This window comes from Nicotiana tabacum, chromosome 12 (assembly GCF_000715075.1).
Source record: "Nicotiana tabacum cultivar K326 chromosome 12, ASM71507v2, whole genome shotgun sequence".
Lineage (NCBI taxonomy): Eukaryota > Viridiplantae > Streptophyta > Magnoliopsida > Solanales > Solanaceae > Nicotiana > Nicotiana tabacum.
In genome coordinates this window covers 2953441-3025022 of record NC_134091.1, presented here as the reverse complement: position 1 = coordinate 3025022, position 71582 = coordinate 2953441, and the positions used below count along the sequence as shown (strand labels likewise).

The 71582-nt window shown below is 37.2% G+C and overlaps 5 protein-coding genes across 7 annotated transcripts; 3 read left to right on the top strand and 2 right to left on the bottom strand.

Moving 5' to 3' along the window:
- Positions 1 to 16480: 16480 nt before the first annotated feature.
- On the top strand, positions 16481 to 21411 carry LOC107815921 (mechanosensitive ion channel protein 6). Its single transcript, XM_016641573.2, has 5 exons — positions 16481 to 18549; positions 18902 to 19025; positions 19473 to 19766; positions 19851 to 20053; positions 20837 to 21411. The coding sequence occupies exons 1-5, from the start codon at positions 16817 to 16819 to the stop codon at positions 21120 to 21122; spliced, it is 2640 nt and encodes an 879-aa protein (XP_016497059.2). The 5' UTR covers positions 16481 to 16816; the 3' UTR covers positions 21123 to 21411.
- A 25711-nt stretch (positions 21412 to 47122) lies between these two features.
- LOC107815920 (uncharacterized) lies at positions 47123 to 48876 on the top strand. The gene is made up of 3 exons (XM_016641572.2): positions 47123 to 47343; positions 48096 to 48360; positions 48471 to 48876. The coding sequence occupies exons 1-3, from the start codon at positions 47202 to 47204 to the stop codon at positions 48691 to 48693; spliced, it is 630 nt and encodes a 209-aa protein (XP_016497058.1). The 5' UTR covers positions 47123 to 47201; the 3' UTR covers positions 48694 to 48876.
- A 1516-nt stretch (positions 48877 to 50392) lies between these two features.
- LOC107815919 (F-box protein SKIP23) lies at positions 50393 to 52720 on the bottom strand. Its single transcript, XM_016641571.2, has 2 exons — positions 51443 to 52720; positions 50393 to 50629 (listed from the first exon to the last, which is right to left on the bottom strand). The coding sequence occupies exon 1, from the start codon at positions 52629 to 52631 to the stop codon at positions 51447 to 51449; it is 1185 nt and encodes a 394-aa protein (XP_016497057.1). The 5' UTR covers positions 52632 to 52720; the 3' UTR covers positions 50393 to 50629; positions 51443 to 51446.
- Positions 52721 to 53710: 990 nt separating this feature from the next.
- On the bottom strand, positions 53711 to 56100 carry LOC107780205 (uncharacterized). Its single transcript, XM_016600740.2, has 2 exons — positions 54696 to 56100; positions 53711 to 54608 (listed from the first exon to the last, which is right to left on the bottom strand). Exons 1-2 carry the CDS (start codon positions 55895 to 55897, stop codon positions 54020 to 54022), a joined length of 1791 nt encoding a protein of 596 aa, XP_016456226.2. The 5' UTR covers positions 55898 to 56100; the 3' UTR covers positions 53711 to 54019.
- Positions 56101 to 62466: 6366 nt separating this feature from the next.
- On the top strand, positions 62467 to 68608 carry LOC107780204 (putative alpha-amylase 2). 3 transcript variants are annotated; one of them, XM_075226043.1, is made up of 13 exons: positions 62467 to 62570; positions 63050 to 63107; positions 64065 to 64140; positions 64436 to 64473; positions 64630 to 64756; positions 64863 to 65089; positions 65712 to 65857; positions 65996 to 66108; positions 66946 to 67034; positions 67243 to 67365; positions 67676 to 67711; positions 67949 to 68047; positions 68137 to 68608. In XM_075226043.1, the coding sequence occupies exons 3-13, from the start codon at positions 64107 to 64109 to the stop codon at positions 68326 to 68328; spliced, it is 1224 nt and encodes a 407-aa protein (XP_075082144.1). In that variant the 5' UTR covers positions 62467 to 62570; positions 63050 to 63107; positions 64065 to 64106; the 3' UTR covers positions 68329 to 68608. The 3 variants fall into 3 exon arrangements, with proteins under 3 accessions (XP_075082144.1, XP_075082142.1, XP_075082143.1); XM_075226041.1 differs by having other exon boundaries at positions 64062 to 64140; XM_075226042.1 differs by lacking the exon at positions 62467 to 62570 and having other exon boundaries at positions 62986 to 63107; positions 64062 to 64140.
- Positions 68609 to 71582: the final 2974 nt, after the last annotated feature.

Below are 71582 nucleotides of genomic sequence, written 5' to 3'. Positions count from 1 at the left end.
TGGTCAAATTATGATAGCACATTTTAGAGTAATCGTTGAAGGTCATCAAAGGTTTAGTATGGGTGTTCGCGTAGAGATTTAGAATTTAGGAGGGTGAACAGGTTATTGTCCATATGTTCCCCTGAAGAGATTATGTGAATTGATAATGAAGGGTACATAAGTGCATTTCACATTAGGCTGCACTAGGAGTATGATGTTTCCCCATAGTTGTCCACATGTATTTTGTGTTTTCATACGTCTATGTCTAAGAAGGTAGTTAAAGATCCTTTGTATATCATCCAGGTGGAAATTATTAAAGGTAAAGTTAATGGATAGTTAGTTTATGCATGGTATCTAGCTATCATCCATGTTATATAAGTTTGGGGGTTGGGATTGTTTCTATGAATGTGTTATGGAAAAGCCTGTAAGTCGAGAAAGCCACCGTGAAGGCCGAAAGTGTCGTGGAAAGAAAATGTTTTCGCTTTATTGTATAACAATTAGTTTTGATTTGAAAGGTACCTTATAGGTGTTATGATTTAAGATGGGTGGTCCATGTTCAGGTATCATTATGATAATGTAGTGCTTGTAATGCTGAGATTAATATTATGAATATATACATTGTGGTACTTTGTCGAGTTGTGGATGAGTTATGAGGATGGTTTTAGTGGTTCTCTGGCAGGTGGATAGGCCTAGTTACAAAAAAGATGCTACCGAAATTTCTGAAAAATTTGGGAGTTAGTCAAAATTTAGGGACTTGAGGCAGGTTAGAAAAGAGATATGTTATGTTAAGGTATTTGGTGTGGACTCTACCTCTCATTATAGGATGAATGATCCTAAGCGGAGGAAAATGTAAGGCCCCAGAAAATTTTTCTAAGTAATTTAGGATTTCGGGGTGCCAGGTAGGCTAATTATAATATTTTATGTGCTATAAATATGATGTAAATGAATTAGATATAGTAAATAAGTGTATAATCCTTATAATAATTAATGTGGAGTCCAAGGAGAGGCCTAAGTCGAAGTCAAATTGGAAAATTTCATAGTAGGCTAAAATTCCAAATGAGTTCGCACAAGTCCACACTTTGAATGAGAATATCTAAATATATATAAGGTTTTGTGTGATGAACAACCTATCAAATGAAAGGTTTTTGAGTCTAGTTTCTAATGCTTTAAACCATTTATCATTTGGACATTTCTACACAAAGTTATGATAAAATTACCATAGGTTGGATTTGCGACCAATTTTGCGATCGTAAAACAACTATGCGGACCGCATATGCGTCGCATAATGAAGCAGAGTCGGGAAAAACATTATGTTGTCGCATGTTGATTAGGCTGTAGCATAATCGATTATGTTGTCGATTATGCTATCGCATAATGATTATCCTCCAAGAATGCTGCCCACATTTCAATTATGTTATAGCATAATTACACCATATAATTGACTTCGGGGGTCATTTTTGAAAATTTTCATATACGAACCCACTTTTGATAAATAAGCTTTGGGGCTTCATTTGGGACTATTCTACACTAAATCTAGAGAGAGGTGAGAGCATTTTAGAGAGAGAAAGAGGGAACCTAGCCTCCTAATCATCAATCTTGCACAAACCCTCAAGAATCAAGCATGCTAATCTCTAGCTCACTATCTTCCGGGTAAGTCCTACTTCTAATATTTCATATATGAGATTGGATGAGGGAAGAAGAAATTTCCATTATAGAACCTTGTAGTCTATTTCACATGATTAGGTGTTTGATGAAATTCCTAAGAGAGTTACTCCATGGGAAATCTTTCTAACTTATTAATTGATTTCCGCTTTCTCCTTATAGATTATTACTGCTAGAGATGTTGGTGCATTGTAGTAACTTAGGGAAAGCTCAACTAGGTATGTTGGCTAAACTTTATCTCTCGAAATGGAATTCCGTAATGTTTTCTGTAAGTTTAAGTATAATCGGCTCAAAATTTCTAATTCCCACCCTCCGGGTCATCCCGGATGAACTCGTAAAGTTTGATTATTCCAAATGAGCCTTATATCAGAATATAGACGTTCAATGTATGGATTCATTATTAAAATGGTATGACTCTGAGTCGTAATTTAAATGAAGACTAGCATACCCATTTGGGTGAGGAAAACTCGATGAATTTATTACTCCTGGATGCACATATGTGTACTAAATGCCTTGATTGAGTGTGTTTAGCCGATGACAGACTATAAAGATACTTGGAAATTAATTAAAAGAACTGGGGGATATGGAGTGTGGGTAATATACATACATACATACATATATATATATATATATATATATATATATATATATATATATATATATATATATATATATATATATATATATATATATATATATATATATATATATGTATATATATATATATATATATATATATATATATATATATATATATATATATATATATATATATATATATATATATATATATATATATATGTATGTATAGATACACACACACACACATATAATTGTGCCTAAGAATAATATACATATATGAAATGGATTACGAGACGAGCCTCAATTCAACTATTTAAGATAACTTCAAAAATGTGGAATCTGCCTAAAAGCTCTTTGAGGTATGTATGGCTGACTCTATTCTTCTTAGAATCAAATCATTGGTATTTGAATACTTGGTATGAGTCCCTTACTTGATCATATGGTATTGACTACTTAATGTGATATGTTGAAAGGTTTATGTTCCCTAATTATTCTATGTGTTACCATGTCACCATGCTACTTGAAAATGTGAATTATGATCCTACATGCTCCTTCTATTATGTGTGCAATTCATTGTGTGTTGGTTCTCGTCAATATGGAAGATGATGTTATTGAACGAATAAAAAGGGGAAAAGACTCCAAATGTAACATGAGCCCAAGTGCCAAGAATTATGAAATAAATGATGAAATGAAATGTGAATTGAGGAATTAACTGAATTGGTTATGTTTGTGTTTATAGTTTCAATTGCTAACGAACTTAAGATATATGATTTCTGAAATACGTTATACGTTGGTAATTGGTGATGATCCTTGAAATTAAAAGAAGTGAAAGTATGGAATGTGAAACACGACCATCGTGCCATGAATAGAGAAACTTGTGAAAGGCCCAAAGAGCAAAGGAAATATTGCTATTGTGAGAGGTTGAAAATGTTAATAAGGATTTGTACAACGTGAAAGATTCTGAGATGATTGCATGTGTATATGTGTTACCTTTGTGTGCAAATCCATTTAATAGAAATACATATATAAGCAATATTTTTGGAAGATCGATAGTCACCAAGGAAGGGTAGGTTGAAATAACCTAACCCCGAAACTACACGTGCCGGTGTATGGTGAATTGTGGAATATTGGGATGAGATTATTGGTAAATATGGATACGTCGAACCACACGACACTGTGGTAAGACGGCTTAGCCGATCGGGCCAAGATCGGACGCCATGTCGCACACTTGGTGGCAATTCGTGTTGGAAATTGTGATACAAAATGTGATTGTGGTTACACCTTCAAATAAGGTGGCTTAGCCGATCGAGCCGAGATCGAACTCCATACCAAGAGTACGGTGGCATTGTGAACAGTGAAATCGTGACTTGTGGTGTTATCGGTACTAAAGATCTCCCCAAACTAAAATATGCAATACTTTCGCAAATTCGAAAGGAGTTAATTAATATGTTTCAATTGCACATTTGGATATAATTGATTGAAATTTGCCATTTCTGTGCCTTTCCTTTCCTTATGTAGTTATTCTATTTTGAAAGATGATCTTTAGTTTTACATACTAGTACTATTCGACAGTACTAACGTCCCTTTTGCCGGGGACGTTGCATCTTTAATGGATGCAGGTGTTTCCACAATAGGCGGCAGCGATCAGAGATAGCGGTATATTCCTTCTAGCTAACTTGGTGATTCCCACTTCATTTCGGGGTCCTGTGTCATTTGGTTATTGTGTATTATTCATTTGAGGTATAGCCGGAGCCTTGTTGCAGGTTTATCCATATTACTCTTCAGTTGTATTTAGAGGCTCCATAGATAGGTTGCGGGTGGTGTCGGGTATTGGAATATTGATATTTGGCAAATATGTTTTTCATCATATCTACAAAGATTGTAATATTTTGGATATTATGGTTGCAACTGCTAATGAAAACAAAAATGGAAAGTTAATGAAATATTTATACAGTATGGTTGATAGAATTTATCTCCTATCTATTCATAAATTGGTTTGGGTAGAATGAAACCTAACAGGTTTACTTAGTCGGGTTTACTCGGTTGAGCGTCGGTCGCACTCCTTGGTTTTGGGGCGTGACAATTAAGCGGTCAAAATCCCTACTCATCATGATTTTAAAATGCCAAAAAAGGAAGAACGGTTATGGCGAAGCAATGACTATTTTTTATTAGGTCATTTTTAATAGGACTGCAAAATTCTAAGCGATTTAGAGTCAGGCGCCTGGATTAATGCAGATGGTGTGGACTATAGCACGCAAACTTAGGCAATCAACCAGAATTTTTGTTTTATGGTTCCAAAATACCCCAAACGAGGAACAGTCTTGGAGAAGTGATGATTATAGTTCATTACGTTATTTTTTAGGGGACCGTAAAACTTTATGAGATTCTGGTCCGGTCGTCCATATTCATAAAGATGGCTTGGACTATGGCACACTAAAATCTAGGAATTGTCCTGAGTTCTTTTTTATGGACCTAAAACACAAAAAACAAGGAAGGATCATGGAAAATCAATGACTATTTTTCATTGGGTCATTTTAGATAAGCCCGCAAAATTTTAGGCGATTTGGAGCCAGTTTCCCTAATTCATAGATATGACATGGATTAGCACACAAAAATTAGGAAATCATTCTAAATTCTTGTTTTTAACCCTAAAACGCCACAAAACGAGGAACAGTCATGGAAAAACGATGATTGTTGTTCAATAGGTCATTTTTATGGACTTGTAAAATGTTATGCAATTCAGAACCAGTCGTCCGGATTCATGGAGATGGCATGGACTACAGCACATGAAAGCCTAGGAATCGTCCTTAATTCCTATTTTATGGCTCTAAAATGCCAAAAAAGAAGATGACTATTGTGACTATGGTTCACTCTGTCCTTTTCAATAGGCCCGCAAAATTTTAGGTGATTCAGATCTGATCGCCCGGATTCATGGATATGGCGTGGACTATAGTCCTATTTTATAGGCCTTGAATTACTATTTTTGACCCTAAAAAGCCAAAAATGAGGAACGATCTTGGAGAAATGATAACTATTATTCTTTAGGTCATTTATGATTGGCCAACAAAATTTTAGGCGATTCGAAGCCGGTCACTCTAATTCATGAAAATGGTGTGGACTATAGCACACGAAAATCTATGAATCGTCTTGACTTCCTCATTTTGGCCTTGAAACGTCAATGAGAAACGATAATGTCAATGCGATGTCGATTGTTCATTAGGCCATTTTTGATTGGTCTGTAAAAATTTAGGCGATTCGGGGCCGGTCGCCCAGATTCATGAAAATAGTGTGGACTATAGCACACGAAAATTAAAGAATCGTCCTGAATTCCTTTTTATAGCCCTAAAATACTAATTGCAAGGAATGATCATGGTGAAGCAATGACTATTATTCATTAGGACGTTTTTGATGGGCTCGCAAAATTTAATGTGATTCAGAGCCGGTCGCCCTAATTCATGTTGATGGCGTGGATTATAGCACATGAAAATTTAGGAATCGTTATGAATTCCTGTTTTTTGGCTCTAAAACACCAAAAAATGAGAAACAATCATGGAAAACCGATGACTATTTTTCATTAAGTCGTGTTTTATAGGCCTGCAAAATTTTAAGTGATTCAGGGCCGATCGCCTGAATTATTTTAGACGGCGTGGAATATAGCACACGAAAATCGAGCAATCACCCCGAATTTATGTTTTATGGCCCTAAAACATTAAAAAATAAGGAACGGTCATGGAGAAGCGATGATTATTTTTTATTAGTTCATTTTGAATGGGCCCACAAAATTGCGATTCGGGGTTGATCACCTAGATTCATGTATATGGCACAAATTATAGCATACGAAATTTGGAATCGTTCTGAATTCCTGTTTTATGGCCAGAAAATGCCAAAAAATGAAGAATTGTCATGGTGAATGAGGACTATTATTTATTAGGTCGTTTTTGAAGGGCTCGCAAAATTTTAGGCGATTCGGGGCCGGTCGTATACGAAAATATAGGGATCATCCTGAATTTTTTTTAATGGCCCTAAAGCTCCATAAAATAAGGAGCGGTCATGCGAAGCAATTGCTATTGTTCATTAGGTCTTTTTTTATGCGCCGGTAAAATTTTAGGTGATTTAGAGTCGGTCTCCCGGGTTCATGCAGATGATGTGGACTATAGCACACGAAAATTTGGGAATCGTCTTGAATTCCTATTTTATGGGCAGGAACGCTTATGGTGAAACGATGTATGTTATTCATTAGGTCATTTTTTATGAGTTCGCAAAATTATAGGAGATTCGGGGCTGGTCGTGTGGATTTATGGAGTGGCGTGCATACGAATGTTTGGGAATCGCCTGAATTCTTTTTATGGCCCTAAAACGCTAATGTTTGGGAGCCGTTGGCCCGATGTTTGGGAGCTTCCGAAGCTAACTACGTTATGCAAGATGTCCATTAAAGGATCTGCGAAAATCACTCAAGCACGGATTCCTTAGTGTAAAAATTAATTAGGGTAGGATACTACAAGCCCCAAATAGAACAAGATGCCAAGGCTTATGTTCAAAAATGTGATAAGTGTCAAAGCTACGTACCGTTGGTACATCAACCGGCGGAGCCACTGCACTCAATTTTGTCACCATGACTGTTCATGAAGTGGGGGATAGATATACTCGAACTGCTGCTACCGGCCCCTGGTAAGGTAAGATTTCTTTTAATTTTAACTGACTATTTTTCTAAGTGGGTTAAAGCATATCCTTATCAAAAGATTGGCGAACGTAAAGTGGTAGATTTCTTGTAGGAGAATATAATTTCAGATTTGGGATACCAAAAGAGATAACCTGCGACAACGGGTCACAATTTATAGGCGCAAAGGTCACAAAGTTCCTTGAAGACTTAAAAATCAAAAGGATCACATCATTACCCTATTATCCGAGTGCAAACGGTCAAGCAGAATCAACAAACAAGGTGATTATACAAAATCTCAAAAAGAGATTGGAAGCAGCTAAAGGTAAATGGCCCAAAAGCTGCTAGGAGTACTATGGGCGTACCGGATAACAGCCATGTCAAGCACGGGGGAAACTCCTTTCTCTATTGTGTAAGGACCAGAAGCCTTGATCCCGGTGGAAGTAGGGGAACCTACCTTGAGATATTTTCGAGCGAATGAAGAAACAAATAATGAAGCAATGTTGGACAAATTAGAGCTGCTCGATGAACGCAGGGACTTGGCGCATATAAGGATTGCAGCCCAAAAGCAGAGAATGAAAAGATATTACAATCAAAGAGCCAACCTCCGTTATTTCAAAGTAGGAGATTTGGTATTAAGTAAAGTAACTCATAACACCCGGGAGCTCAATGCAGGGAAGCTAGGTCCAACATAAGAAGGCCCCTACTAGGTTTCAGCTATAACCGGAAAAGGGTCATACGAGTTAGAAATCCAGACAGAGTAAAGCTTCCAAACAACTAGAATGTGGCACACCTCAAGAGATACTATTGCTGATGAGCCTCGCCTATACTGAAAGTAGGTGATGTACGTTTTTTCCCTTGGTACAATTTTTGTCTCTTTGGGGATTTCTGGCAAGATTTTTAATGAGGTAGCAACGGAAGCTTCAGCATCAGAAATAAGACATTTAAATGACAAGGCACACAAGCAAAGAGCCACTACGGAGTGGTTAGATAGTCTTTTACTCGGTAGCAAAGTTCCTACCGGGAAGTAAAATTTGTTGTCGAACAAAGATTACCTGACCATTCACAAGTGCAAGCCACTGGGGGATTGTTAGATAATCTTTGGCTCGACAACATAAATTTTTAAGGGGAAGTGAAGGTTGCTATCAAAATGAAGATTATCTAGCAATTCACCAGTTGAAACCACAAAAGGTGCAAAACTTTCAGTGTTCAAATTTTCATTCTTCGCATTCGAACACTAGGAAGAGAATGATATGAGGATACAACAACAATGAATGCCACATCGACCGGTATACAAAACCTGGAAACAAAGTTGTATCATCGGTATCAAGGACTGCGCGGCCAGCCCCGTAGAAACAAGTTGTACAAGTTAGCCACAAGTAATGGCAATTTATTTTTAGCACAACGAATGCTTATGTACTTTTCAAAATGGAAGGAATAAAGAAAGTCCTTTTATTTCTATCTTGTTTCTTGTCTAAATAATGAATTAATTTTCTCATTTGAAAGTGAAACAAGTACTTCAAATGCTAGTGCCGTAATGAACAAGAGACCTCCTTTTCAAGAGCACCGTAAATATAAGAGGGCCCTCTCTTATGATACCCTCACGTTAAAGGATTGATTTCAGAAGAACTGATGCCCGGAATCCAAACTCTATCGGGGAAAAATACACCCGAAGCCTCGCATATCTCGGCGTGGAAAACTTGCACAATACTTAAACAAAAAGTACGCAAAGAGAAAAACCTGCGCAATTCTTAAACAGAAAGTACGCAAAGAGAAAAATTTGCACGAAACTTAAATGAAAAGATGTTTCTATTCATAGTAAACGAGCCAAACGGTACAAGTACAAAGATATGGGAAAGGAAAGAAAGCAAAAACTAAGCTATTGCATCTCTAGAACCTAGAAGAAGAGAAGCATTTACACCCCCAGGAAAAGTGGGCAGATCCACCAGCGGATCAATATCTTGGCCTTCACCATTTTGTCCTTCAGCATCATCACCTTTAGGTTCTTCTTCAATTCCCAAGAACTCGGAATCAGAACCAGAAGAGTTGATAGCATCAGGCCGGACTGGAAAACACCTTCGGGAAATTGACTCCAACTCACACGCCTTAGTGATTTCTGCATCAAAATCAATGATTCCCGCTTTTGCCTCTTCCAAAGTTTTTCTCCTCATGCTATACAAAGAATATATTTTTTCAAAAATGAGGGCCGCTCGGCATTGAAGCTCTTCCTTAAGCTGGTCAACCTCAGTCGAAAGATTATTCCTATCTGACCTAATAGCTTGAAGACTAGCATCAAGGTCGCGGATGGTGGAGTGAAAAACTCTTTTATGCTCTATACCTCTCTTTTGCCTCTCTTCCAACTGGGCATACTTCTCCTCAACAACATCTAGGGATGGCAATGGAGCGGGGAAGGTGCGGGGCGGGTTTTGTTTGATGCAAGGCAAGTCTACTCTTATGCGAGTGTGGGGCGGGGCGGGTTAAAACAGTTTTTAAAATTTTTAAAGCGGGGCGGGGCGGGTTCAATGCGGGGTAACTTTGAATTTTATCTTTTTTTTAGACAAAGCAATCATTTCAACTACAATTTCACATTCTTCTTCACTAGAACGAATACTATTTGGATTTATAATTAATCAATTTTCATAAGTCTCACCAAAATAATATTATATAAGTCAAAATTTCGTATTAGTAATAGTAGATGATAGTAATCCATTTATTTTGGAAGATCAGCGTAATACTCTCTCAGTTTTATGTTTATGTGATTCTATTAAATTCTTCATTTTATAAAATAATAAAATGTCAAACTAGTTTGTTTTAGAAAAAATTAAAGAAAAAAGAAAAAAATTTAAGCGGGGCGGGTTGAAAACTGAAAAAATAACTATGTAGGGCGGTTTGATATTTTTGTGGGTTTTTCCAAACCGTCCCCGTACCCGCCTCGCCCCGTCCCATTGCCATCCGAGAAACAACAACTTCTTTAGCTTTGGAGTTTAAAGCTGCCTCCAAATTATTTAATTGTCACAACCCAAATCCATGTGACCGGCACCCGACACACTACCCGACCTAGTGAACCAACCCATATGATTCACCCAAATCATATGCATGAAAACCAATTTAACTACGGAAGCTCCTTGAAAATTATATACATTTTCAAGTTAAATGATAAAATATTTTTCAATTCGAAATCACACATGACACCTTTCATGATAATAACAATGAGATTAAGTAAAATAAATATATTTTCATATATATCATGTATAACCCCGTTATTATAACCTTTCACAACTATCTACAGAGCCTTTATACCAAAGAATAGAATTAAGCACTTGGGATAATACCCGACTAGCATAAATTAAGAAAACAACATGATAGCTACCACGAAATAGAAGTGGTGCCTCACCATATACTTCAGGAAGAGAGTCACCCTAGTCCTGACTGCATGCCATGTATCATACCTCATACTGAAATATGTAAAGTAAGAAGGGCCCTGGAGGGGGGGCCTAAGGGCTGAGTACACCACATCGATACTCAATAAGTATCATAGACTCTCTAAGTTCTTGGGACAAACTTTATAAAAATAATGCACCAATATTTGATATAAGACGATTAGAAATTTTATCAACTCATGACCCTTGTTATTTTAAATAACAACCAAGTGAAATATAACTCACAATATAAACTTTTAAAACATTTATATCAATCCAAGATTTTGGATTGAAAATCATGCAAAATCATTACATTTGCTTTGAGTCATCGAAATCATTTTCGACTCCTTAGGCCTAAACATAAGAAAATCATCCTTACCTTTTACTGGGAGTACTATACCATCACTGACATAAGAAGGTCAACCAGGTTATGTACCTAGTGACAAGTATCATATACCCTACTTGCTCAGGTCATCTCATCGTAGTCCCGTATGAATCGACTCAGCCATACTAATAATAGCACAAAATAGTTCCCTCTCGAGGGAGAGCACTCTGCCGTAGTCTATACCATAAAGTGGCTATCTATGCCTACATCGGCACGTGTAGTTTCATGACGACGAACACAATAGATCCGAAGTCAATCTCGGTGAACACAAGCAACTCCCAAAATATTTGATACTTCAAAAATAGATTCATAGCATAGTAGCTTCAAAGGATCTATTTTTATCAACTCATTACATTTATAGAAAATCTAAATCATTTCAAATAAATAAATAAATAAATAACCTTTTACATGCTAAAGACTTTAGCAATTTAACATCAATCTTTAAAAGATATCACAAGTGCTATTATGTTCGTCAATTTTCAAAAGAAATACTTTTCATGAAAACTTATCTTTAGCACTCAAATGTGTATACTCTTTTAAATACGGAAGTTTTGATAAAAACTTATAACATTTACCTTGAGTGTCATTTTGCCAATAAGATTTAAAATAAAATTTTATAAAACGGCAAAACACTACATATGCAATATAATATTCTAGTACATAGAGACATCCGTACTTGTTTGTCCCCACAATCACGAAAGCATATTTGCAACAACTTAAGTATTAACTCGAAATATGATTTTAGAGAAAGTCCTTCAAGAAGAGTAAGTTTTAATCAACTTACCTCGCTTTCACTTAATTAACATTCACAAGTGTTCAATCCTCTTCCATCATTCTAACGTTGATTAAAATGCTCAACGTCACCAACAAGTCGATATCTACAATTAGATATCTTAATTATATAAAAAATATGACCTAAGATATAGATCAATATTCATATATGGCTCATAAGTTGGCTACAAGGCTTCGAACAACTCAAATCGCCAAATAGATTTACAAGTTAGACCATTCAGCTTCATTCTTATATTTTAATACCCATTCGAAGTCGTTAATGATATTACATCAATTGTCCATTGCCTACTATCATCGTCTTCCATAATCAACACTTGCAAAATATATAATTCGGGTGATTACTTAGTTGACCGCTTCCATCTTTTGCTAACAAATAATTCCATAGGTTCATTGTATTCATATGTTTCATTGCCAAGATTACCATTCATCGTCTCTCTTATTTTCTCAAAAGTACTACTCATTCCATAAACTAAAGTTTTATAATCCAATATTTAAACCATCAAAACTTGTAACAAATGATTCAAATACTTCTAACTACTCATAATAAACGAGTTTGAAGCATTGAAATTATCTCTAGTAGCTCAATCTTGAAAAATCACAATTTTGGTGATTTTAGTGTTCTTGAGGATTTGATGATGAAATCTAGCATTGAGATGCAAGAATGATGTTAGAACTCATGTATATTGAGTAAGAATCAACCCAAAACAACATTAACAACTTAGCTTGATTGATTGGACTTGATTTAAGCTTAAAATCGTCCATTCATCTCAAGAACCCTAACCCCCAATACTCAAAATACTCTCTCCCCCAACTTGGTATTTATAGGCCATGATTTTTGGGTTTTGGACGTAGCGTTGGATGTATGGAAGCACTTCACTGCCAGCCATTCTTTCGGATGCAGCCCCTGATGCTTCGCATCCATAGACTCATCTGTCAGCCTTTGGTTATATGGTCATAACTTCTTGTAGGAATGTCCAAATGATAAACAGTTTTAAGCATTAGAAACTATACTCAAAGATATTTAATTTTATAGGCTTTCCATCACATAACTCCTTATATACATATAGATATGCTCGTCCAAAGTTTGGTCTTGTGCGTACTCATTTGGAACTTTTGTCTATCATGTAATTTCCAACTTGGCTTAGACTTAGGGCTCTTCTTAGACCCCACATCACTTATAATATGCCTCGTACACTTATTATCATATCCAAATTAATATCCATCATATTAATAGTCCTCATATGCACATGAAATAATTTAATTAGCGCACATCAACTTTCTTAATAGCGCTTAAGTACTTTGAAATTTTTGGGGGTGCTACATTAATCTTTTGGCAGAGGCAGCCTCGCGATCAGATGCAGCAAGAATGACATTGTAGACCTCGACCTATTTTGCCCTAGCTTCTTCAAATTGCACCCATAACTAGGTGGTCTCCTGGCTAAAGGTCACTACTTCTTGCTCGCTTTGCTGCAACCGAGCCTCCAATTCAACAGCCTCTGCAGCTCGTGCTTCCAGTTCTGAAAGGCGAGCATCAATCTGGTCTCGCTCAGCTAATAGTTGATCCCCCTCAAAGGTAAGTTCCTCTTTATTAAGGATCAGCCTTTGCAGGCCCTCGGAAGCAAGAAAATTGGCCTGCAAAACAAAAATGCAAACTCAAAACTCTACCATAACAAAGATAAAAGAAACATTAAAGGAAATAAAGATTATACTGTCGTCGCGTTGTGCATGGAGTTGTTCAAAAAACACTCGTCCGAGAGAGTTTGTATTTTATTTCTATCTTTTTCTTAAGCCAAAGGCTTTAGATAATTAGCAAGTTCCACTGGCCGGGATAACAGATGGCACCCGGTAAAAATCGAGAGGGTAACACTCCTCCTCCTTTGGGGATCTTCAGAGCGGGCAAAATAATTATGCCACAAATCCCATGAACTGGGGACTGAGGAGGAGGGATATCCTTCTCTCAAACAACTACGGTCGGTGGAGATGATGTAGCAGTTGCTGGTGGCGAAGGCAGAGTTGGTGAAGAAGGAGATGAACTTGATGACGTTATAGGTTGAGAAGCAGCTGCGACAAATGCAATACTGGTTGTTAGTTGCTCATCAACCGAAGACAGAAGGGACCCGGTACTCATTCTTACGGTATCTGGCATGACGACTAGGATTCAGAAGTGAGAGTTAGCATCTTCCACCTTATCGTACTCCCCCTAGAGTGTCGAGGCATCGTCCTCGGTTAGTGTAACTAACTCAACGGGTTGAGCATTCTGTTGTACTGATGAAGATCATTGTCTTATATATAGAGAAGCCCCTCATCATTGACTTTCCCATCATCGCCGATCACTACGGTGTCTATGGCCAGCTCAGACACGATGCTCATCACCACAATATCCGAAGACGACTCGATTGTGGCACTCTTTGCCTTTTTATTTTGTTTTCCTCGCCGCGGAGGAACGTCTCCTTTTTTGTTGCTTGTTCTCCGATTGGGGACTCCGAGAAGAAGCACTTGCAACAGAAGTAGGCCCGGAGACACATGTTCGGGTGAAAGCCTCATGCACTAGCCTCCCCGCGTTAGTAGGATCAGCCAAAATGTCCTCCTCGGGGACGAAAAATGAGCCCTGGGATAGACCTGAATTCAACAAGAGAGAAAGATTAATTAATCTTCCTATACGAAAGGTAAAGACAAAATGAGTTCGACCTACCATGATTTTTCGCCTTCCACCCATATTTAGGGGCCAGTTCTTTCCGCGTGAAGGTCTCGGGCGTAATGACATCCAAAATCTTTTGGACCCACTGGTCCAAGCCTTCAACCTTCGGTGGTGTCCACTAAGTTGCAGAAATAAGTTAAAGAAGAGGGATCAGTAACAACATGGGGTGATCTTTAACTAAAAGAAAAGACAAATGGTGAACTTATGAGTACGGTTCCACAAGTCCGGAAAGGATGGAGTCATGGCCGGAATGATATCCCTGGTAGAAATTGCAATAAATCGTTCCATCCACACACGGTCTTTGTCATCATCCATTCTTGTTAGCAGAGCATAGTGGCCACGTTTGCTGAAATTTATCATTCCCCAAGGAAAATCTTGGGGAATAAAGGTTCGTTAATCGATCTAGAGTTAGCTCCTCTCCCATCTCCTGGCATAGATGCCAAACACAAGAAAATATCCTCCACACAGAAGGGCTTACTTGTGCCAGGCATACCTGGTAATGGATGCAAAATTCCACGATAACGGAATCAAGCTCTTCACTCCAAGAGAACGGTCCCAAAGTGAAGGGATACACATAAAAATATGTGAAACCTTTCTTGGGTGAGGTTATCCGCTCTGACAGGTCAGGAGTGATCATTTTTAAATCATGGCAATGACAATCTCCCTTCACAGCAGGAATGCTAGAAGGACGTACGGAAGAAGGATACACACCCACAACCCACGTGCGAGGGTTAGCGGAAAGATACTTCTCTTCGAAGTCCTTAGTTATGACAAGATTACTTGGAATGATGGTGCTCACTGTAGGAGGAGCATCATCATCAGCTTTGCCTTTGTTCTTTGAGGAACTGAATTTCTGGGAGAAGAGGCCATTGTTATCAGAAGGGAGAAAAGGATTTTTTCTGAAGAAGAAAATTAGAGAAAGTTGAAGACAAGTATGGGTTGAGTAAAGAGAGTTTGAGGAAGTTCGGATGGCTATGAAGTATAAATGGAGAAGTTTGATGCGTATAAGTAAAGGAATATGCAGCTAAATTTGTAGGCGTAATTACCTCGATAACCGACAAAAATTATGCTAAATCGTAGGATGATGCGTGTTCATGACATTAAATGCGGGGAGACATGCATCTAATCAACGGTCAAAAACTTTCCAGAAGGAGTCAGAGAATTTTCTGCCAAAAAAGGTATCTCTACCAACTTTCTGGTGATACAAGTTTACGCTACCGGAAAGTAGGGGGACTATTTGTATAGGGTAAAATATGCTCATATTAAATGATCACTTGAGAAAGCGACACGTGGGGCCGAAGACAGAAGACAATCGGGTCTGAAGGCAACGATCTCGTTTGTTGTCGGAGAGAATGGTATTGATAAAGGCGAAATAAATGTCTACCGCCCTATTGCACTTAATGGAGAATATTCTACAACATTAAGTATATGGTCTGTTACAAAGAATATGTCATTTACTGCATACTTTTACTCACTCTTCAATGACCCTCATAATTGTCATTAAAGAGGGCCTTGATCTTAAGACCTTGTTCCCTAGGTGCAACTATAAACAATGAGCTCTACAATTATTGTAAGGGAGACGGATTTTCTGATAAACATACACTATATTCTATCCAAAGCTCAATAACATTTTACTTTCTTGCTTATTCATATTGTTATTACTGCCTTCGAAAGCTCTGTCCCGGAACCAATATTTCTGTTGTTTTATCTCAACTTCAAGACTAAGCCTTATATTTTTGTCTAATTTATTTATCATTTTAGGATCAAATCGATTCATTTGTCTATAAATCACTTATAAATTCAAATGTACCATTTTATAGGTAAACAAGAAGTAGTTTTGTAGAAGGTGAAAAAAGTAAATTCTCCCAAAAAGTATTTTTTTAGAAAGCGCTTTTAAGAAAAATACACTTAAAAATACTTTTTAAAAGCTTCGTCAAATATTAATTGTTGTTTTAAAATATTTTTTAAATTAATTAGTCAAACATAAACTGCGTCTCACTTTTGAAAAAAGTACTTCCCCTGATTCACTTTAGGTGATTTGTTGGCTCTTTTCACACATATTAAGGAATTCACCGTTTAGCATTAATTAATAATGAAATTGACCATATTAATCTTAATTTGTTTATTGGAAATATAACAAACTGTTCCTAGACTGTTTATTCCAATAACAACTTTGGAAAGAAGGAATTCTTTTTTGATATATAAAAAAATCAAATATTATGTATCACAAACAATAGGCCAAATAATTAATTAAAGTAGACGAGAGGGATTACTTTTAAAGCTAATTTTAGATTATTGTCCAAATTGATAACAACTCAAACATGGAGCAATGCATCCACACGCATCCCAAGCAACTGTACGGTCTGGATTTACCGGGCTCCATTCCTCCATTACTGGAACACTGGTCCATCCCCTTTTCCCTTTCGTTCAACTTTCAAACTCAACAAAGACACCAACTTTTTCTCTCTGTACCAAAACCGCACTTTTCTTTTTATTGCACATAAATTTCAATTTTCACTTCACTCCTCCAGCTCTTAGCTCTGTTTTTTTAATCTCACCGCCACAAATCCTAATAAAATATTCATGTTTTCCTCACTCATCTTTTGTTAGAAACTAAACTAAAGCCCACTTCAGTTCTTGAAATGGAAAAGCTGAAATCTTTCAAATCTCTATCTCCAGTTCATCATCTTCAACGTGTTAACTCACCTTCACACCCAGTAGAAGAACGCCAAAATCTCTTAAAAGAAACCCCAATACCCAGCACTTCTCCCGCCATGGGCTCTCCAGCTATGGATACGTCTGATTCAAAAGACGTCGTCGTTAAAACAAACAGCAGAGAAACCCCCAAAACCCCTAAAGAAACTGAACTTTCTTCCTCTGCAAAACCCCAGTTGAATAGCACTGATGAGAATGCTGCAAACAAGATATATAGAGATTCAAGTTACGATTTCTCAAGCGATGCATTTATGAGAACACAAAGGGATAATAATAATAATAATAACAATAAAGATTTCGACTTTATAACGGAATCACCATTTTCACAGCGGTCGCCGTTATCGAGGGTACTTGAAGAGAGTCCCAACCGGGGGGTGCTTACGCCGAGAGATGTTCGAGTTTCTTTTAACGAGAACCGTAACGGTCACGGATCGGTTCGCCGCCGGTCCAATGTGAGTAATTTTGGACCGGGTGGTGGACCGGATGAGGTTTTAGTTTGCAGTTCTAGTTCTTCGTTTAGGAGAAAGTCGAATCTTTTAGTTACTAGGACTAAATCTAGGTTAGTGGACCCACCGGAGCAAGATCAGAGGTCACCGAAAATTACTATGAAATCTGGGGTTTTAGGGAAAGGAAGTGAAAATGACGATGATGACCCTTTTTCAGATGAAGATTTTCCTGAAGAGTATAAGAAAATGAAGTTTAATCTATGGACTGTTCTTCAGAGTTTGAGTTTGATTTTGATTATTGCTGCTTTTGTTTGTAGTCTTACTATTAGTAAATTTAAAGGGAGGAGTATTTTCGGGCTTCCGTTGTGGAAATGGGAGTTAATGGTTTTGGTTTTGATATGTGGGAGATTGGTTTCTGGTTGGGGGATTAAGTTAGGGGTGTTCTTGATTGAGAGGAATTTTGTTTTAAGAAAAAGGGTGTTGTATTTTGTGTATGGATTGAGGAATTCAGTGCAGAATTGCATTTGGTTGAGTCTAGTTTTGATCGCGTGGCAATGTATTTTTGATAAGAAGGTTGAGAGCATTACTAATACGAAGGTGTTAAGGTATGTGTCGAGAATTTGGGTGTGTTTATTGGTGGGAACATTCATTTGGTTGCTGAAGACGCTGTTGGTGAAGGTTTTGGCTATGTCGTTTCACGTTACTGCGTTCTTTGATCGGATTCAAGAAGCTTTGTTTACTCAGTATGTGATCGAGACGTTGTCTGGACCGCCATTGGTTGAGATTAGGATGGAGCAAGAAGAGGAGGAGAGGGTTATGGCTGAGGTGCAGAAGCTTCAGAGTGCTGGGGCTACATTGCCTCCTGATCTCAAGGCCACTATATTTCCAAAGAGACCGATTGGAACGCCACGGAAGTCCACCGCTGCTGCTACGCCAAGGAGTCCTATGTTTTCGAGATCTACGTCTAGAAAGGAAAAAGAACAAGAGGGAGGCATAACTATAGATCATCTGCATAGGCTGAATCAGAAGAATGTTTCAGCTTGGAATATGAAAAGGTTGATTAATATTGTCCGTAAAGGTGTGCTCTCAACTTTGGATGAGCAGCTTCAGCAGTCGAGTGATGATGATGAAGCTGCAGTGGAAATCACTAGCGAGAAACAGGCAAAAATCGCTGCCAAGAAGGTTTTTAACAATGTGGCGAAGCCTGACTCTAAGTAAGTATCCTGTGCTGTTAGGATTTATAAGTAATGTTCCTCATTGCAACTTATTTAGTATTTTGTTTGCTGATTTGACGATGTAAATCATAAGTAGCTTATTTGCTTTGTTGTTAATCTTCAAGTAGCATGAAGTAGATGTGAAAGTGCAGTTTAGGTGTTGACCAGATATTTTCTTCTGATTTTGTTTTGTGGTTGCATCAACATGCTGCTGCCCTTTTAGCACGTTTGCCCTCATATATGAGTTCAAGCTTATTCCCTACAATCATCCCTTGTACCCTTAGCTTTTATATTTTGTGGCTTCTGATTCTCGGATCTAATTGATTTGCTTATTTTGTGTGATTGCCATTAGGTTCATCTATCTGGAGGATATAATGCGTTTTATGAGAGAAGATGAAGCTTTGAAAACAATGCAGCTATTTGAAGGTGGCACTGAAGCCAAAGGAATTAGTAAACGTGCGTTGAAAAATTGGGTGGTGGGTATATGGCCAATTTGCTTCAATATTCTCTTTCCCCATATGGCCTTTTCTTTTGTATCTACCTCTGGTGCATAATATTTGTTCAGACATGCAAATTATCCATGAAATTTTTAGAAAGCTTATTTTTCTCTTATCTCCAAATTCCAACAATAGGGATACTCCAAAATTTAGTCAAAAGATGGTTTTGAAATTCATCTCAATGCATAGACATAGGTTTTTTACTTTTACAGTTCATTGTGGAGATGTATTGTCTCCCAAAAGATATGCCTCTAGCTGAATGTAGCTGAATGAGTTGAACAAGAAATTTAAGTGAAAGTTCTGAAAAGTTGCCGCCCATCAGAAAGGGTGTACCACAATTGCTCACAGTTTGACTGTGAAATAAGGATCGAGACTTGGGAATCCTCTTTCTAGGATATTCATATATTTGATCTTTTCTCCTTACAGGTGAATGCATTTAGAGAACGGAGAGCTCTTGCTTTGTCTTTGAATGACACAAAGACTGCTGTGAACAAACTGCATCACATGTTGAACGTCTTAGTGGGGGTTATCATACTGGTCGTCTGGCTGCTTATACTCAAAGTTGCCACTACACATTTCTTGGTCTTTTTGAGTTCTCAGGTTCTTCTGGTCGTATTCATGTTTGGAAACACGGCCAAGATGACATTTGAGGCAATCATCTTTTTATTTGTGATGCACCCATTTGATGTTGGTGATCGTGTTGAAATTGACGGAACTCAGGTGAGAAATTCTTCCACTCTAAGGTAGATTTTCAGACAGTATTGATTTGTATATTAAAGCACCTTTTCTGATATTTGGGTTCAGATGGTTGTAGAAGAGATGAATATCTTGACCACAGTTTTCCTGAGATACGATAACCAGAAGATCATATATCCAAACAGTGTCTTATCTACAAAGCCGATAAGTAATTACTATCGCAGTCCAGACATGGGAGATGCAATTGAATTCTGCATTCATATCTCAACTCCTATGGAAAAAATTTCTATGATGAAAGAGAAAATAACAAGGTATATACTACTATTCATCTTCAGTTGATAAATTTGAGCTGTTTCATTTTCCGATCTCAAGTTATACTAGTTAAGTTACTCTTTTATGATGCTCAACATCTGTAGAGGAGCCAAGATTTTCACTAATGAGTGGCAAAATTTTATAAAGTAAACACACAAAAATCCGATTCGGGGCTATTCTTCCCCCAACTAATGAAGAGATCTTGGCTATGCATAAAATTAAAACAAAAATTACTCCCTCCGTTTCAATTTAGATGAGGTAGTTTGACTCGGCACGGTTTAAGAAGAAAAAAAGACTTTTGAAACTTGTGGTCTTAAAAGCTTAATGGGTAAAAGCTTTGTGGGACCATGACATTTGTGTGGCTATAAAAACTTCTCATTAAGGGTAAAATGGGTAAAATGAAGAGTTTGAAGTTGAATTATTTCCAAATTTAGAAATGTGTCATTTATTTTGGAACAGACTAAAAAGAAAAGTACCTCATCTAATATGAAACAGTGGGAGTACCTATCAAAACAGTGTAATTTTCCGGCGAAGCTTGGACCCATGTGGCTCCGCCACTCCTCAACATATTTCCTTATTCTTTCATGGAAATATTGCTTTTAATAGTTGATGATGTGGAGTTCAATCGCTATCACATCACATAGTAAGATATTGGTTGGTGTGATGTTGGTAAAATGGACGAAACAGGACGCCCTTTTGAGTTGTTCCTCAGCGTAATCAAGAAACTGATTAATAGTCTTTCCTTTTTAATAATATATATCATGGCTTCTGTAATGGCACAGGTATGTTGAGAACAAAAGTGATCATTGGTATCCAGCTCCAGCAATTGTGTTGAGGGATGTAGAAGACTTGAACAGGATAAAGTGGTCAGTATGGCTTTCGCACACAATGAATTTCCAAGACATGGGGGAGAGATGGGCAAGGAGAGCTCTCTTAGTTGAGGAAATGATAAAGATATTCAAAGAGCTAGATATCGAGTATCGTATGCTGCCTTTTGATGTCAACATTCGTAATATGCCACAATTGCCGTCGAGCAGGGTCCCCTCTAACTGGTCCCTTTGTTCTTAATTTGATTGAAATGGACACTCATTTGATGTTCACAACAGACCATTATAGAAAGGTAAGTTGTTTGTTGATGGAACAGTCTAAATCTTGAAAATTGCAGATGGCAAGCATTTTTGATCAGTCATCACTGTGGATGGACTAATGTCTTTGTTTTCATCCTATTGGCAATATTTGAGGAGTTGTGTACATAATAAGTTGATGCCTTTTTTGGTGATTTTTGTTGTAATTTGACAGTATACATTTCACAGAAAACCAATTATGTAGTTATTTATATCTTATTTACTTTTCAGTACCTACTCTTGTATCTTATCATCGTCCTTTTCCATATTAAAGTGCAATTCTTTAACCCTCGTCAAGGAGAGAAAGTTATTACTGCAATCTTTTTATAGTTGGTGATAACTTTTGAGCTATCATATTGTTTACCTCAAAAAATGGGTTTAACAATTAAAGATTTTTTGTGGTTTTAAAGATACGTCATATATTCTAATACTAGTGATTATTTAAGTAATATTGAGCTTAAGTAAGAAGAAATAAAGAATCAAGTCAGCGTGGTTGAGACAGTAGGGGGCCTTGAGCTTGATTTACCCAAGGACCTCGAGGTCAGCTGAGAGTAATAAAGTACGAATAATAAAGTAAAGGCAATAAAACTGAAGAGCAATTAGGGAGCACGTTTAAACAAGAGAAGAATAAGAATGTTCTATTTTAATGAATGATCTCTCCTTTACAAAGTGATTGGGGTCCCTTTTATATAGGAGGGGAAAACCCCAATATAGTACATTCCTCATAAAAGCAGAGGATTCTATGGGTACAGGTGTATAACGGCCTAGTACGGATCTGTCCCATCTTGTACGACTCTTATCCTATAATTAATGTCTAGGTCCACATGTCCTTAAGAAATTCCCGCTCTTTCTTGATTGACCTCGAGATAATGTTGCCCTCGATGCGGTCTATGCCACACACTCTATCAGCTTCCTCGAGATAGTTGTTCGACACCCACCTCAAGTCTCCTCAGACTCGGGCTTATAGCCCATTTTAAGCCTTCAAAATCATACTTTTCGATTTTGACCGTATACAGATAGTCCCCGCGTTTCTTAGAATGAAATGATATGAAACAATTCGACCCTCGATTTTCCCGAGCCCCTAGCGATGATGTCATGCTTGTGACGTAGGCGTTTGCAGAGATCGAAGTGTCCCATCGGTTCATCTCCCCAGAAACATTGAATATACCGCCGGTCCATCTCCCCAAAAGCATTGATTGCACCGTCGGTCCATTTCCCAAAGAGCATTTGAACGCGTCGTCGGTTTCATCATTGTCTTTCTATAAATAAGGGGTTATCATACTCATTCCTTTTTCATAAGCTTTTAGCTCTTTCCCTTCTCTATCTCTTCCTCTAATCCCCTATCTTCATGGTTCAAATCTGTGACCACAAGGTCATATGACAGCAATTTTACCAGTTACGTCATAGCTCCCTTTTTTCAAAGTTTTACCCCACTAAGTGAGATTATACTGGGTTGTTGTTGTTGTTGTTGTTGTTGTTGGCTCAAGACAACGAGAGAGGGGCACCGAAATCTTCCCATATAAGAAGATATGCGAACTTTATATTGCTGCTCATCTCTCTTAATTTCAACCTGGTGTGGCGCTTCGTTCCCTTTGCTTTCCGTGGAATGAGGTGACACTATCATCTACTAGCTTTTGCATCCCACACCGGTACAATGTCTCAAGAAGTGGCTTCACAATAGTAGTGCTGACGAGACCATACTCGCCAAGCCTTTCACCAGGCCACAATTTTCTTTGATTGTTAAAAGCTTTTGCTCTTTGATAGGTTATAACCTTTTCTTCATCTATTGTTGTTTCGGAGGAGGTTCTCGAAGGCGCCGTTCTAAAGATCGAAATGGAGTCCCCGAGGAAAAGGTTCTCGAAGAGGTCGCTCTTGAGGATATACCCTCGAAAGTAGATTAGGCCTTTGGCCGTTGTTTTTTGCTTCTTTGTTTCTGTGTAAGGGCCCCTCGTGGGCTTTGTAAACATTTTTATTAATATAAGAATTTCTTCATTCTGCCTTCGATTGTGAAAAATCCAAGTGCATGACTCTAACGATTAGTCTGAATACTGGACCCGGAACATAATAAACCCTTAGGTTTTTAATTGATTAATACGATGCTTCTTAAAGTCCTTTGTTATCCCTCGAACTAATCTTGGATTGATTTGATGCGAACTTAGGTCACCGGGACTTCTGAGTCCGAGTTGAGTGAGAGCTAGGTCTCGATTTTTGAAATAAAGCTAGCCCTTTTAGGCTTCATTGATAGTCCTCGAGTGAGAATTTTCTCGTACTCAGGTAGCCTTTGGACTTAGAAACCGGGTGAGCGTTCGCTCGATCATCTGAAAATAAAGACAACCCTTAGGCTTTTACAAATAGTCCCCGAGTGAGAGTTTGCTCGAACTCGGGTAGCCCTTAATTGAGTGAAAATTTGTTTGAACTTGAAATAAAGATAGCCCTAAGGCTTTATAGATAGTCCCCGAGTGAGAACTTATTCGAACTCGGGTAGCCCTTGGGCTTAATAGTCGAGTGAGTGTTTGCTCGAACTCGAAATAAAGATAGCCCTGAGGCTTTATTAATAGTCCTCGAGCGAGAACTTGCTCGAACTCGGGTAGCCCTTGGGCTTAATAGCCGAGTGAGCGTTCGCTCGAACTTGAAATAAAGATAGCCTTGAGGCTTTATAAATAGCCCCCGAGTGAGAACTTGCTTGAACTCGGGTAGCCCTTGGGCTTAATAGTCGAGTGAGTGTCTACTCGAACCCGACTCGTAGATTGTTCTTAATAATTTCTGACAAACTGATTCCCGATGCCTAGGTCCTGACGTCAACATCATGACATAAGCGGTTGAAGTGACTGAAGGATTGTTTTTTGTACGATTCCTAAAATCATTAATTGTAGGCGGTTGACGGTCGGCCTTTTAGCTTCCTTAGCACATTTAATCTATCCTTATAAATAGGCAAACCCCATAACCTTACGAACTTTTATTCCCTTAGTGCTTCCAAAATTTCACTTAGCCTTCTTCAATTTCCTTGAACTCTCCCTTCTTTTTTCTAACAACATTTTCCATTTTCTCGGAATTTTTGCTTTAGAGATGGCTAAAACTTCTAAATTTGTTCCTCAAAAGGAAAAAGCTTCATCATCTTCTCGATCGACCAAAGGTAAACCGGTAGTTCCTCCTAGTATCGATGAGTGTATTCCCCTGCCATGCGAAATAACGGACGATTTTAAAATTGAGAGACTTGTATCGACACCAAGCCAATGCGAGCCCATGTCTCGATATCTTTATCTGGTGATCGAGGTCGGGCTCAAGAAAGTAAAGGGGGATTGCAAATGGAAAAATAAAGAAACAGTGATTCCTTCGTCTGAGGAAGATACAACTACGCATAAAGCGAGATACTTGAGTGTATATACTTACCGGTTTACATTGGGCCCTGCAATTCCGACCCAGGGTCCCATAAACCCGGTTATCCTCGACTTTTGCCAACGGTTTCGAGTGACGCTTGGTCAGATCTACCCTTCATTCTGGCGAATTGTTTACCTACTCAGGTTCTTTTCGAACCAGATCAAGGGGATGTCCTTCACCCTTGATCACTTGCTCAGATTGTATAGTCTTCAACTTTACCAGGGGGCTTGATAAAGTTGCAATGCCGATCCTTAAAATCTCTGTTCATTTAGTATTGATAAGGACAAAGACCGTGGGTGGATGAGCCGATTTGTCCGAGTCAAGACCTCTGATCTCATTCTTGCCGAATGGATGTCGTTCCGCGAGGAGTGGAACATGAAGCGTGAGTATACCCTGCTTCCTTTTCTTTTCTTGACGTTATATTTTCCTTTGACCTAAACCCATTATGTTGGTGTAGCCGCTGCTTGGTTTCCCGGTAGGATCTCGGACCTCGGGGGTTGGGTTCGAAAGCTGGCATCCCCCTCCCCTTACTCGGAGCGTTGCTGGCGGGATTTGGCTAAGGGTCGATGGGAGGAAAAAAAGCATGGTGAGCTCTTCGTTTGTTTAGCAGCGTTTCTATTACGGGGCACTGATCTTGATTTTACGTAGGTCTCAGGGACACCGTTGAATTGAGGCCGGCTCCAGCTGGAGAAGTGGAGGCTTCAAAACCTTCCAAAGAAATAAAAAGAAGAAGGGAGACATCTGAAAATCCCCCGAAGCCAAAGAAGAATGTGGCTCAAAAGGCCAAGGCTGACGCAACGGCCTTATCTCCAGAAGCGGCCCAATGTTTTCGGGAATGGGGGGAAGAATAAGATGATGATTTCTGTTGGTAAACCGTAACAGAAAGAATGCCGATGCTTCGAATCCTATCAAGACGGTGGCGGTCGATGAGGCCCACTCTAGAATCGAAGGGATCTCCGAAGGGAGTTCGAACAAAGTCCCCCAACCATTTTCCAGAAAGAAGGTGCCTCGCTTAGGGTATCATTCCGTGGTCGAGGCCGATCGTCCTAACCCCGAGCCTCTCAAGATAAAAGAAAATGTCCCGAGTAGATCACTCGGGGTGATCAACGTGGATGATTCTCCTCTTGGCCCCGAGTTCTCGGAGGGAAAAATCCAGGAGGTTGTGAATATGAGATTTTCTGGAGCGCAAGTGAGCCATGAAGGGCATGATATCTTTCAAGAATGCCTCGCAGGGCTTGAAGATGGCCCCGACCCAGATACGTTCTTCATTTTTGAACAAGTAAGTTTTTTGTTTTTTACGGCTGCGCCGTTGTTTTAGTTTTTCTGGATGTTCTTTCCTCCCTCTTTATATAGGCTGCGGTGCTCCATAAAAGGGCATTTTCCAAGTCACGAGACGATCTTGCTCGGTGTGAGGCCGAGCTTAAGAATACTTTGGAGGAGAGGGATGTCGTCAAATCCTTATAGGCTAAAAAAGAGTTGGAAATTCACGATCTTCGAGCTGAGTTGATGCGGGTGTGCCAAGATCGAGCTGAGTATGTTGAGAAGGTGAGATAGTTCCCGAGAGTTTTCCATGCATTTGTTTCGTTTTAGTGGCTGACATTGTTAAACTTTGCAGTTCAGTCAGAAAGTCGAAGTGGAGGCGCAGCTTCGGGAAGAGCTTAAGATAAAAGAAAATGAGATCTTGGGGTTGAGGCAAGATATGGACATCTTTGTCTCCGAGAGGGAAACTCTTAGGGGACAGTCAGCTTCGCTCGAATGCCAGCTTCAAGGCGCAAAGGAGGAGAACCTAGCTCGGGGCCTTGAAATCGGGGAGCTTAAAACCAGATCTGTTGTTGAGTTAGCCAAGGCCAAATCTGATGTTGCGGCCGTTCTGGACTCGTATCGAGCTGATGTAGAAGCTGCCAATGCCCAGGAAAGGGAGATTTCTTCTACAGCAGAGGCCAAGTTAACAAATACCCTGGACCACGCCAGGCGGAAATCCCGGAGGATGACTCTCGAGGAGATACATGCTCGTAGCTTCGATCTTTCATCTGATATTGAAGCGGAGAAAGTTTTGGAGGAAGAGGTGGCCGCTTTACTTTCCGATGAGGATGACTCGGCCAGTACCTCCGAGGGTGAAAGAGAGAGGGATGAAGCCGCCGAGGGCGAAGGAGAAAGGGAAGAAGCCACCGAGGATGAGACTCCCCGAGATGTGAGTCCTGAAGACGCAGCTGCTAAGGATGTGACCTCGAAGTAGTTTTTAGGTTACTCCATTTTGTTTTCTTGTAGACCTCCCTTATGTAAATATTCCCTGTAATCATCTTTTAGAAATACAAGGGTAATTTTTTGTCTTATCTTTGGTTTGAGCTGGATTTACCTTTGTCATTATTTATGGACGACTTCGTTTGAATGACCAATCCGAGGGTTGGTTTTAGGGCTCGGGGTGTCATAAACCCTTAGATTTTATCGATAGATATAATGATCTTCGAGCTAAGTTTTTAGATCGGTCCGAGGTGAATCGGGATATTATGAATCATTGAGTTCGGATCGGACTCTCAAGCTGTAAGTTTTTTTTAGCTCTCAAGTTTTTTTCTTTTTTCTTTTTTTGAAGTTGGCCCTTAGGATATTTTAAGATTGGCCCTTAGGCTCTTTTAAGATTGACCCTTAGGCTCTTATATCTCGGCCCTTAGGCTCTTTTAAGATTGGCCCTTAGGCTTTTATATCTCAGCCCTTAGGCACTTTAAGTTGGGCCGATTCGGCCTCTTAATATGGCTATATAATTTTTCCCTCATTTCGACTTAAAAGACTTGGTGAAAATTTAATTATGCCTTAGCATGTGTTTTTTGCACCCGTAGGTTTTTCAAAGGTCTAATGTATCGAGACCTTATCAATGATTTGTTTGTATAAACATAATCGAACACCTCTTGAGGTGTTTCCAAGGGTCGATGTTATCGACACCCTTGGAATTTTCGAGGGCTGAATTTATCGAAGCCCTTTGAATTTAGCTTTTGCCGAAGGTAGCCTGATTTAACCGGTTTTTATAAAGTGTTTGAAGGGTAATTTATAGCAGAAGTTGGACGTCTCCAAGCCGCATTTTTTGTCCGTAGCCTTTATATGACCATAGCCTTTGGGAATGTCACTTGGACTTGTTCCCCGATAACATCCCGAACTTGTTCAAGAAGTTAAAACCCCGAGAATAGAAGCCTTGGCCTTTGTTTCGAAGGGGTGCCTCTTTGAGGTCTGGTTAATTCGAATTTCGGGTGCCTCTTTAAGGTCTTATTAGTTCGAATTTCGATGGCAATCCCGAGTATTTGGGGTGCTTCTATGTTTTGGATTTTAAGCCATTTCCCGTAGGACTGTAAGTGTAGAGCGTGTATGAGACACAAAGTATTTTTTATATAACTTGAATGTTTCTTCGAATAGTCGATACATGCGTACATGTTTAGCTACTGGGGCTCGACTATTCTATATGGACATGGCTCGTTTGACCGTTTGGCCCATTACAAAGTTTTCCTATCGAGACCCATTTAGGCGTGAAACATTTTTCCCAAAAATGTGACCTCCGAGGGTGATGCCCCCCAGTATTTGAGGTTGATTGCAAAGAATCCTTGAATACTTATTGGTCGTTCTTCGGGTAACATATAGGTGTTGCCTCGTTAAAAACCTTGCCGGTAAAACCCATTTGGGACAAAATCCAAGCTAAGGGAAAAAGAGTGCAATGCATGCTCCATAACCTACGACCTTTGTGTAGGAAGGGGTGTTCTCGAGAGCGCGAGCCTTTGAGAGCTTCCATTGTGTCGAGCCTGCAAGTTCCTTTATCAATGACTCTGGGGTCTTGCTGTTCATGACCATGATATCTCCGGTGGCCTGATTTTACGCCAAAGGCCGAGAGCTCAGTCGTTCCAACTATGAGGGAACGTTTTTCTGGAGTGAGCTTGGTGCCATATTTCCCTAAAATGTTGACTACTTCCTGCAAATGAGTTAAAGTGGTCCTCTGCGCGCAGGGACTTAACCGGTCATAATATCAATATAAGTTTCAATTATTTTACCTGTTTATCCCTTGAGGGGAATCCCTGTCATACCGAAGCAATGCCATCTATATCATCGACAAGAAACTAAATAAGTTTTTTCCTGAGAGCAGGGACTAATCCCATTACCAGGTGTACCTTTCTTTTCAGCGATTGGCTTAGTAGCGTCGAAAAATGAGGGTTTCTTTCTTCTCCTTTGGTTACCTGTTGTTCCGCTTCTATTGATGCTCGGAGTTGTTACTACTACTTAGCCACTTGCTTACCTTTGGAGGTCGATATCTTCGATGTCAAAAGTTTTGGAGTCGGCACCACTTCCTCGATTGCGAACATCTCTTTTGCAGTATGTTGTTCTCCGTGGACCGTTTTCACTCCTTCCTTTGTTGGGAAGTTCATCATTTGGTGGAGGGTTGATGGCACAGCCCTCATGCTATGGATCCACGGCCTTCCGAGCAAAGCATTATATCTCATGTCACCTTCAATAACATGGAATTTGGTGTCTTGTATGGTTCCGGCCACGTTGACTGGGAGGATGATTTCTCCTTTCGTCCTTTCGCTTGCCATGTTAAAGCCATTCAAAACCCGAGATGCTGGTATGATTCGATCGAGCAACCCGAGCTGCTTCAAGACCCTGGACCTGATTATATTCGCCAAGCTACCTGGATCCACGAGAACATATTTAACTTGAACTTTATTCAAAAGGATAGAAATTACCAGTGCATCATTGTGAGGTTGAGATAAGGCCTCGATGTCTTCCTCGCTGAATGTAAGGACATCCTCGGGCAAGTAATCTCGAGTCCCCTTTCCCTCCATGATGGATATTTTGGTGCGTTTGAATATTGGTCCTTGTGGGACGTCGACTTCGCCGATGATCATGTAAATAACATGTTGGGTTTCTTCAGGTTCACTCTTCCTGTTTCCATCTTTTTCTCGAAAATGGTTTTTGGCCCGATCGCTGAGAAATTCACGGAGGTGCCCCTCGTTAAATAATCGGGCTACCTCTTCCCTGAGTTGTCTACAATCTTCGGTCTTATGCCCATGAGTACTGTGGTACTTACACATTATGTTGAGGTTTCTCTGAGAAGGATCCGTCTGTATGGGTTTGGGCCATCTAGTATCTTTAATTTTGCCAATGTCCGAGACAATACTTGAGGCGTCAACGCTCAAGTTGAATTCTGATAATTTAGGAGCCTCCACTGGACTCGAGCGCCTGTCAGGCCCGATTTTGCTCATGAATCCTCGGGAGCTTTGGCCTCGATCCATCCTTCGATCATTCCGGGGTGTATTCCGCCTTGAAATATTCCATTTTGTCTTCGATATATGTTTATATCTTTCCTTGTTGAATCTTGATTCCCGGTTTGTGTCCCTCGAGGGCTTGGTAGCGAACCTGCTTGGGTAATATATTTTTTGTGGTTTTAAAGATACGTAATATATTCTAATATTAGTGATTATTTAAATAATATTGAGCTTAAGTAAAAAGAAATAAAGAACCAAGTCAGCGTGGTTGAGGCAGTAGGGGGCCTCGAGCTTGATTTACCCAAGGACCTCGAGGTCAGCTGAGAGTAATAAAGTCCGAACAATAAAGTAAAGGCAATAAAGCTGAAGAGAAATTAGGGAGCACGTTTAAACAAGAGAAGAATAAGAATGTTCTATTGCAATAATGATCTCTCCTTTACAAAGTGATTGGGGTCCCCTTTATATAGGAGGAGAAAACCCCAATATAGTACATTCCTCATAAAAGCAGAGGATTCTATTGGTACAGGTGTATAACGGCCTAGTACGGATCTGTCCCATCTTGTACGACCCTTATCCTATAATTAATGTCTAGATCCACATGTTCTTAATAAATTCACGCTCTTTCTTGATTGACCTCGAGATAATGCTACCCTCGATGCGGTCTATGCCACACACTCGATCAGCTTCCCCGAGATAGATGTTCGACACCCACCTCAAGTCTCCTCGGACTCGGGCTTATAGCCCATTTTAAGCCTTCAAAATCATACTCTTCGATTTTGACCGTATACATATATACTGTCTCCGTTTCAAAAATATTGTCTTAGTTTGAGATATGTGGTCTTAAATAAATCACAGCATTTGTGTGATTGTAAAACTTTTGAAACGTGTGGTCTGAAACTTGTCATAATTATGTGGCTAGAAATACTTCTTATAAGGAAATATTGAAAGATGTGAATTTTTTTGAAACAAACTAATAAAGAAATAGTACCATTCTTTTTGAAACGGATGAGTAATCGAGTTTACCACTTTTAATAGCCAATTCGTTTATTTTTTTTCTTTGAGAGCAAAAGTAAACACACTTGAGGATAAAAGAGAGGTTGTTTAAAATTGAGTTAATACCCTAAAACCTCCTTAAACTATCATATTTTTATCAGTTTTCTACTTAAACTATTCGGTGTCCCCAAAACCCTCTTGAACTACATTGCCCTTCGTATTAAAACTCTTGCGGCTCTGACCTGGCATAGCGTGTGTAGATACTCGCTTGGAAGCGCGTGGTAGCTGAAACAAATTATCAGAATGGCTCATCTAACAAAAAAAAAAGGCTAATTAGCCTAACCCTCTTTTAAATTTATTTTTTAATAAATATTCTCCTTATTTCAGTTATATCCACTTTCTTCCTCATTTTTCACCATTCTTCCTTATTTTTACATTTCTTTTTTGTTTTTCACCATCTTCTTCATTTTTAAACCTTTTTTCTTCAGTTCTCCGTATGGTTTTCCTGGAAAAACTTCTCCCTCTTTTGTTTCCTCTGAAATTATTTATTCTCTTTTTTGTTTTAGTCTTCTTTCATGTCTTACACATATAGTTAAAAGAATACCAATTTAAATATTCTTATTAAACTCAATACCTTGTAAAGAATATAATTGAATCTCTTGAACCTTCTTTATGTAATCTGGAATTAAAGAATGTAATTGCCAAGCAATTAATTTTTTACTTGCAAAATTTTATTTTGTGTAATCTTTTTTATGTAATATAAGATTATGTTTAAGAAATGCAACACTATATGCCTTTATTTATATTTTTAACTGGGCTACAAAGTGAATATAAATAAGGGCTTGTCAATTGGAGTATAATATAAAGTACAATCACAATTAAACCTAAAATTAACACAGTACATTAGATATTATTTTGGCCAAAAACTCCTAGAATTAATCAATCATTCGAGAGTAATACATCATGAGTAAACACAATAAAAAATTTATACAAATCATAAGTTAATATAGTTAGACAGAAGTACCTTTAAAGTCCAACATGGGGTTTTAATATATAGGGGGAATATAGTTCAAGAGGTTTTGGGGACACCAGATAATTTAAGTAGGTAACTGACAAAAAAGTGATAGTTTATGTGGGTTTTAGGCTGAGTTAAATAGCCACGTGTAGTGCTACATGGCACGTTTTTTTACAATTAGAAGTGTATACTAGACGCACCTCTAAGAATGCAATGAGGGGGTTTTAATATGAAAAGCAATATAGTTCAGGGGGTTTTGGGACACCGAATAGTTTAAGTAGGAAACTGACAAAAAATTGATAGTTTAGGGGGATTAACTCTTTAAAATTTGGCCATGTCCGGAGGTATATTTCTTTATGCCAACTTATGGTGCAGTCCTAAATGGTGACTTGGAGCAATAGTAAAGTTTGTCTTCGTGTGACCTATATGTCACGGATTTAAGCTGTGGAAACAGTCATTAATACTTGCATTAACGTAAGTTGTTTACATTACACCCCGTGAGGTGCAATCCTTCCACGAAACTCGCAAATACTTTGTCCATTGGGTTGTTCTTAAATGGTGCAGCCCTAAAATGTTGCGTTTGAGTCAACTAGGAAAAGTAGCTTTTAAGTTTAAAAAAATGACACTAAATTTGTCAAATGTAGTGCGTCACTTATCACATAGGCCATCATAAACATATAGTAATTCTTTTCCAATGAATTACTATATATTTTACTCTCTCTCTCTCTCTCTCTCTCTCTCTCTCTCTCTCTCTCTCTCTCTCTCTCTCTCTCTATATATATATATATATATATATATATATATATATATATATATATATATATATATATATATATATATATATATTAGTCTCTATAAACATGCGTTGCACGATATTCCCCGTCAATCATATTAAAAAGCTAATTAATGTTATTTTTAATTATATTATATCTCTTTTATGAGGTATGAAAAAGTTATTAGGTTCCTATCCTCTTAATACTTCTTAATTTAAAAAAAACGTTCTAAATATACATTCCCTTTGTTGCTGCTACCCTTGTGGGAAAAAATAGGTTATGACTAAAATAATTGAATTAGGAATTAAGGCCGCGATCATATGTTGTGTTATTGTTATTAATTGTAACTATAAAATTATTAGAAGGATATCAATCGTTTTGCACGTTATTTCATCGATGTTTACACAAATTATAGGAGATAAGAAATTTCACTCATCAAAGGGTGAGACTTCACAATTTTCCTAGTTCACTGAAGAAATAGAATATGACAAAAATAAAAATTATTTTTCTTTCTAAATGACTTCTCCAAAAGTTATAACATAATTAGAAATAAATTTAGTAAATTAAAGTGATCACAAAGAGTAAGCTACAATATTTGAAAAAAAATATAGTTTTCCCATCTCCATAAGTTTTTTCTCACTTCATGGTAGTGTTTTGCAATGAAATTTCATATGTATTAGGAAGAATTTCAACAATTTTATTTTCTTTTTACATAGATTACATATTTATTTACTTGCAAAATATAATTATTTAACTTTATGATGGCTATTTCTATTCTTTCTCATCCTATTCTCTTATGTTGTAAGCATATTCATATTGATTTATTTTCTTTGTTATGGACATTTACGTTCAGTAATTTGTTTATACCACTTAATTTTCACCTAAAAGCTATAATATACTTTTTCATCAAAAAAAGAAGAAAGGGGTTAACATTATAGTTTCATTAAACAAAAAATCCTTTAATAAATTTAAACAATTTAACATTAATCAAAATTGAAATTATGAAAAGACAAAGAAGTAATATAGATCGGTATTATATTCATTTAATCTTGAATGGACGTTACATAAAAGCACAGTAAATAAATAATTAGTGAGCATGGCTCGTTCATTCTCTCTAAACTCTAGACGGCATGTTTAACATTTTTAATTTTCTTTTCATGTCATAAAGTTAACTCTGTTTACATGTAAAATAGAAAATAAAAGTATAGCATAACTATAATTAGAATTGAAAAGTTAAAACTCCCTAAAATCTGCAAAGATAAAATAAAAGAGTGTAATATTGCACTTGAAACAATAACATCTTAGTATCGCAAGAATCTCGCGCAATAAAGGCTTTAGCACTATTATTAATAGCATGATTTTTCTAACTAATCAACACACAACTATATGATGTTTGCTTTTATTGGATCTTGCACCTAATCTTGATAAGTCCGTCCACAATTTTTATAATATACAAGTAATAATTATTTATTAAATATATAGGTCAGAAAATTCAGTGATGTATCTTTAAACCTCACGTCCTTATTTTGGATCAAAATATCAGAATGTCTTTAGTTCTTATTAATAGCATAATTACTTTTTCTAGAAAAAAGAATACCTATAGATTTTTGCTTTATTGGTAGAATAACTTATTTATTCTTAAGTAGAGAATACTTCTTGAAAAGCTATTTTCTTTTATCGATTGCAGAATTTTATTCCTTAATAATGGCCCTTGACAGGGAATTATGGAGGTCGAGCATTAAGGTTGTAGGTTAGGGGAAACTTGTGAATATTTCTACAGCACAATAGAGTGAGACTGGTCAGTTAGGAGTTAGACTAAGAATGTCATTGGTCGTCTATTGATGCAGGGCTTTACCTGCTTGTTTTACTATACCAGCCATCTATTTCGTATTTCGTATTCTGTATTTCATATCTCTTATATTGTTGTTATTTTATTATGCCTTTTTATGGTACTAATATATCGGCTCCTGTTGCTTTTCTTTTTGAGCCGAGGTCTCCTGGAAACAGCCTCTCTACCCTTCGGGGTAGGGGTAAGGTCTACGTACATATTACCCTCCCCAGACCCCACTTGTGGGATTATACTGGGTCGTTGTTGTTGTTGTTGTTGTTGTTGTAATAATGGGTACTTGTTTCATTCATTTAATTTAGTTTTTATTATTAAAAGAAAAATTGCTTCCTTATTGAAAATTTCTTTTTCCTTTTTTTTTAGATGCTACACTGATTTACTAAAATAATAAACGTAATAATGACTTACCCAGTTGCAATTTAAGATTTTCAAACCAAGATACTAATCAAAAAGGAAAAATATAAAAAATAAAAGGGACATATTTGTCTTTTGCACTTAAACTTGTAAATTAGAGTTATACTCATTAAGCATATAATATGTGACGTTGACTACATTCTCTATTTTTTTATTTGTTAATATTTACTTTTAGTTGCTTAAAAGAGGAATACTTACCACACCAGAAGACCTCTCCTGCTATATTTAAGTTCGAATTTTTGTCTTTGAATCCTTGTAGGTATCGAAAAAAAAGCATATTAAAATTACATTGTTGTCCAATATAGAATATATATTTGAAGGGTTATTTTAGGCTATTTTCGTCCACCAATATTGTATTCATGCTTTTATAATAATAATATATATATCATGCAACTGGGAAGATGTCCAGTTTTGCGGTCAGTTTTTTTGTTTTCTTTTTACTTGTACATAGGGGTGTACATGGATCGAGTTGGTTCGGTTTTTACCGAAATCAAACCAAATCAACAATATCGGTTTGGATTGGTTCGATTTTGTCGGATTTTTTAGATTTTTCGTTTTTTTTTTTGTTATATGAATATTATTTCAATCTTACTTTATTAAATTTTTGATAAGTGAATATATGTTTAGTAAAAATTGAAAAAAAATGACAATTATATGATCTATTAAAATATTGTTATGGAACAATTTACTTAGTAACACATGATAGTTATTTTTTAGTCGTCTTACGATAATCTTACATTGATGTACACTTTCAAGGTTAACCGAATTTAATAATAAAATATAAAAATAAATATGAACCAATATAATGATATGTTTTATTTAATTTTAAATTATCAAAATACCATTTCAAATTCTAAAAAATATAAGAATTTAATAGATCTTGACATATGAATATGGAAGAACAAAGAGATTGACACATTTCACTAACACTTGATAAGAAAGTGATCACAGAATCTATTATTTAAAGTTAATAAATATGGAACTCTTCATATTTAATTAAATATTACATCCCATAAGAGAATCACAAATATTTCTAGATGTTTTTTTAAAGAAAATTGTATAAAAAGTCTTACAAATATATATAAAAATTATATATTTATATGTCGGTTTGGTTCGGATTTTTTTTACTCAATACCAAACTTAATCGGATTTTTTAATCGGTTTGATTTGACTTTTTGGTTTGGTGCGATTTTCCGGTTCGGTTTGTACACCCCTACTTGTACACAATGTTTTACTTGGTAATAAAATAACTTTACCAAAAAAAAAAAAAAAAAATTACAACACTAGTATGAAGCAGTACTTCTCAGCCTTAAAATCAATTAAATTCAAATTCAAATTAGCTTACAAGTCAAGTTGTGATAATAGATCGACATTGATAAGCCATATTCAATGAATATGCAATCAGATTACAAATATCTTCCCCAAATTTGAATTATTTCCCAAGATTATGCGAGACAAATTTAAAGGAAAAAAAATATGTTACTATAGTGCTTATTTCATGGTTTAAGAAAGAACTAATGTACACGTTCAACGTAGTTTGATCTATTTTTGTGTAAACCCTATATTTATATTAAAAATTTTACTAAATATTTGTAAATATCTAACTGTGAACCCAGTTATTATTGCATATTAATTTAAAATTACGGTAGGAATCCATAAGCCTCAAATCTTCGATCCGCCTCTGCATATGATTCTCTTGCTAGAAAAGTTTAGTTTAAATGTTGCCCACAGGTCCATTCGTCTCATAAATAAAATAAAAATAGAAGAAAGATGAAATGCCCCTTCAAACGTCAGTAGATCAACTAACCATGGCGTTTTGTTTTCTTTTCCCGTCTCTTTCTATCATCTTACGGTGATATGAAATAATGATACTTCTTGATAAGCATTATGTCTCTCTCAAACTATTATGAAAAGAGCCATAGCAATCAAACCCCATGGGCCTTAATTCCTTGCTTTTCTCTTGTAAAAATTGCATGGGACGCCTTATTTGGTCGCCCCTATTTAATTTGTATCTATATTTTATAAATTATTTAACCTATACCCTAATTTTTACAACATCAAACTCCTCCTTCTTCCTGCTACCTGTGCGCTCCTTTCTTCCTCCTTTCTTTTCCTCTTCTTCTTTTCTCTCTCAAACTATCAAACACATGAGACTCTGTCAAATAATTTAAGCAAATGATTGCATACCAAAGGTATACCAACCCTTGAAAAACTACTTATAGGAAATTCCCACAAGCACATTACCAGTTATTGGCAAAATGGGCAATTGGGTCAAGAAACAGTGGGCATGCATTGCATTGTCAAGTCATACCAGATTTGCAAAATAGAATGGACCTATATATATAGTTAATCACGTAAGAAAGATCTTATACAGAATGATATATACACGTACGTATATACCTAGAAGAAGGCCGTCCATGTCAAAGATTACGTGAGTGATTGAGGCTTTTCTTGCAGATGAAGCATGACTGCCCTGATTCGCCATTTTTTGAACAACTTTTAGCTTCTAGTAGCCCACAACAATGTGATGACCCAAAAGGTAATTCTGCGTTCCGAGCCTTAAAAAAATCTCTTTTAGCATCACCTCGATTTGCGTGCGCAGTCCGGGCACGTAGCCGGAAAGCTTATATGTGAAAATCTGTGAAAAATGATAAATTTTGACTATAAAATGAATTAATTTGACTTCGGTCAATGTTTTGGGTAAACGGACCCGGACCCATGATTTGACGGTCCCGGAGGGTCCGTAGGAAAATATGGGACTTGGGCGTATGCCCGGAATCGAATTCCGAGGTCCCAAGCGCGAGAAATTAATTTTTAAAGAAAATTATTTTCTGAAATTGTTTAAAGGATTTGAAAATGAATTTTGATTAGAACATGTTGGTATCGGGCCCATATTTTGGTTTCGGCGCCCGATACAGGTCTTATATGTGATTTAAGATAATTCTATGAAGTTTGGTAAGAAACGGAATCCATTTGACGTGATTCGGACCTTAAATGCAAATTTGATGTTTAAAGAAGTTTTGAGAAATTTCATTGATCTTGAGGTTTAATTCGACGCTTATGATGTTATTTTGGCAATTTGATCGCACTGATAAGTCCATATGGTGTTTTTGATTAGTATGTATGTTTGGTTGGAGCCCCAAGGGCTCGGGTGAGTTTCGGATGTGTTTCGGAAGGTTTTGAACTCATAAGAAGTTGTAGGTTTTTCAGTTTTAGTGTTCTGGTATTTTCTTCTTCGCGTTCGCGGGAGGACCCTCGCGAACGCGATGAGTTATTCATGCTGAAGGAAATTTCCTTCTACGCGAACGCGAGACCAGGTCACGAATGCGAAGCTTTGGGGGGTCATCCCTTCGCGAACGCGGGCCTGGAATCGCGAACGCAAAGGCTTATGAACCTGGGCAGGGGGAGGGGTATTATACCCTACGCGAATGCGACCACCTGGACGCGAACGCAAAGGCTTGAGGAGTTAGTGCTCCGCGAACGCGAGCCCATTTCCGCGAATGCGAAGGTCTCTCAGGCCTAGCTCATCGCTAACACGATGAGCCTATCGCGAACGCATAGACCAAATTCGCCCAGTTATTTGTAAGTTCAAAAAACAGAATGCATTACGGGAATTCCTCCATTTTTCATAAACTTCATCTTCTCCACACCTCTTGGGCGATTTTTGAAGAGAAACTTCACCATAGCTTCATAGGTATGTAATCCTAAGCTCGTTTTCTTCTATTTTTATCAACACCCAATAGATTTCTAGGCCTAAAACATGATATTAAGGGTAGAAAATTAGGGATTTGGGTAGAGTTAGGGCTTTTTGATTATTTGGGAATTTGACCTTGTTTTGGGGTCGGATTTCAAAATAAATTATATATTCGGGCTCGTGGGTAAATGGGTGATCGGGTTTTGTTCCGAACCTCGTGTTTTGACCAAGCGGCCCGGGGTCAATTTTTGACTTTTTGGGAAGAATGATGGGAATGCTATAAATAAGCATTAGAATTGGATTGTTTAGCGTTTATTGATGTTATTAAGTCGATTATGTCTAGATACAATTGATTTGGAGCCGAATTCAAAAGGAAAAGCGGTGTTTGAGGCTTGAGTTGGCCGTGGAAGTTCGAGATAAGTGTTTGGTCTAACCTTAGTTTGAAGGATTAGGAGTTGTGTCTATTTGCTACGTATTAATTGTGGAGTATGACGTATAGGCATGGTGACGAGTATCTATATGTCGGTGTCAAGCATGCCCGTGAGTCTTGTATTATAATTTGATATGACTCCGTTGTAGTTTATGTAGTTTATTATGTCTCACATGTTATTATTATCATTGTTCCTTTGTCGGGATGTTTGTTTGATATTATTGCTCCCTTGTCGGGATATTGTTGAGATATCATTGTTCCCTTGCCAAGATGTTGTTGAAATATTATTGTTCCCTTGCCGAGAAGTTATTATGTTGATCTTGTTCCCCTGCCGGGACTCCTTGTGATTGTTGTTGGTTGGTAAATGGGAGCGGGTGGTACGCCTACCACAAGATATAATGAAATGGGAGTGGGTGGTACGCCAACCACAAGATATAATAAAATGGGAGCGGGTGGTACGCCTACCACAAGATATAATGAAATAGGAGTGGGTGGTACGCCTACCACAAGACAAGTGAAATGGGAGCGGGTTGCACGCCTTCCACGAGATACAGGAAATGGGATCGGGTTGCACGCCTGCAACAAGATGTGAAAAGAAAGTGAAATCTGCCTTTGTTTTCTTTATTCTTGTTAGTGCATGGATTTTGATTCCTTTATAATTCTCTTAATATTCTGTTTTTATCTATTATTCCCCCAAGGCATGTTTCCCCTCCCGTCTTTACTTGTTTATTTTTGTATTGTTTTCCCGCTGTATATATTTGAACTACACAGGTTTATTTGGTAATCTGGTCCTAGCCTCGTCACTACTTCGCCGAGGTTAGGCTAGACGCTTACCAGCACATGGGGTCGGTTGTGCTGATGCTACACTCTGCACTATGTGCAGATTTCGGAGCATCATTTGGTCAGTAGCACTTGGGAAGCCTACCTTCAGTCTAGCCAGAGATCTTGAGGTAGTCCTGCAGGCGTCCGCAGGCCCGGCGTTCTCTTCTACTTTATTACGTACTCTGTTTTCATTTGATTTCGAGACAAATTGTATTTCTTTCAAACATTTGTTGTTGTAATCTTTGTCCGTCCGTGACATTGTGACACCGGGTCCCGGGTAGAGACGTGTGTTGTCATTGTCATACTGATTTTGGTTATTATATTATATTAAGTTTTTTGCTTGATTTTATTTATCGTTAATATTTAAATGTTGATTACATGTTAATACAGAATGTTAAAAAGGATTAAAAATGAAAGAGTTAGTAATTTCCATGTTTCGCGGCTTGCCTAGCTTCTACGAGTAGGCACTATCACAACCCCTGAGGGTGGGAAACCCCGGTCGTAACAAGTTGGTATCAGATCTCTAGGTTACATAGTTCTTACAATTCACGGACAAGCTTAGTAGAGTCTGAGGGATCAATACGGAGACATCTGTATTTATCCGACAGAGGCTACAGAGTTAGAAAAAAACTTCACATTTATTCTTTCCTGTCGTGTAGATTGGTTTCTCAATGCTAATTGAAATTCTACTCTATTCTTTCGCAGATGGTGAGAACACGCACTTTCTCATCCACTGACCAGCAACCCGAGCCCCCAGCAGCAGCTCCCACAAAGGGTAGAGGGCGAGGTAGGGGTAGAGCTCAACCTTGAGTAGCAGCACCAGCAGCGAAGCCTCAGGTTGATTTGGATGATGAGGTTCCGCCCCCAGCAGTTCTGGTGGGCCCAGCTTAGGTCTCAGAGGGGTTTATTGCTACCCCAGTTCTCCAGGATGCTCTAGTCCGTCTAGTGGGCCTTATGGAGAGTGTCACCCTGGCAGGTTTGCTTCCTGTAGCACCAGCCGTCTCTCAGGCTGGAAGACGAACCCAGACTCCTGCTACTCGCACTCCGGAGCAGGTAGCTCCCCAGTTTTAGACTCTTGCGGTTCAGCCAGTTGGAGTAGTCCAGCTGGGTATGGTAGCTCAAATCGGTGATGGAGCAGCTATGTCTACCGATGCTTTGTGGAGGCTGGATAGATTCACCAAGCTCTTTACTACTACTTTCAGCGGTGCATCTGCTGAGGATTCCCAGGATTATCTAGACAGCTATTATGAGGTTCTCAGGAACATGGGGATAGTTGAGACCAATGGGGTCGATTTCGCTACTTTTTGCTTGTCTGGATCCGCCAAGATTTGGTGGAGGGATTTCTGTTTGGCTAAACTAGCCGAATCACCAGCTTTGACTTAGGAGAATTTTACTCAGCTATTTATGGAGAAGTTTCTCCCCATCACTCAGAGAGTGGCCTATCGGAGGCAGTTTGAGTGTCTCCAGCAGGGTTCCATGACTGTTACCTAATATGAGACTGAATTCATCGACTTGGCTCGTCATGCTCTTGTCATACTCCCCACCGAGAGAGAGAGAGGGTGAGGAGGTTCATTGATAGACTTATTCAGCCGATTCATCTTCAGATAGCTAGGGAGACTGGGAGTGAGATATCTTTCCAAGAGGCAGCCAATGTGGCCAGGAGAGTGGAGATGGTTCTGTCACAGGGAGGTGTTTATGGGTCGGACAAGAGGCTCCGTCATTTAGGAAGATTCAGTGGTACCTAGTCTGGAGGTAGGGATTCATATGGTAGAGGCTATCCCCCCAGGCCCTTTCAGTCAGCACTTCAGGTTTCTCACGGTGCTTCAAGTGGCCATGGTTCTCAGATGCAGTATTCTGATCAGAAGTCCTACAGTGCATCACCAGTTCCTATTAGTGCACCGCCGCTTTAGAGCTTCTAGGGTCGTCAGCCCCAGCAGTCGAGGGTTTACTTTAATTGTGGCGACATGAGGCACAATGCTAGGTATTGCCCTCGAGCACCGAGTAGCTCTTAGCATCAAGGTTCCTGTGCCATGGTTCAGGTACCAAGTGTTCCACAGCCCGCCCAGCCAGCTAGGGGTGGGGGTATATGTACTAGAGGTGGAGGTAGAGGTATTAGAGGTGGAGCTCAGGCCGCTAGAGGTAGAGGCCAGCCAGCAGCAGGCCATCTCTGAGATGTAGTTCAGGGTGGTGGGCCCCAGCCCCGATGTTATGCTCTTCCAGCTAGACCCGAGGCTGAGGTTGAGGCTTCCGATGCAGTTATCACAGGTACGGTTCTGGTTTGTGATAGAGATGCTTCAGTGTTATTTGATCCAGGGTCTATGTACTCGTATGCGTCATCCTATTTTGCACCGTATCTGGTTATGCCTAGTGATTCTTTGAGTGATCATGTTTATGTGTCTACACTGGTGGGTGATTCTATTGTGGTATATCGAGTCCATCGCTCTTGTATAGTCGTGATTGGGGGTCTTGAGACTCGTGTAGGTTTTTTGCTTCTAGACATGGTCAATTTTGATGTCATATTAGGGATGGACTGGTTATCACCTTACCACGCTATCTTGGATTTTCATGCCAAGACTGTGACCTTAGCCTTACCGGGTTTACCTCATTTAGAGTGGAGAGGGACTCCTAGTCATTCTACCCATAGTGTTATCTCTTATGTGAAGGCTCGGCGTATGGTCAAGAAGGGGTGTTTGGCCTATTTGACATATGTTCGTGATTCTAGTGTTGAGTTACTTCTATCGATTTTGTGTCCGTTGTTCGTGAGTTTCCTGAGGTTTTCCCTTCAGACCTGTCGGGTATGCCACCCGACAGGGATATTTATTTTTGCATTGATTTGGCTCCGGGCACTCAGTCCATTTCTATTCTGCCATATCGTATGGCCCCGTCTGAGTTGAAAGAGTAGAAGGAATAGTTGCAAAACTTGCTTGAGAAGGGTTTCGTTAGACCCAATGTTTCGTCTTGGGGTGCGCCGGTGTTGTTTGTTCCTTTGTCGGGATGTTTGTTTGATATTATTGCTCCCTTGTCGGGATATTGTTGAGATATCATTGTTCCCTTGCCAAGATGTTGTTGAAATATTATTGTTCCCTTGCCGAGAAGTTATTATGTTGATCTTGTTCCCCTGCCGGGACTCCTTGTGATTGTTGTTGGTTGGTAAATGGGAGCGGGTGGTACGCCTACCACAAGATATAATGAAATGGGAGTGGGTGGTACGCCAACCACAAGATATAATAAAATGGGAGCGGGTGGTACGCCTACCACAAGATATAATGAAATAGGAGTGGGTGGTACGCCTACCACAAGACAAGTGAAATGGGAGCGAGTGGCACGCTGCCACGAGATACAGGAAATGGAATCGGGTTGCACGCCCGCACAAGATGTGAAAAGAAAGTGAAATCTGCTTTGTTTTCTTTATTCTTGTTAGTGTATGGATTTTGATTCCTTTATAATTCTCTTAATATTCTGTTTTTACCTATTACTCCTCCAAGGCATGTTTCCCCCTCCCGTCTTTACTTGTTTATTTCTGTATTTCTTTCCCGCTGTATATATTTGAACTGCACGGGTTTATTTGGTAGTCTGGTCCTAGCCTCGTCACTACTTCGCCAAGGTTTGGCTAGACACTTACCAGCACATGGGGTCGGTTGTGCTGATGCTACACTCTGCACTATGTGCAGATTCCGGAGCAGCATTTGGTCAGTAGCACTTGGGGAGCCTGCCTTTAGTCCAGCCAGAGATCCCGAGGTAGTCCTGCAGGCGTCCGCAGGCCCAACGTTCTCTTCTACTTTATTACGTACTCTATTTTCATTTGATTTCGAGACAGATTGTATTTCTTTCAGACATTTGTTGTTGTAATCTTAGTCCGTCCATGATATTGTGACACCGGGTCCCGGGTAGAGACGTGTGTTGTCATTGTCGTAGTGGTTTTGGTTATTATATTAGATTAAGTCTTTCGCTTGATTTCATTTATCGTTAATATCTAAATGTTGATTACCTATTAATACAGAATGTTAAAAAAGATTAAAAATGAAAGAGTTAGTAATTTCCATGTTTCGCGGCTTGCCTAGCTTCTACGAGTATGCGCTATCACGACCCCCGAGGGTGGGAAACCTGGGTCATGACAAACAATCTGCAAGCGCTGAAAATTTGGGGAGATCTTTAGGTTTAGATAAGAGTTAAACATGTTGAAGTTAAGCAAATATAGAATAAACTTCAGCTAAAACATGCTGAAGTTCAGCAAATAGATAACAAAACTCCAGCTAGTAGAATGCTTAAGTTCAGTAATTACAAACAAAAACTTCAGCCAACATGCTGAAATTCAGCAAATAGAGAACAAAACTTCAATTTGTAGAATGTTTAAGTTCAGCAATTACAAACAAAAACTTCAGCCAACACTTGGTTCAGTAATTTTTGCTACTTCAGGCAAAAACTTCACCTAAAACATGCTAAAGTTCAGAAATTACAAACAACTTCAGGCCCGTCTACTAGAATGTTGAAGTTTGCGTGATTGTCATTGCTACTTCAGGCCCGTATGCCTGAAGTTTACGCGAAAAGTGGGTACGCTTGCAATTTTTTTTGCAAAGCGGGTGTAAGTTAAAACGTGATCCAAAAAGCGGGCATAGATACAAATCCCCCTTTTCCCTTTAGCAGAACCGGTAATATCACTGTCGATGGGATAAATATAATCTCTCTATCCTTAATCAGAGATATCGGGTAGGAACTTTAGTAATAGAGAAATTTCTAATAGTAAGTGTTTTCCTATTAATAAACGTTACGTAGCCGAAATTTGAATTAGTTGGGCTAGTAAGTGCCAGATATCGGATGAATATGGCCCTTTTATGAGATGTTTACGCAAATAGCCGTTGGATTTCCTATTTATTCTTTTTCTAATCGATATACATTGATTATACGCTGACTATATCTATTTATACACATCTTATATATGAATTGTACATATATTATACGCCTTATGGCTAGTTTTCACTTAAGCGATTGAAAAGAGCGGCTACTAAGGTTACTTCTTGAAAAAAATTACCCATGACGGCCTATTATCATAATTCGACTTGTGAGTCTATTGGTCTTTGTGGCAAAATCACTGAATGTATGATATATGTCACGTATATGATCTTTTTGTTACTTAACCATTTATTTATTTATTTATTTATTTATATTATTTTTGTATCTCATGCTTAATTTGGTACACACCTAACACAGCCCGATAACTAACAAGTATTATACATAACCACTTGCTAAAATTTGTAGAAAAACTTGTAAGGTTTTTGCCATAATTTTCTTATCATATTTGATTCTATTTGTTGAAAGAAATGACAATATAATTACCTTAATTGGGTTTTCCTTTTTGTAGAAGGAAATATAATTCTCCTATACTTGACTAGTATTTTTTCTTGTAGGAAAAGGTTTGGACTTCTATAAATTGAGGATCATTCCTTCTCCAGCAACCACAATGTAGCCACATGGGGGTTGAGAGTCGTATTTAGGGGGAGAACTTTACAGGACAAGTGTTAGTGTGTCACTTGTGTTTGTCTTTTCGTGAGGTTGTTCTCTCGATATTTTGTACTCTCTTTTTATATAGTGGATTGCTCATCTCCGCGGTGAACGTAGGTCAGTTGACCGAACCACGTTAAATATTTATGTCTCTTTTGATATATTTCTCCTTTGTTGTATAATTTATCGTCGCTCAAGATTTGCTTTACTAGTTTCCGTATGACACCTGATTATTTCGGTCTACGACTTAAATTCAATGCTTAAAATTTACAAAGCTATAGAGGAATGGGCAAAGAGACAGAATTCAGAAACACAGGATCTTTTCAGCTCCTATCATTATACTATTCATAATATTATAGGAAAAATCCAACTAATCTATTCTTAGATCATCCAAAATCCAGAGAGAAACGTGGCAATTATAGTGAGCCATTTAAGGGAGACTCATCTATATTGCCCTTCCCTCAGTCCCAGAAAAAGGAAGATGCCTTAGAATATACCTTCAGTCTCTCATCAATCTGTTTGGCTCTAGCACAAAACAGATAAGGCCCCATGCACTCATATTATTAGACCAACCACCCCCTCGTTCCCTGCCCGTTTCTAATTGTGACAAAATCAAGAAAAATGTATATTTTTAACTGTTTCAAAAAATAATAGGAGTAGTCGATAATATATACTCCCTGTTCTAATTTTTAACTGTTTCAATTTATGTGAACCTATTTCTTTTTTGGTTCGTTCCAAAAAGAATGAACTCTTTCTAAATTTGGTAACAATTTAGCTTAAAGTTACAACTTTACCCTTAATGAACTTGTTTAGGACCACAAATTCCAAAAGTCTTCATTTTTTTCTTAAACTCCGTGCCCAGTCAAATATGTTCACATTAATTAAAACGGAGGGAGTATATTTTATATATTTTTTTGACTATTAGTTTTGCTGACAAGTCAATTTTATATTTTGCCCAAAAATCAACTCAATTCTTAGTAATTCACCTCTTTTGATAACTGTTGCGTCCAGCGTGTATTATCTCGATTAATTTTATGAGATAGCATAGTAACTGGCTTGTTTATTTTCAAATGATTTGAATTATAACTTATTTATTTACTTGATTCAACGAATTGAAATTCAAAATGACTCGTCAAATTTATGGGGTAATGGGGTTAGAAAGAATCACACGGTATAACTTAACTGTCAAAATGCAATCTGAACTCAAATGCACAAAATCAGATTTGAAAATTGTGAATTATTTAAATTTGAAAAAGTTTAACCTAATAACTTCTTTAAAAAAATATATTACAACAACCATCCAGTATAATCCCACATTTAAAAAAAAAAAGGAGAAGGGAGATTGAATTATGTTAGACTGATTAAAGTTGTGACTCGCCAGTTAGGAGTTAGACTAAGAATGTCATTGGTTGTCTATTGATGCAGGGTTTTACCTGCTAGTTTTACTATATCAGCCATCTTTTTCGTATTTTGTATTCTGTATTCTGTATTTCATATCTATTGTATTGCTGTTATTTTATTATGCATTTATATGGTACTAATATAGCGGCTTCTGTTGCTTTTTGAGCCGAGGGTCTTCTGGAAACAGCCTCTCTACCCTTCGGGGTAGGTAAGGTCTGCGTACATATTACCCTCCCCAGACCCCACTTGTGGAATTATACTGGGTTGTTGTTGTTGTTGTTTAAAGTTGTGACTCGTTATTTGATTCAATCGAAACATTTACCAATTCTACCTATTCCAGTATAAACTTGTAAGAAAAGACCCAAACCCGAATGAAATCTATTTTCAACTACCCAAAGTCTTTTCTTTAAACCACAATTATGTTACATAGGCCCCATACTCTCTTTTTAAAAAGGCACTCGTAGTACAAAAACAGTTTATTATCAACTCTCTTTAGCTCTGGTCTGCAAAAGAACACCATGAATTCTCCATCTTCTTTGATGATGACAATCTCCCAACCAGAACAAGAAAAACTCATAGACAAACTCCAAATCTTCAAGATTCAAGGTAAAGATAAACGTGGCTGCACCATCCTTCGCATCATCGGCAAGCTTTTCCCTGGTTAGTTCTTTCTTTCTTCAAGTTTAATTCTACTTCCGTTAGTTATATAAGATCGAGTTGAGGGTCTTTCGGAAACAATCTCTCACTAAGTTTCTTGTCTTAGTTATATAAGAGGAAGAGTAGAAATCAGTATATTTGAACAGATTGCTACAGTTTTTTTAATCTTTTTTCTTGTTAGTCTAGACTAGACTGGGGCGGAGATAGCGGCGTAAGAATAAGTGGTTCATCTAACTCTTTTTCGTCAAAAAGTTATGTTGTATATACAAAGCAAAATTATATTTTAAAAATATATAATAGATATTGAATCTCCTTGACCCAACTCAAGAGCTCTCAAGTGTTGTTTTGAGTCCTTTTAGTGAAAAACCCTAACTCCGCGCCTAGATATTAATTTTAAAAGTCACAAGGCTCCTTTTAATTAAAGCCTAAGCCAACACATTAATTTTACAGTGTCAAAGTTTCCCTCTTTTGAGAGGGAGCCTTGGAGTTACGGTAAATTATCTCCCATATAACCTATAGGTCACAAGTTCAAACAGTAGAATCAACCAACTACTGACCCTTGCATTAGGGTAGGCTGTATACATCACACCCCTTGGCTGCGGCCCTTTTCCGGATCTTGCGTGAATGCGGATGCTTCATGCATCGACTTGTCCTTTAAGGTTTAGGACTTTTTTGTTGTTCAACTTTTTTCTTCTCCCTGTTTCTGTATCCTAATTATGATATTTTGTTTTACTGGTTGATTCAATGATTTTCAGCAAGGATTGTAAGTGTGGAGGCAGTAAACAAGTATGTACAAGAGAAGATTTATCCAAGTTTAGAGCAGAGACAATTCTCAATAGTGTACGTACATACAGGAGTTAACAGAAGTGAAAATTTCCCAGGAATAGCAGCTCTCCGATCAATCTGTGATGCTATGCCGGAAAACGTGAAAGATCATCTGAAAGCTGTTTATTTCCTTCACCCAAGCCTACAGTCTCGACTCTTTCTTGCCATTTTTGGCCGTCTCATCTTCACAGGAGGGTAATTAACTTTTCCTACGACACTTAACTTTCAAATAAGTACTTTTTTTTGGTATTTTAAAAGATTATAGTACAGGATGTAATTTACTCTATGGTGGAATTTGATTGCAGGATTTATTGGAAGCTGAATTATGTAACTAGGTTAGAGTTCCTGTGGGAACACGTAAAGAGAAAGGAGATAGAAATGCCAGAGTTTGTGTATGAATTTGAAGAAGAGCTGGATGACTACCGTCCGATGACGGATTATGGAATGGAGGGAGATCATCCAAGGGTTTATATTGATTCTACTGCTGAACCTGCAGTTTCAATGTACTCAATGAGGTGTATTGCTTAGTAAAAAAGAAAGAGGGGAAAAACTGTTTTAGGTGGTCTTAGATGGGCTGAACTGATATGTGTGCCGGCCTCTTAGGTCACTTTGTTTTATCTTCAAGTGTTATTACTTATAGAATGTCTGCAAAATGCTTAGTTGGTATCTGTGGCGTTCCAAATTTAATTTCAAAATGCTGCTTAGTGATTATCTGTGGCATTACAAATTTTAGTTTTGTTTAGACTGTAAAACTAAAGACCAAATGAGCAGCATTAGATTTTTCTCATCGCTAATAACAGCAAGAGATTTAATATTCCAATCCGCAACCAACTCAGCAACTCTTCGCATCACTTACCAAACGGACGAAGTTTTGTTTCCTCATTTCTTCTCTAGGAACAGCAATAAAGTGCCACCAACTCAGCGGGAGTCTTGTGTGACAAGAAAGTGCCACCGTTACTAAAAGGTAAGTTTTATAGAGCAGTGGTTAGGCCTGCCATGTTATATGGCCTGCCATGTTATATGGAACTGAATGTTGGCCGGTAAAGAACTCACACATCCAGAAGATGAAAGTAGCAGAGATGAGGATGTTGAGGTGGATGTGCGGGCATACAAGGATGGATAAGATTAGGAATGAAGATATTCGAGAGAAGGTGGGCGTGGCCCCCATGGAGGACAAGATGCGGGAAGTAAGACTCAGATGGTTCGGGCACATTCAGAGGAGGAGCACTGATGCGCCGGTGAGGAGGTGTGAGCGACTGGCTGTAGTGGGCACGCGGAGAGGTAGAGGGCGACCTAAGAAGTATTGGGGAGAGGTGATCAGACAGGACATGGCACGACTTAGGATTACTGAGGACATGGCCCTTGACAGAGAATTATGGAGGTCGAGCATTAAGGTTGTAGGTTAGGGAAAGTTGTGAATATTTCTACAGCACAATAGAGTGAGACTAGCCAGTTAGGAGTTAGACTAAGAATGTCATTGGTCGTCTATTGATGCAGGGCTTTACCTGCTAGTTTTACTATACCAGCCATCTATTTCGTATTTCGTATTCTGTATTTCATATCTCTTATATTGCTGTTATTTTATTATGCATTTTTATGGTACTAATATATCGGCTCCTGTTGCTTTTTTGAGCCGAGGGTCTCCTGGAAACAGCCTCTCTACCCTTCGGGGTAGTGGTAAGGTCTGCGTACATATTATCCTCCCCAGACCCCACTTGTGGGATTATACTGGATCGTTGTTGTTGTTGTTGTTGTTGTTGTTGTTGTTTTCAAATAAAGTCGGACGATTTTTCCCTCTAGCGACTCTTGTGCTGCCCATATATGTTGTACCGTGTTTTCTTCAAATAGCAGCACGTCTGACAAAAATTTCTGTAAATATGAACTTGACAGAAGTGATTACGCATAAACTGAACATTGGAGACTTAGCAAGTTAGGTTAGAGAGCTCCCACTAAAAGGCATCATTCGCTTGGATGCCATGAGACATGAGGGATAGAATTGGAGGGTGAGATAGTTAGAGACGGATGTAGCATGTTTGTGACGAGTTCAACCAACAGAGTATTCTCAACACAAAGTATATTTATTTATGTAAAAATTACTAAAATTTCGACAAATATTAATTCAGATCCATAATTCCAAAAGTGCAAAATATTTCAGTCCAGCTAATTAGTTGTTCAGAATAAAAGTGAAGGTATTCATAGAGACATAACAGATGCAGAAAGATGGCAATTACATGGGAAAGCTGCTGGCATAAATATGTTGGTACAGATTTATTTACAGTACAGAGATATTTGATTACGAGGAATGTTGCGGTCACACAGATTGCATCAAGATAATATAGGTACAGGTTTACTTACAGCACACCACAATTTGATTATTTGCAACTCATATACAAAGTAATTCCATCAAAGTGAACTCTGGCCAGAGACATATTCACAAACCCTTACTGGGGATTTACCAAATACACTGCAACAAGATAATAGCATGAATCAAGAGGTAGTATACACTGCAAGGAGAAATCAAAATAGGGACAGATGAACAGATGCATAAAGAACCTTTCTCACTAGCAATAAACAATAATCATATACATTTATGCAAATCTCAAAATTACATGGTCATGGCAGAGCTAAAAACCATAATTTCCCATTAAGTTAACCCAGTAATTGGTGGAAGAAATTTTTGGAAAGCACTTGAATTGCCTATTCAAAAAGAATCTATCATAGGAAGCATCAGGAGATGGTGGAGAAACTCAAATCTCCGTCCATTTCATGTGGAAATTAACTTCATTCAGATAGATGAGTAAATACAGGACTACTACATTTGGCATTACTTCATCTTAACAGAAGAGTCCTTATATGTTGCATATTTACAACATCAACACAAGCTTATAATCTAGGCGAGAGGAAGCAATTTCATTGCCCCAAAATAGTCAGAATGGGGGGTTTCATAGGAAAATAATTAATGCTCCCCAATGTCAAGACCCTAAAATCTCTCCTGACTACAATCCTATATTGGCACTATAGGATCGCACTTCCGTTGTATTGCAGGTATAATTACCTCAAACTAAGTTTTAGAGAGTCGGCAGTGAACAATCTCTACTTCCACTGTAATGGTTGAGTTGTGCTTCATCTATAACTATAAATATCTTACAATAGCATCAGACTAGCTTTTGGTGAAATTCAAGTTGGACAGTACAATCCTATCAACACTTATATTACATGAAACCAAAGATCTAAGCTAATTTGTACACAAGAAAATGTAAAAGAGAGGCAGACTTACATTATCAACATGGATTCGGAGTGAACCAAATTGGAGGAGGCCAACGAAGCATAGAATGTGAATTGCGAGGATAGCATGATAATGCTTCAATCCTACCGTCCTCTAAATTGTAATACCCTAGATCATGATTCCCATTGACACCATCATAATTAGCCTCACAATAATCATCCGTAAAGTAAATCCTATTTCCTTCACATCCAGGATAATCAGAAGCCAACAGCGCCAATGAAGAATTCTCTCCTAAAAACAACATCTTCTCACCCAAACTATCCACCTTCTCCCACCTCGGCCCTTCTAAAACCAACCTAAACACACGAAATTCAACCGTCTTATACACAACATCAAGCTGATGATACGCAGCATCAGTATCAAGCTCCAAAGACCTAGTTACCAGTAAAAGTTCATCATCCGTTTTAACCAAATACTGTATATCACCGCCAATTTGCCTAGGCGTTTCAATAAACGAAACCTTAGGCAAATCACCACTAACATCACAAACTGCAATCGATCCAAGTTTATGAACAGCATAAAATAATCCATCAAAATATATAACATCCTCAGCAAAAAACCGCGCTTCATCAATAAATTTCCACGAATTTTCTCCATTTTTGCAGTAAGCAAGCTCGCCTGTTTCATTAAGGATCATTACCGCAATAAAATTCGGATCACGTGAAGGACTATGCGAAAGGACAACTTTTTTAATAAACAAGTCACGTATTTCTTTTAAATTACGAGTGTAAACCTCGCCGTCGGGAGATTGGATGGTAAATTCTCGACCTACGCTGTAAAAATCGAAATTTACCACATTAGGAAGCTGACACAGCGGCGGAAGATTAAAAGTTACTTTCGTAAGCGGATTAATTATGAAAATTGACGGCGATTCGTCGACGATGATGAGCCAGCCATGAGAAGAGCCACAACGTCGGCGGCGATTCGAAGCCTCGGGCAGGTTGAGGAAGTGGAGCTTGTTATCAAGGAGGTTGAAAAAACCGCGCCGGTTCGACCGGTTTTTTGGGAGCATTAACCATGGGAATTGACAAGGTAAGTTTTTGGGAGTCGCCGGCGTTGAGGATCGCCAGTTGGAGCAAACGGCTCGGAAACTGAGGTAATCGCGGAGGTTAATTAGCTTATTCACAATCGTATCGAGAAGCTCCGGTGGAAGTTCCGACCAGTCATGGTCAACCGACATGGCTCAGAGAATGGCCTCCAGGATATTTTAGCTGCTCTTTCCCGCGACCATACAAATTTCCCACTTATAGACTTGATAGTAAATGCCGGGAAAAAAAAAAAAAAGGAAAAAAGATATTTGAAAGTAAGCTCAATTCTGATTTAAGACTTATTAATTCTAATCCCGAAAATGCCGGCAATCCATGTCAACTTAATCAGAGAATTATTATCTAAATACTATTCCTCCGGTCCAAAAAAGTTTTTCTTATGGTCCAAAATAAATGATTTTTTCAGATTTCAAGAATGAATTAATTATTTTTTCCTATATTGTCCTTGGAGTAAATAGTGTTGGAATATGTGTTAGGAGTATTTATGTGAGATAGTAAAAGTTAATATGGTCAATTTCATTGCTAATTAATGCTAAAAGGTAAATTTCTTAATCTGTGTGAAAACATCCAAAAAAATCACTTATTTTGGACCGGAGGCAGTACTACTCCTATTTGATAAGGACAAAAAAGGGAAGAGAAAAAAAAGGAAGAGAAATGATATAAGCAAACCATTTGCCTTTGGTGCGCATAGAATGTCAAAGAGAAGACTTTGTTTTATCCATTACAAAGAAAATTGCATCACACTTTAATCATTTATAAGTGAAATAAGCTAATTGGTGAAAAAAATATGCTTAACTATGGAAAAAATTTAAGAGCTGCATTTTGCCAAGACCAAATCAACTGAATCTCATCAACCACAAATCTTAACTTTTGTTGTGCGACATACTAGAGTTTGCATTCAGAGTCACTTCGAGTTGGCAGCCAAAGAATCTTTACTCCTATCACTAGTAATGCCTTATCGGAAACAGCCTCTCTACCCCTAAGGTATGGGTAAGGTTTGCGTACACACTACCCTCCCCAGACCCCACTTGTGGGATTATACTGGGCGGTTGTTGTGTTACTAGTGATGCCTTAGCAAATTGGCTTGTTAGGAATCACCACCTTTGCGGCTTCAATATATTTCCATAACCAGTAAAAATTTAGCTTTAAATGCTTAGCTGATACAGCATAGAGAGTAGGTCAAAGCCTCCATAACACTAGCACAGAGAAGAACTAACTATAAACTATTAGATTGGTAAGAATTAAATAAAACATGTAATTTATCAAATTACAGTTTGTTCACTTCAACAACAGTTAAACCATCTGCTTCACTTCAACATCATTTGAAGCGCTTCAACAAAATTAACAAAGTTTCAAGACTAAATTTGACATGTCATATAAATAGGATCAAGAGCTTTCTCTGTCTTTGCTATATGGAGTTCCCTTCAAAGAATAGAACACCATAAATTATAGAAATACAGAGGGAAAAGTTTACATGATATTCATGCCAATAGATACCGAGAGTTGTTCGACAGAGCATAGCCTATGAGGTGACTAAATCAGCATCACCCCCTGCGTCAGCATCTTTGGCATCGGCACTCTCACCATTGTCGACAGCACTTAAACCAACCTCAATAACAGTTTCAACTTCTGAACCATCACCAGCACCAGCAATATTAACATTATCGGTGCTCTCACCATCGTTGACAGCACCTAAACCAGCCTCAACAACAGCTTCACCAGCTTTTGAATCATCAACAGCACCAGCAGAATTAACATTATCGGTGCTCTCACCATTCTTGACAGCACCTATACCAGCCTCAACAACAGCTTCAATGGCTTTTGAACCATCACTAGCACCAGCAGAATTATCATTATCCACACCACGCAAATCAGGGTAATTACGATAGTTAAGGGAATGCAGCCATAGAGCCATTGTTCCATCCTTGTGTTCCGTCGATGCAATATGACTATAGATATACTTCATTTTAAATTCTTCTGCCGCCTCTGTATAAGCTTTCAGAGACACTTCTTCATGAGTGTCCTTCCACTTACTGTTATATGAGGTGAAAAAGCATTCATCCAAATACAATCCAACCTCAGGCGCCATAGGAACATTGATGTTGACATCCCTGATTTGATCCAAAATGGTACCAGATTAAAACATGCTTACCTATTCACAACTTAAAAGAGAATAACTAACTAAGAGTAACATGTACCTTCGGAAGGCAGTTTGAATTAAGGATTCAGGAGCACAGTTTCTCATGATCGCAACAGCAAGACCAATCATTTTACGGATTTGATGAAGCATAAAGCTCTGACCCACAACCTCGCACTTCACAAATTCAATGCCTTCGACGTTCACTATAGTGTTTGCAGTAAATGAAATGATATATCGCTTGGCAGCAGGATCATCAGCTTTTGTTCTCGTTGTGAAATTGTGAAAATTGTGAGTTCCCTCGTAGTACTTCAAAATTCTGTTAAATCTTTCTTTTTCTTTCTCTCCATAGGAAAACACACTCTCTTCTACTTGTTCTTCTATTGCTTTAGCATTTTCGTCGCCTTTCTCAACTTCCTCCTTCGTTTCTTCACCCTTCTCACTTAAAGAAGCTCCATTTTCAATTACCATATTTGACTCAGTGATCACATCATTTGCATTAACATTCACATTACTCTCTATATTTTGCAAAGTTACTTGTGCATCTCCATTGTTCGGCATATTGCCTGGTTCAGCAACAACAATTACTGACTTAGTTATCGGATCGTAAACGCGCTTACCCATTACTCCAAATACTTTACGACCCCTTTCCGAACACTCCAAACACTTAACAAGCTCTTTCCCAGATCCTACACTAGCTAATACAGTCTCTCTATCACGATGTGAGGATGGGTCAAGAGCAAAAACAGGAACAAAATACACATACCTACGCCGGTCACAGAACTTCTTAGCATTAAACGCATTTGTTACCCGTTTAAACCCAAAGATCCGGATTTGAGGAGAGAGGATCGAGTTAAGCCGATCAATAAAACCAGGCGGGTCGACGTAAAACCGACCCGAGACGACCTGACCCACGGCGCTTACACCCTTATCAGTACGAGCAGAACGAGCCCAATCATACCTTCGGGGTTGACACTTGTCATGCTCAGGCACACCACCTGCTTGATATAGTGCTTCTTCTAAATCGCCTTCGATTGTTTTAGCTCCAGGATTCTTCTGCATACCCTGATAACCTACGCCGCAGTACGCGAAGAATATTGCGATTTTTCGACGCTTGTATCTCGGTTTCCTCTCAGGTGCTGGACCATCTCCGGCGACGGCAGTGGTTGCAGCTTCTTCGTCGTCGGAGGTGGTGGTGGACATTTTTTGCTTTTTGGGTTCTGGTTCTTCGATAGTTGATAAAGGGGCGGTTTTGTTCTCCATGTTTGACGTCAATTTTGGGGGGAATTGTGAATTATGAGAATGATAGAGGTGGCCATTACAGAGCGGTTTGTTGATCGAAAATGGGAACTTGTATCAAACCCTGATAAAACCCTAGGATCAACTGCCCCGGCGCCACGCTGGCAAGGGATCTGGAAATGCTATGCTGCTCCTACTTGTACCATGTGAATGAGTCATAGTACCTCGGAGGCTTTGGTAACCAAAAAAAAAGTTGCGAATAATGTAATACAACAACAACAACTCAGTATAATCCCACTTAGTGGGGTCTGGGGAGGGTAGTGTGTACGCAGACCTTACCCCTACCCTGAAGTAGAGAGGCTGTTTCCAAATAGACCCCCGGTATTCTTCCCTCCAAGAACTTCCCACCTTACTCTTGGGGAGACTCGAACTCACAACTCCAAGAACTCCATTTAATTACTTAGTTTGTCACTTTTTAGTATTAGTAGTCAAGAAGTCACACTTTCATCAAGTAGTATTATGAGTTTGAATTTTACTTGATTACTAGTGTGCTTACCGTGCTTCGCGCAGTCTTAAAAATATAATTAAATATTAATATATAATTTATATAAAGAAGATTAGTATGTACTAATATCAAGCATTTTTTCAAGATTTTATTATGATTTTTTTAACATTTTATATAAAATTCTATGACGTAAAGAATATGTGCAAAACTATTTCAGGTTAAATATTTATATTGGTAGGCTGAACTTTTATTATCTTTTTCCCCTTTTCTGTTTCTTCCTATCCATTTTTCCTCCCAAGATTCCATTTAATCAACCAGGCAAGACTTATAGTTCGATTGGCCAAGCTGCAAAAATTAGCTTATTTTGAAAAGTGCTTTTCTCAAAAGTACTTTTGATGAGAAGCAGTTTGTGTTTAGCTAATTAATTTAAAAAACACTTCTGAGCAGTAATTAGTGTTTGGTCAAGCTTTAAAAAACTGCTTCTAAGTGTATTTTTCTCAAAAGTGTTTTTCAAAAAAGTGATTTTGGAGAGAAGCTACTTTTTTCTGCTTCTCCAAAACTGTTTCTACTTCTCCTCAAAAGCACTTTTTTCTTTCCAGAAGCTTGGTCAAACACCTCAATTTTTGTCCAAAAGTGATTTTGGCCAAAAAAAAAAAAAAAAAAAGAACAGCCTATAAATAAAGACATAGAGATACATTGTTTATAGCTAAGTAATTAGTATCATATTTTCAACAAAAGAAAACACTAACCAAACATCTTATATCAAGTTCTTTGGCTAAAAGGATTTGTGAAACATTCAGTTTAAATGGAATAACCCATTTGAATAAGCATATCTGAATTAGAAAACCAAAAGAGGAATAACCCATTTAAATAAGGATATCCGAATTTGAAAAACAAAAGATAAAGAATTGTAAAAATTGCACGGGCGTCTTATTTGGTCGTCTTCATTTAACTTATACCCATTTTTTTAAAAAGTTTTAATTTGTACCCACTTTTTAAACAACTTCAGTCCCCTTTCTCCTCCCCCTTCTCCTCCTTCGTTTTCTTCTTCTTCTTCTTCTTCTTCTTCTTCTTCTTCTTCTTCTTCTTCTTCTGTTGTTGGTGCTGTTATGAAACTTCAATTCATGGGATGATTGTCATAAGTATGTTTATCAGATTATTTAAAAATAAATTATAAATAATTACGTAAGTTAGTAGACAATAATTTGTGAATATTTCCACGTACGTAAGTTAGTAGACAATGATAATTCTGTTCTTTTCATTTCCAAATTTATGATTTAGATATTGTTGGCAATCTGATTATGTATCTACTATGTTAGAAAGCTTTTTCAAAAACTTCAGCTTATGTAGTGCTGAATTTTTTACAATTGAACTAAATAACTTCAACATCTTCTGCTAAAGTTTTTGAAAAGGCTTTATGACAAAACTAATGAATCCGGGACAAAAAAAAACTTCAGCTTTTAGTGCTTAAGTTTTTACAAATGAACTAAAGCTGAAGTTTTTGAAAAAGCTTATCCAGGACAAAAAAAACTTAAGTTTATTTAGTGCTGAAGTTTTTATAAATGAACTAAATAACTTCAGCATCTTCTGCTGAAGTTTTTTGAAAAAACTCAATGACAAAACTAATAATCCAGCACAAAAAAACTTCATCTTATTTAGTGCAATTACAAACAAAAACTTCAGCAAATAGAGAACAAAACTTCAGTTACTGTGCTTAAGTTCAGCAATTACAAACAAAAACTTCAGCACACTTGCTAGTTCAGGCCCGTCTACTACAATGCTGAAGTTTTGCGTGATTACCTTTGCTACTTCAGCCCCGTATGCTGAAGTTACGCGAAAAAGTGGGTACGTTTGCAATTTTTTTTTGCAAAGCGAGCACAAGTTAAAACGTGACTCAAAAAGTGGGTATAGATGCAAATGATCCGAATTGACGAAAGATAATAATGTGAATTACTGGATATCATCACGGTGCCTAATAATATTTAGTTTCTAATTTAGTATACTTATTTGTTGCCCTTTGCATGACGGTGAAAATAAATATCCCAACTCATTTTTCTACGCTTTCCATCTTTTTTTCTTTCTTTTTGTCAGCAAATTCACCATCGAATATGCAGCCCCGAATTCCTAATTACAATTCCGTTATGAAAAAACAAAACGTAAAATTAGAGAGATGTGAGGAGAATTTACGAAGAAGAAATGGCACAGTAATAACGGAAGGAATAATGGGATAGCAATAACAATGAGTGATAAATAGGTTACATTTATTTTCGTGGAATATTTTGGCCGAAAATGTGAGAAAAATCTCAAATAACTGAGAAAAAAGATAAATGGTAAAGCTGGCCAAAGGAGGGTGCCACGTCACTTCTTTTGTGCCTGGCTTTATATACATATATAGATTTTTAAGACGTAATATCTTCCTGATCACTTAAGCTTGTACCGATTTGTATAGTCGATTCCTGAACTTATATTTTTTCCAATTGAACACTTTAACTTGACAGAATTAATACTAATAAACACTTTCTGTTTAGCGTGATCGCCAATCGCTGTGACATGAATGCCATGTCACATGTTTGATCTTTATTACATGACATATGGATTTGTGGGTCTATATTATTAAAAAAAAATTAATCTTTAAAATTTTATAATTTTTTTCTTTCTCTTTTTTCTCCACCATACACGGCCAATAGTCCACCAACAACTCCAACTCTCAACCATTTTCAACCACCATCATCTTCTTCCTCCTATATGAAAGCTTCGTAATCACCTACCACTGAATCACCCCCCCCCCCTTCACCCACCTTTTTCCAGTAAAATCTATTGTCGTTCCACCAACCTAAATCATCCAAAAAGTCAACAAACATTTATTTCAAAGTATTTCACATAAATGCCTTTGGTATTAAAGCAACCTAATTTCTTCTCAATTCATCTATCAGCTGCAATCTACTAACTAGGTGTACTATAGAAGAAAGAATAGAAATGGAAAAGAAAGAAGAAGAGAAGGGGGGGTTGATGGCAACGAATAATGAATAGAGGTACTGGTAAAAAGGAATTGAGGGAGGTTGGGACGAGAAAGGTGGGTAGAGACTAGCAAATAAAAGAAAAAATTATTGAATGGGGAAGAGAAAGGGGGAAAAGAAATGGGAAAGGGGAGGGAAGATAGGATAGAAAATGAAAAAAAAATTGCAGGATGGAGATGGGAGTTCGCTTGGGAAGATGAGAGAGGTGGGAGGGAAGGGGAAAAGAGAAAGGTCTTTTTTTCTTTTGCTTTTTTTTTTCTTATTTATATTTTATTTTATTTCTAATATCTTTTTAATAAAAATAAAACTATTCACGCGCCTTGACAGCGTGATTTGCGCACAATTTAGCTATGTTAGTTGTGCCACTTCCACATAGTATTGGTCAATGGTCAAATGTGTTTATTAATATTCATTTCGTCAAGGTGAAGTGTTCAAATGGGAAAAATATAAGTTCACGTATCGGCTTTACAAACCGGTACAAGTTTAAGTGGCCAGGAAGCCATTACGCCTATTTTTAATGTACATATGTTAGACGTGTGTGTCGCATCAAAACGCAAGCATGGAAAAAAGCACGGAAAAATTATACAGTCATACCTCTCTATAACAACATCGTTTCCAAATTTTTTTGGCTTTTATAGTGAATGGTTGTTATACACCTATAACAGCATTTAATATTTAAATATATTTTGGTTGTTATAGACAAAAATTAACCAAAAACTATTTTTTTAATATTATATATAAAAGATTAATAAAATATTTAAATTCAAAATCTCAAAAGATATAAATATTTCACGAATTAAATGCTAAAGAAATCTAATACATCATTAAAAAAATTCTTAACTAACGCACCAATATTTAATCTCTAAGGCACACAATTAAAAAATATGAATAGATTGCATTTACATACTATTGATAACTGTCCAATATAAGATATATCATGTGTACATCTTCAAATAAAAAAAAATGATGTGCATATCTTCAAAAAGTATAAATGGATCTTTTAAGTATTTTTTCACATTTTTCTAATGCAAGATATGTAATTTGTAGATCTTTAGTTATAAATTGTACATTAAAGTTATAAAATATTTGCTTAAATATTTAGAATTATCCTTAGTAATTATCTTAGAAAATTTGCGTGGCTGTTATAGAGGGGTAATTTTTCAAAGAGCGTACTGTCATAAGGATGATTGTTGCTATTATAGGCAAAATGCTATTATAGAGAGGCAAAATATAACATAAAAAATCAGTTCTGAGAAAAACTAAACTTTTATAATGAATGACTGTTATATAGAGATGTTGCTATAGAGTGTTCTGACGGTAGAAAAAATAGCTTCAATAAAGGTTGAAGCGCAAAGCCAGGTATTTTCCTATTAATGCGTCTAAACTTTTTAAAAATGACATAAAGATTTTATTTGAGTTCAAAAGAAATTAAATTTACTTTCTGTTAACAATTGTTGCAGGAAGGTGTTGAGCTAATTAGGGGTCTTAATGGTTCGGTTCGGCCAGTTATTTTATAAAATTTTTATCATACTAATTTTTCGGTTATTCTATTATGTATAACCAAAATTAGACTTTTCGAAACCGTTCCAATCATGTCGGTTTCTCTTCGGTATCGGTTCGGTTCGGTTCGGTAAATGTTCGGTAATTTTTTAAAATGTCATGCAAAAATCACTGCTAGAAGTAGAATGCAATAACATACGTACTTTAATAGGACTTAGCAAAACTCTCTAGATATTTTTACAGTTTAAAAGGTGATAAATTAAGAAAATATCAAAGATGGCTAGAGTATAGATTCATCAACTATTCTACATCAGTGTAAAAGAAACTAAGCAAATACAAAAAAATATAAATTACGCGAGTGGAAAGATATTAACCAAGCTAGGTCTCAAGAATAAAGTCTATAGAAGATTAAATATTCAAAAAGATAAATTTAAATCATACTAAAGGAAACATATTCAATACATTGTAGTTTTCTACTCATAATCGCTACAATACCTTGTGTTTTGCTAGTGAACATGCTGGAAATAATTTAGTTTCAATCAGGGGCGGACCTAGAGCATGGAATACGGGTTCCCAGGAACCCAGTAACTCTTGCGTAAACCCTGTATTATATTAAAAAGTTTACTAAATAATTATAAATATCTAACTATGAACCTGGTTATTATTGCATATTAATTTGAAATTACGGTAGGAACTCATAAGCCTCAAATCCCGGATCCGCCTCTGGTTTCAATAGGAGTAGCATAATAGATTTGGGAATTAGGATTTTAAGTTTAATTACTTGTTGGCTAGTAACTATTTCATAATTCCAAGGTCTCGAAATTTTTTTATGCATTATCATTTTTAAACATAATATATAAATATATTTTTCACATTGTAAATTTATTCGGTTCGGTTCGGTATTTTTACCCTAATTATCGGTTCAGTTATATATTTATATAAAAACCTACAGTTTTATTAAAAGAAACCTAAAAATCGGTTCGGTACAGTATGGTTCGGTCGGTTTAGTCGATTTTTAAATATCTATTAACACCCCTAGAGCTAATTTATAAGGGTCCATTACAACAAAATTCTTTTTCTGTTTTTTTTTAAAATGTGTTTATTTATGAAATTTTGTAAGTTTTTAATAAAAAATTAAATTTTTTTTTTCAAAAATCAAAAAGTGATTTTGATCACTTCTTCAAAACTTTCAGAATTTTTGTTTTTTCCACTCACAAAACTACAACATTCTCTGAAGTAAAATGCATATCCAAACACAAATTTAAATTCTAAATATTATTTTTCAACTAACTCCAAATACTATTTTTTTTTCAAAAATTAAAAAATTTATGTCCAAACGCCTGCTTAAATTTTAGGGGGTAAGGGAGAGGCAATGTATTTTTTTATCATTATCACCTCAATTTGTTTATTTAGCACTGAAATGAAATTATCAACGTAGATAATTGGTTGTTTAATTGATCATTTGTTATGATCTCAAATTGTCGTTATTTTCCAGTGTTCACACTTCACACACGCACTTCCGTCTTTGCTCCGTCGCTTCGTCTGCAATTCGCATGAAATGTCACTACGTCAATGGATGAACAACGTTCGAGTCTCCCAAAGAGCAAGGTGGGAAGTTCTTGGAGGCAAGCATGCCGGGTTCTATTTGGAAACAGTCTCTCTACTCTAGGTCAGGGTAAGTTCTGTCGTACACACTACCCTCCCAGACCCACTAAGTAGAATTATAGTGGGTTGTTGTTGTTGTTGTTTTCAATCGACGAACACCACCATTACCGCCACCTTACCATTCTCGTCACATCCGCCATTTGCAGCCGTCAATTACCAAATTCCCAATCACGAAGCGCCACGTGTCGCTCGCTGTTTCCTCCTATGACAGAATGATTTCGGAGCGAATCGAATCCGAAAAAATGGACTACCTTTTATAAAATCCTCCAGTTCGTACTCCATTTCGCAAAAAAGGATTTGTTCTTTTGTTTTATTCCTGGTTTATGTGGTTATCGAATTTTACATCTTTTTTTGCTGGCGCACTTTCTTCAATTGATATTCTCTTTTTTTGCAATTTCACGGTTGAGAATTCATATTCCATATCGAAGAATCAATATAATTTTGACTAATTTTCCGCTTTTGCCCATTTCGTCTCTGTATAAATACCAGAATAAGTTGATGAGATTATCAAGCTGAGATCGACTCTTTTTCTAAGCAAGTAAACGAGGTTTGTTTCTCTGTCTTTTACTACTCAGTTTCTTAGCTGGTTAAATTCTTGATCATTATGATTTAAGTTGAATATGAAATTCTACTATTAGGCATGCAAGTTTGTAGTTTTTATTTTTATTTTCATTTTATTGTATAAGTACATGATCCGATATGCCGTATACACATGCATGTCATTCTTTGAACTATTAGTGGCAGCTGTGTTTTATGGATCCTTCTAGTCTGGGCGGATTTTCGCCGAAAAATTACATTGTATATATAAGGTAAAATTTATTTTTTACCTCTATATATTAAGTTTTGAACCCGCTTAACATAATCCAAAAGTGTAGTTTAGTGGTCAAGGGGTTCAAAATCTACATAACGTCATGTGTTCAATTCCCACTAGCTACAATTTTTTTTTTGAACCCCCTTCGTGGAGATCCTGCCTCCGCCACCGCTTCTAGTATCCGTGTTAAATGAGTTTGATATGAAGATTTGTCGAAGTATCCGTGCTAAATGATTTTGATATGAAGATTTATCGAAAAACTACACCAGCCGAATAGGTTATTTACACACCGTAATGGATAGATACATGTGAACCAGCATATGTAACATAAAGTGGTAGTCATATTGTCTTTGTGATCATTGTGAATGGTAATATTCATTTTTATTCTATTTTGAATCTTAGTTTATTTTTCTGATAATCAGCTATAGTTTTTCTTGAACTCTGCTTTGTGTGATATAATTATCCGCTACATTTCTGCTAGTACGTAAATGATATCAGGTCGACACAGGACGTGATCACTTATGATCAGCTAATGATTGCTTTGGGTTGAAAAAACTGGATAATTACTGCATCTAGATTCTTTAATGAACTGCACATATGACTCAATTATGCAGATATAGTGTTATACCTGAATGGCTTCAGATTGTTGTCGACTCAAATCTCCTTTTTGTTTACCTTTATTTTTTTCAGCAGGACCTCTTGGGGCTTACTTTGTAATCTTAGCTTCGATTCATAATGGGATTTGATGAAAGTCAGCAGACTGATCCACGTAAGACTCTCTTTCCTTTATATATATACTTCAAACTAAAAAAGAAAGACGGAGATTTAAATTGAAGAACTGTGGATATTTTAGCTAAATCATTTCTTATTTTCATTTTAATTTTAGCAGTTATGAGAGTAAATAAGTGGAATTTGCATGCCTTATTTTCTGTCAAATTAGTTTTGTTGATAGTTTCGTTCTTATCAGGAGTTCTAGCAATCACAGTATTTTATAAGACTTAGCTTTTTGAAATGAGATTATACTGATGAATGCTAACTGATTTATTGTTTTCATGTGCTTGTAGTGGTTGTGATACGCAATGGAAAAGAAATCATATTGCAGGTGATATTATTTTCCCTTTACCAGTTGGCTAGGAAGAAATTTTAAAGAGTTTGTAGTTCATATATAACGATTTGTTGAAATCGGAATGCTGATGCATTTCTTCCTAGAAAAGATCATCTCAAACCTAATGAAATGGTCCAATCATTTCCTCTGCAGGCCTTCAACTGGGAATCTCATAAACATGACTGGTGGAGAAATTTAGATAGAAAAGTTCCTGATATTGCAAAATCTGGCTTCACAACAGCATGGTTGCCTCCAGCAAGTCAGTCGTTGTCTCCTGAAGGTTTGGAAGTGATATAATTTTAGTCATTTGAATTAATGTCTCTCCTCTCTTTCAGCTCCTCTTTTGATAGTCATTAATTCTTTCTCTTTGTGTTCTTTCATGATAGGTTACCTTCCACAGAACCTTTATTCTCTCAATTCTTCATATGGTTCTGAGCATCTCTTAAAAGCTTTACTTAATAAGATGAAGCAGTACAAAGTTAGAGCAATGGCGGACATAGTCATTAACCATCGTGTTGGGACTACCCAAGGGCACGGTGGAATGTACAACCGCTATGATGGAATTCCTTTGTCTTGGGATGAACATGCTGTTACATCTTGCACTGGTGGACGGGTAAGGATACTGTAACCAAAATCTTGTTTCTAGGATATGCAGCTTTAGACTTTTATTTATCCTTTCGTCTGCCTCAACTTGATCAAAAAATTAATTAATTAATTTATTTTTCTCTAGTATAGGATGTATAGGTTTTTCATGAACTCTTTGATTTTAGCTAGAGTGGCATGGACAGACCCCTTTCCTGGGAAGGATCTTGAAGCTGTGATGTCTACATTATCAAAAGCATGAACTGTATATAAACATATTAAGCTTGATTCATGTTCATTTATGCATTAGCCTTACTAAAATCAGCATTTCATCAGTAATTTATAAATTATAGGAACCGAACTTGCTGAATTAGCTGAACCTTTGAGTAGCTTTGCTATATAATCATTTCTCAATGACGAAATAAAGATAGTTTGAGATCCTCAACTAAAACTTAAAACTCCTCTTTAATTCCATTATATATTGTTATTGACTCTTCATATCTCTAACCGTTAGAGAGTCAGTGTTATTGCTCAAATGACATGCTTGCCTTCCAAATAGTCATTTAAGGTGAAACTTTATCTATAAGGCTCTCTGCGACCAGAGGTTTCTCAACCATCAGGGTGTACTCATAACTTTTAAGGATGTATTCCAGGGTAACAAAAGCACTGGAGACAACTTTAATGGAGTTCCAAATATAGATCATACACAATCCTTTGTCCGAAGAGATCTCACTGACTGGATGCGGTGGCTAAGATCCTCTGTTGGCTTCCAAGATTTTCGTTTTGATTTTGCTAAAGGGTAAATTTGCACTTTCTTTCTGAAGTTCTCCATGCAAACCCCCCCCCCCCCCAAAATGGCTGGATTTTCATTTTTTTTTTTTCGAGTACCGTCTATCCATTTGTAACAACAGCTGAATTTTCCTTCTCTCAACTTTAGTTATTCTCCGAAGTATGTAAAGGAATATATCGAGGGAGCTAAGCCAATATTTTCAGTTGGGGAATATTGGGACACTTGCAACTACAAGGGCAGCTATTTGGATTGCAACCAAGGTATTATGCTTCTCTAGTGAATTTTTACAACCGACTTTCCCCTGCAACTTATAAAGATATCTCTCCATTTAGCTGGTACCTGTAGTCGTTCCCGTACCTTGTTTGCTCTCTGGCGAGGGAGATTGGCATTAACTCAGTTTACATAGACCCAAAGTATATAGGAGTAAATGTTTGATTAGTTCAACTCACAGTGAAATGAAATATATTCATCTTTCTAACATTTGGCTACACTGATGTGCAATTTCTTTTGGCAAGGAAAGACAACAAGCTTTTAACCACGGCAGCAAGAGAACTTAATTATATGAAACTGGGTTCATGCAGTGTCATAATTAAAGGTCTCAAACTCTTAAAACCTGTTAAGCTCCACCACAAGAAAAGAAAAAAAAAAGAGAAAAGGAGAAGTGAAAAGGGCAATAAAGAAAAGGACTATAAAACGTTATAGACAATGCTTATGAAGTGCCTCAACAAAGTCACTTTACTGACAGAAAGCTAATATCGTGATACATGTTTCACAATCTTCTTAAATCATCACTGTTGAGTTTAAGTGGTATCATGATCCATGTTTCACAATTTTCTTAAATCATCATTGTTGAATTTATGTGGTAATGGAGGCTGCACTTGTTTTGCCATAGTGCATAAGTGATGGCTAATTAGAAAATTGGGCTTAATTTTTTACCTTTACTGCTATGTCTTTTCTTGAATTTTGGTTGCCAAGTGCCATTTATCCAGTAACATGAAGCATGTGTGGAGGCAGAGCATATACGTACCTTGCTTCTCCTGTTCTAGGGTGTCTTTGTTTTGTCTATGTACTAAGATAGCTATCTTTGTTACGTGCAGATAGTCACAGGCAAAGAATCGTCAATTGGATTGATCAAACGGGGCAACTTTCATCTGCATTTGATTTTACAACCAAAGCAATCCTTCAGGTATCCCTTAAGATCCTAAAACAAACAGTGGCCCCTCTTCTCCCCATATTTAGTATCTAAGACAACATGTATAAGTAAATCCAAATGAATTATTAATGACATGTTTATATTTCTTGTTAAAGGAACTTATTCAAAGATTTGTCTGTGATTCAACGAGTATATACCATAAATTAGTGCTAACCATTATATTATGTATATGCATTTGCAGGAAGCAGTCAAAGGAGAACTCTGGCGTTTGCGTGACTCTAAGGGGAAGCCACCAGGAGTTCTAGGATGGTGGCCTTCAAGGGCTGTGACTTTTATTGATAATCACGACACTGGATCCACTCAGGTTCTTGATGTTTTCTGATCTATAGCTGATTATTAGTGTTGCTTTGGTTTTGGACGCTTGACTTCCTATGCTACACGACTATTCTACTGTATAATTTCATTATTGCAGTAACATAGGTTAATGAATTTACCATTGATGCTTCTCTCTGCTGGTAGGAATACCATATGCTAGATTATGAAATGATTCACTCTTTTGATCTGTGTTAAAGTTATCATCTTGGATCATTTACTATCTTTGATGTTTTTCTAATCATGGAAACTGAACTTATGTTCCCTCATTACTTAACTAACTTAATGATCTCAACTTGCAGGCACACTGGCCTTTCCCTTCAAATCACATTATGGAGGTATTTCGACATCTAATTCATTACCTTTAAATGCTTGACTTGTGACCTTTATTTCTTTTTCATTGGTTGTATTTCCTTCACTTGTTATAGTTTAGATATTTACTCCTCTTTCTAGCCTGTAAGCTACTATATTTTTTGCCAACAATATCTTCTTCAGCAGTACTATACAAGTGTTTAGATCTTATTTTCCTGATCATCTATTGTGGCATTTGGTCTCATCACTGCGCCTCATTCCAGGGCTATGCGTACATTCTAACACATCCAGGGATACCATCAGTTTTCTATGACCATTTCTACGATTGGGGTAATTCCACGCATGACCAAATATTTAAGCTGGTATGTCAAATCTAATTATAACTATATAGACACGAAGTCAGTAAACAGTCGAAGCTGGTTGATTCTAATGCTTGAAATGTACCCTGTAGATTGATATCCGAAGGCATCAAGGCATACACAGCCGTTCATCTGTACAGATTCTTGAGTCACAACCAAACTTATACGCTGCAACCATTGGAGAAAAGGTTAGCATGAAGATCGGGGACGGATCATGGTGTCCTGCAGGCAAGGAGTGGAAGCTTGCAACCAGTGGCTATCGCTATGCAGTCTGGCAGAAGTAATAAGTAGAGCATAGAGCTATTCCCTTTCTCAAAAATATTAGACTAAATATACATGTCTCGAGCCCGTCACCTACTGCTAATACTAGATCCGCCTCTAAGGGTAGGATGGAGAGATAAGAGTGTTTTTCCCATTCATTAGAAATTTTAGCATGGGATGTAGCATTACTAATAAGAGTTCTTGAATACAATGGAATAAGGGAGTTTATCAATTCAATTATTGTTTTGTACGAGGGAATAGTCTCATTTCATGTAACGATATTAAAGGGGTTTTTTTTGGCTCTCTGCTTTTATGTTAGGATAATAAGAAATTATAGTTGTATTTTTTCTCGTATCACAAGATAAAATGCACGTGCTGCTTGGATCCTGTATGAACACGAGATGCTTTATGCACCGGGTTGCTCTTTTGAAAGCCAACCTTGGCGAGACGATAAAAGTCGCCGCCATGTGATCAGAAGCTCATGGTTCAAGTCACGAACAACCTCTTGCAGAAATACAAAGACCGCATAGATAAGATTCAATGCGGTTCGATCCTTCTCTAAACTCCGCACATAACGAGAGCTTAGTACACCATTCTACAAGCTCTGTACTCATTACTTTGTTGCAGATGAGATTCATAAGAAGTGAATTTCTCTGCTTTTGGGTTAGATATGAATCTACTGTCTTCTATAATTGTAAGTTATAAGGCTTTAAATAATTGAAGTTTTCCATATTGTACTATTCCTAATAGAAAATCTTTCGTTATTCCTATCTCCAACAAAAATATTTAGAATTTTTAATGACAGTGATTAACTGAAATGAAGTAAAATTATCCAAAAAGTGGACGAGAAGGGATCACATGGCGTTGTGTCAAAAAAGATAGAGATTCCTCACATCACTATCATAGCAATAGTCATACTTCTCATGATTTATGTCTTGAAACTCAAAGACCCCATCAACATCTCCATCTCCATTTGCAATACTCCTCCTTCTCACTTTTTATTACTTTTAATTTTTAATATAACAGTTGTGTTTGAGTTAACTCGTGATTTTATTATTCTATTAAATATTTGTTACTATTTTTTTTTTTAAAACCTACGACAGCTTTTGTATTTTTTGCTTCGGTCGTCAGATAGGTTTACTTGTTATTGCCCTTTCCCTCTCCCCTTTCTAAGTCGAGAGTCTATCGGAAAATGTCTCTCTGTCTTTTTACAGGCAAGGATAAGGTATGCGCACACTATACCCTTCCCAGACCCCACTTATAAGACTATACTGACTATGTTGTTGTGTTGTTGTATCTGTTACTACTTTTTATCAACGTCGCAAACAACAAATAATCTATCAAAACTTAAGTACTATTACCAAAACATAGAAATCACCTCGCATTCTTTTTGGGTATTATCACTTTTAGCCTGAGCCAAAAAATATTTATATTTGGTAGCCGAAAAAATAGAGTATAAAATTTATATAAACTTTGTATATAACATATAATATATATATATATATACACAAAAAAAATACATAAAAATTATATATTTTTACGGCTATTATTTTGAGAGCGACCTTTTTCTTCTCACCGTACCAAACTTCTCTCTTTTTTTTTTTTTTTTTTTGCCTTTTCTTCTCTTTTTACCAAACAACAGACCCAAAACAGCATAATTATAGTAATTATTTTCCATTTCTCACCGTCTCTCTATCACGTGATGCACACTATTTGAAATACTATTATCCATGATCATTTGAGTAAAGTAGTCTATTTTAGTCATTTGATTATTTCTCCCCTAGTTTCTATTCCCAACGTCATTTTTACCTTATCATATATCTATAGTCTATAACCAGTGGCGGAGGCAGGATCTCCACGAAGGGGGTTCAAAAAAAAAAATTGTATCTAGTGGGAATTGAACTCATGACCTTATGTAGATTTTAAACCTCCTTGACCACTAAATTACACTTTTGAATTGTGTTAAGGGGTTCAAAATTTAATATATAGAGGTAAAAAACAGATTTTGCCTTATATATACAGTGTATTTTTTCGGCGAAGGGGGTTCGGGTAACCCTTTGCGCCCCCTAAATCCGCCCCTGTCTATAACTCAACTTTATCACGGTACACTATCAAAGAAGTTTATTCTCCTTAATCATAATTTACCTAGGGTAAAATGTCAAGATATGGAACATATAGGGTTGAAAATTTTGTGCCCTTTTGGTTAAGGAAAATACTGCAAACATTTTGCCAAAAATCAAACACAACTTGTTGATCTTAAAAAAACATTTTAATTTACGGAAAAGGGTTCAAAATGATTGAAAAGGTTTTAAAATAACCTTTATCCATTTATTGGGCTAAAAATACTCCTCCATCCACCTTTTTGGTTCACTTATGCTCTTTGACCGTTAGGTCAATGCTGAATTAAAAATAATTACTTAAAAAAAATATTTTGCAAAATATTTTCAACAAAATATTTTCGTTTTTGAAATATATTTTTTTTCATTTTTTTTAAAAAAAACAGTTTTTAAAAACAAAAATATTTTGTTAAAAAACGATTTTTTTTTTCAGTTTTTACAAATTTATTTTTCCAGTTTTTACAAAAAAAAAAAATCTTTAAAAAATGAAAAAAAATATTTTTCTAAACAAAAATATTTTGTTGAAAATATTTTTTTCAGTTTTTAAAAAACGAAAATATTTTTGTTAAAAACAGTTTTTTTCTGTTTTTACAAAAAATGCTTTAAAAAACTGAAAAAATGAAAACAAAATATGTTTTCGTAAAAACTGGAAAAAAAAGACTTTACTAAATTAGTGGACTACTGTTACATTATTTAAAAAATAAAAATATTTTATAATTTTTTTTTAAGTAATTATTATTAATTCAGCATTGACCTAATAGTTAAAGGGCATAAGTGAACTAAAAAGATGGATGGATGAGTATTTTTAGCCCAATAGGTAAATGTAGGGTCTTTTTAAACCTTTTCCAATAGTTTAAGAGCATTTTAAACCTTTTCCGTTTAATTTAATATCCACAATATTTTCCAAAAGCAAAAAGTAACATAACTCAAGTTTTTTCAACAATTAACTCAATGAAGGTCTTTTTGGTAACTTCTCGCTCGATCGAAAGGATATAACACATAAGAAATCTTAGTTTCGCCGACTTTACGAGGTATAACTTTTGTCATGACATTAGTGGCTTAACTCTTCGCGCTATACCATCAAGGCGTACAGTAGCGAAATAAATGCTTGAGATCACTCTAACTTTAATCAAAAGTTTAATTTAAATTTTGAAAACGAA

What these genes read in the sequence shown, in the direction of transcription:
- LOC107815921 (XM_016641573.2), top strand. Translation starts at nt 16,817, where the DNA reads ATGGAAAAGCTGAAATCTTTCAAATCTCTATCTCCAGTTCATCATCTT. An exon ending in TTGAAATTGACGGAACTCAG is followed by an intron (nt 19,767 to 19,850) that starts GTGAGAAATTCT and finishes ATTTGGGTTCAG; the next exon opens with ATGGTTGTAGAAGAGATGAA. An exon ending in ATGAAAGAGAAAATAACAAG is followed by an intron (nt 20,054 to 20,836) that starts GTATATACTACT and finishes GTAATGGCACAG; the next exon opens with GTATGTTGAGAACAAAAGTG.
- LOC107815920 (XM_016641572.2), top strand. Translation starts at nt 47,202, where the DNA reads ATGAATTCTCCATCTTCTTTGATGATGACAATCTCCCAACCAGAACAA. An exon ending in CATCGGCAAGCTTTTCCCTG is followed by an intron (nt 47,344 to 48,095) that starts GTTAGTTCTTTC and finishes AATGATTTTCAG; the next exon opens with CAAGGATTGTAAGTGTGGAG. An exon ending in CGTCTCATCTTCACAGGAGG is followed by an intron (nt 48,361 to 48,470) that starts GTAATTAACTTT and finishes ATTTGATTGCAG; the next exon opens with GATTTATTGGAAGCTGAATT.
- LOC107815919 (XM_016641571.2), bottom strand. Translation starts at nt 52,631, where the DNA reads ATGTCGGTTGACCATGACTGGTCGGAACTTCCACCGGAGCTTCTCGAT.
- LOC107780205 (XM_016600740.2), bottom strand. Translation starts at nt 55,897, where the DNA reads ATGGAGAACAAAACCGCCCCTTTATCAACTATCGAAGAACCAGAACCC. An exon ending in ATTCAAACTGCCTTCCGAAG is followed by an intron (nt 54,609 to 54,695) that starts GTACATGTTACT and finishes GGATCAAATCAG; the next exon opens with GGATGTCAACATCAATGTTC.
- LOC107780204 (XM_075226043.1), top strand. Translation starts at nt 64,107, where the DNA reads ATGGGATTTGATGAAAGTCAGCAGACTGATCCAC. An exon ending in AAGTCAGCAGACTGATCCAC is followed by an intron (nt 64,141 to 64,435) that starts GTAAGACTCTCT and finishes ATGTGCTTGTAG; the next exon opens with TGGTTGTGATACGCAATGGA. An exon ending in ATGACCAAATATTTAAGCTG is followed by an intron (nt 68,048 to 68,136) that starts GTATGTCAAATC and finishes TGTACCCTGTAG; the next exon opens with ATTGATATCCGAAGGCATCA.